This window comes from Anomalospiza imberbis, chromosome 4 (assembly GCF_031753505.1).
Source record: "Anomalospiza imberbis isolate Cuckoo-Finch-1a 21T00152 chromosome 4, ASM3175350v1, whole genome shotgun sequence".
NCBI lineage: Eukaryota > Metazoa > Chordata > Aves > Passeriformes > Viduidae > Anomalospiza > Anomalospiza imberbis.
In genome coordinates, this window is record NC_089684.1 from 20,996,584 (window position 1) to 21,048,305 (window position 51,722).

The following is a 51,722-nucleotide window of genomic DNA, read 5'->3' on the forward strand; positions in this document are numbered from 1 at the left end:
ACATGCTCTCCTGAATCACAAAAATAAACACAAACAAATGTGCTAAACATTTAAGAAGCAAGATTGATTCCTGAGGGAAAAGAAGTACGTCCTAGCATGTTAGGTTTTGAAACTTGAAATTATTTTCAAGTACTAATTGTGCAAGGATGTGTCTGACAAGAATGCCTTTGGCTTCAGGGTTAATTATGAGGCCTTCTCAAATGCAAATCCTACTCTTCTGTATTGAGCCATTTAGAAAATACAATTAGTAGAAGCAGAGGTAGTTAGACAGGAGTCTAAAGCAGCACAGGCTTCAACATAAGCAGCATTTTGAGTGGCAACAAACTGAAATAAGTGGAATGCAAACCCAGTTTTTACAGAAGTAACAAAGCACTGCTGAGTTACTCAAAATGTAAGAGGGGTTGGAGTTCAGTAATATTTTTAAGGGTTCATACACAAACAATGAGGTTCATTCATAAGGTTGTTCATACACAACAAGGTTCAATGGCAGAGGTAAAAGTAAGCAGGGAGATACATTTCCCCTTGGTATTCTCAGCACACCTGCCATCTTTAATGAAAAAAAATTAGAAAGTAAACAGTGCCACTCATCTTAAATGCAACTCACACCTGAAGTAACACCCAATTGTATGTTCCGCTGAATTGGAATGCAGCTCTCTGATGACTGGTTTTACAGAGATCTGCCTCTTCAGCCCCATTTATAGTTTTGATTTGTAAGTGACCTTCACTTTTTAGCTATTGCCAACTTTAGTACTACACTGTCAGCCCAAAAGAAGCTCAAAGCAACAGGTAAAGATGGCTCACAGCCATCTGTACTGTACAAGTACAATCTGGTTTGCCTTCCTAGGGAAGCTGCTGTGGACAGAATCCAATATTGCTTATGCCAGAAAAACCTTTCCACACCCATGTGCCTGTATGATTCCTGACCCCAACTGCTTGAGATGCTTTTATTTCAGACTAATTTCTGACCACTTTGTCTCTTAATTAAAAAAAAAAAAAAACCAAAAGTCCAAGTATATTTCAAAGATACTTTGCGAAAATTGAACTCAATTGGCACAAATGAGATTCTTCTGCAGTAATTCTTTGCAGTGTCACAAATGCTAACCTCCTAAAGACCATATTATGCTGAGAGAAAATGCAAGAGCTAACATTATTATTTTTTAGGCACAGCTTGAAAAAAGACTATTTCTCCTAGAATAAACCCATGCACAGACACCTTAAACCACCTTAGGTACTGTATCCAAGGGATCTGCAATTTTTCCATTTACATTTACCAGAACTAAAACCAGTTATATTTAACCATACAGACAGCAAGTAAAGGACAAAAACACTCACTCCTCATACAGCAGAGGGACTAGGTCAACCACTACAGAATCATTTTAAAAAGTGCAAACACTAACTATAATAGTATAATACAGCATCTTTTTTCAACTGTAGTACAGATAAGACTGCACATAACATGCTGCCAATAAATTTTAATTCAAAAAGTCACACACTGCTCCTCCCAGTAAGAAGTGGTCAGCCCTCTTCTACCTAGTTTGCATCTTAAAGGTTAGTACACAGCCAAGAGCCACAGAAAAACAGCTAGCTATCTGCTCAACTCCAAGTTCTTTGCAATAAAAAAATTTTCACTGAAAAACAAGTCAAACCTTTGTGGATTTTTAATCACTGATTTACAGTAGAAAGGAGTCCTCAACAACAGTATTTCATATACACGTTAGAGACTGCACAGCATTGTTACTTCATCTTTAAAAATCATTCAGGCATTGAGTGTTTAGTTAGGAAAGATGAGTTCAGAACTGGAAAGTTTCCTTGCAGTACATGAGCTACCTGCATCCAGCCTGATATTCTTATGTGCTGCTTTCTAGGTTTATAAGATTTAATCATATGGTTAAATCCATGGAAACTGAAGCCAACTAGAAAAAAGCTTCCGAATGTTTTAAGCATTGCAGCACTTCATTCTTGTTTTAGAAACTGTTAGTGACAGCTTGTAGGAACAACTTATAAAAGACTGCTAATAATATTTAAGTACTTTAATCTCCAAGCATTTCTCACTGACTTGGGTTTTGTTCTTATACTGTAAGTTATGGATGAGAGCCAGCACAGATACACAGCTGTACCACAGAATGATGTGCTTAATACTGCTGGTTCCTTATAGGTGTGGGTTTTGTTTTGGTTTTTTTTTTTTTTTTTGCAGAACTATTACACAATTTAAATCTACACTTCTTGCAAGTTACGTGTAGTTTTAGCTCAATTTCATGCAAAAAGCAATATATGATCACCATCTACTTCAGTGTTTTCATCTTCCTTCCTTTTCCTTATAAATACTACAACAAATGCCTTTATTCTCTGTTTCACAGCACTTTTCTCTGGATTCTAAGAAGCATCCTAGAATGGCACATGAAGGCTTACTTATAAGCAAAGTTACTTGAATGGCATGCTAGGATATTTTTCTCATGTGTACATAAGCAGCAACGCTCATTTGAATGATGCCTATTAGGAGTATTTACTTTTAAGATCCCTATTACCAGTAACTGAATTTAATGCCTGGAATAGACACTTCAATACAGAAGTGTTCAATCTCATAGCATTACTCTAATTTTGTGTGCCAATATAAGAGTTCTAGGTAAGTCCAAAACATGTATATTGTAAAAATATCAAGATGACAATGGAGTTTTACAACTATTATATCTGCCAGTACGGCAAAATGGTTCCAGTCCATCTAGCAGCTTGTAGCCATTTTCAAAATAAGCCCATGAATCTTTAAGATTCAAGGTTTATGCATTAAAAAAAAAAAAAAACCAAAACAAAACAAAACCAAAACCACAGAGCACAAAAACCCCACTAACAAAGAAAAAAAAATCCTGCAAACAAACAAAAACCAACATAGGGCTATACATAGGAAAGGTCACTTAAAGTTATGGAAAGACTTCACCTTGCACTGAAGCTAATGGATCCGTCTCTAGAACAGTAAATCCCATCTAATGCAATGAGGAAAAGAATTTGGGTTAGTACCAACCAACTTAGGATAAACTGTCTAGCCAGATACTACTGACAGGAGAAAGCCAGAGATTGAACAGATTCTGATTTAAGACCCTAGTAAGCAGATTTGCAATAATCCAATTAAGACAATGGTCTCTTATCTCTTTTAAGACTTCCCAGTTCTGTCTGTGTTGCTGAGCTTTATTTCTCTATTACATGAAGGTAGTGTATTTTAACAAACTTTTTTTTAGTTTCCTTCTCTCCCAACCAGGTTTTTTTTGTTTTTTTTTTTTTTTTTTTTTTTTTTTTTTAAGGAGGGCAGCAAATCCAGTACTAGGGTTCACAGCAATGTTTAGCACAGAAATTTTTGCTACTACGCCACCTGTGTCGATCTCTCCAAAAAACAGTAGCGAAGGATGACTAACAGTTAGTACCATTTATGTCCACATGGGAGTGCTAAGCACGTACCGAAAAAGGTGCCCATTTAAAGTGCTTTCAAGTAGACGTTAACCATTTCTGGCATTAGGAGTAAGCATCTGTAGCATGACCACTTAGCAGCACATTTCTTTAAATGCTCAAGTTAACGTTTAAAATGCAGATTTAAATTTACATTAGGCATTTTAAGAAAGCCCTCCAGCATTTAAGTGATACTCATAGGTCAGGTGTACAAATGTAGTGGGTTTTTTTATTAAGCGTCTATAAAGTTCAACATGTAAATGCTCTTCAGTCAAGAGGAGCATGTTATAGTCACAGGAAAGGGGCAGCTCACATGACATCTCAGAAATATTACTGTAACTAGGAAACAATAATTAGTGACACACTGCAAAGTATTGGGCATATACAGACCAAATAATATACCAACCACTTGATGGTAGGCCTAAGGGGAAGTCCAAATGTCTCCTTTTTACTTACTGCAATCTCTTGCTTCTTATGATGAAACTACACTTTAAGCTTCATGGTATTTGTATACAACAATCACCAAGATGTTACAATTATTAATTTTTACACAGCAGTTGTGTTTGTATTGGATAAACTACTTTAACAGTAAGAACTAGAATATACCATTACTTACCCATTTTATCACCTTACATATAGGTCTAAAGAGCTGTCAAATACAACTACACCATCCAAGTTTATAAAAGCACTTAAAAGCTATTCAGCATAGAAAATTGGGGCTTTCTGCTAATTAAACACATACATATCCCTTTTAGAGCTTTCATACAGTAGATAAATATTAAGTACTTAAGGGAGGACTGAGCCAGAACAGGAATCAAGTATTTTGAGCTAAAGCTGCTACTTAAACTTTCTTGTTGTACTACAATAGAAGTCTCTATCAAATTCAGCAGTAGAATGAAAGGTCACACAGCCCAAGAAAAGCAGAGTCTTTACTTGGTTCTATTTCGTTCCTGTTTCTGAAAGAAAAAAATGTCAAAGTATAAAAAACCCCAAACACCTCATCCTGCATGAAGAAAGCCTGCTTTGCAGATCTATTACAGAAATCCCACTGGCAAAGTGTTTATTTTTCAGCCACCAGATGAAAACCACTGCTTAAGCTCCTCAGGGAATGCCTTTCATCATGCTATTTTCAAGGCACAGTGACTACTAATGAAATCCATTCATAACTCCTACATGATAGTATCACTACAAGTGGATTAACGTGACCATATTTAAGGTATCACAAAGCTTAGATTTTAGCTTTAAAAATTATGATTAGAAAGTAGTACTGATATAACAAGTATCTTGGGAGATCTACTGACTGGAGTTGAACAGATTCATTTATATGATAGAGAAAAAGTATTTTCAAAAGTTTTCTGATACTGGCTGTGTAGCTGTCCAAGGTCTGCTAGAAGCAAGCAAATGAAAGCACAGATATGCCCATATACACACAGCTTCTGGGGCACATTATCAGAGTCTACTAAACTCATTTTAAATAACAAAACCAAGCCACAGCTGAAGTTTTTCCTTAACTAAGTTTTACCAAAAATGTATTGAAAGGAACACTTTTTATTGTATTATTTTTATAATGCACAAAAATACTTGAAATGCATAAAATTATTCTCATGTACAACTCAGAGAAATTATCCCCTTAACTGAAAATTATTATATTTGAATACTCTGTATTTCATTTTATAACTAACTTTGGACTTTTTAAAAATAAGTTGTCATTATTTAAATTGTGTTCACACTTGTCATTCAGTTCAAGACATTCTTAAAATATGCAGCATTTGGTTTATATTAGTATCACCTCAACACAATGCAGTTTTATATTTTCATTAGGTTTTAGTGAATATCTGAAAATAATATTGAGTTAACTGCAGAAATTAACACAGAATTATTATTAATGTCTAAACACGGTGTGCTAATTTTCTAATTTGCTTTCACAACAATACAAAACAACATAAACCAACAACAAACAGGTAGCTGTTAATCTGGGGTTTTGTTACATGTTCACCCCATGGTAGTTTCCCCCATTCTCAGCCAACTTGTTTAAATAGCCATTTTAACTGGACTGAAACCCTGGGAAAAAAAGGTAATCTATTTTTGCGTTCTACCAGTGTCATTTAATACAGAATTATCTTACATTGCAATTGAAGAAATGCTGCTGTTGTAGATATTTCATCTTAGCACTTTTCTGTTTGGTTGTTTTTTAAAGTATATCACAGAAACATGTGTCAAGAGGTAAAACACAAAAAAAAAAAAAAAAAAAATTCAATAGAGAATTATGGCTCCCAAGCAAACCTGCTCCATAGCTTCAGCAAGAGATTGCTACTAGAATTAAAATGTTTATTTTAAATATAGCCCCATTTTGGATCTGGCCTTGCATTCCTCAAGCAGGTGAGAGCTGTACAACTTCTGCCTGCATCAAGAACTCTAGGATTACTCTTCCCAGTAAATAATTTTGTTTAAGGTATGTGCTTTTGTGTATATCTGCATTTATATACACTGACAGGCACTGTATAGCTATATAGACAAGGCCAGCTGTAATTCAAGATTCAGATGTTGAAACTGTCTCTTACTAAAAATAAAATTTTAGGCTCCTTGAGCTCTGATGCTAGTAGTTGTTTCTAATTTGCAAATTCATCAGGTAGCACAACTGTTTAAATATAAAATTACTAATAGAAATGTAAAAATTGGTATATAGTAGAATACATGGGAGTTAATGGTGGTAAGTAGTATTTTAGGGTCCTAAGATATTCACACCCACAGTGTGTAAAAAAGTCAGACTTGCTTCCAGCTGTACCAGTCACACAAAGGCCTTACCTTCATTAGCAAGAATAATGCAACAAACCACTTCCCACAATTGTGTTATTTTTTTATACACCTCAATACACCAATATCGTGCCTATACATGTTAGCATGTTTTTGCCCTTACGCACACCAGAGCTCTGAAGATGAGACTTTTGGGTGCTTCTGTGGATGAGCGATAGTAATGGAAGATACTGTGGTCTTTGGCACCTCTATCTTATTAATAAAGCACAGTCATTCTCCATTTTTTCTTTAATAAAAAAAACCCATCAGTGGTGCATTTCATTAGCACTGAAGAGTAGAATAGGTCTGTACAGCCAGATGAGAGGAAAACATCTGGAATGCAATATATGTGTCTACAACTGTCTTTCCATCAATTGCACAGAAGCTTGGTCCACTTCTTCAGTTACAGTCTTCTTAAGAGCTTTGGTTACAGCATTAATGTTTTGGTAAAAAAGACAAAAAAAAAGCAGATGCTTTCCTTCCTTTCTTCAGGTAGATTTTTCATTGTCCTCTCCTGTCTTCTGAACCCGTGAATATTTTTTGCATGAAGATTTGAAGCAGCTGGGAGGCCAAGATATTGGCCAGGAAAAACTGCAAGGAACAGAGCCTTGCACATTCTTCTCGAAGAAATAAAATATTGGATACCACCATGCTCGAGAGAGAAAATTCATCTGCGAAGACACCTTTAAAGTCTGTATTGGCACAAGCATGTAAAGAGGAAAAGGCAGTCAGTTTAAAGGCTTATAATCAATTACACTGAGTCAAGACAACAGCAAAAATGCAATGCATTTGCATGCATTTCTGCAAAGAGAGTGAGTATTTAGCCTAGAAACACAGAATTGAGACAGACATTATTGTCCAAATACATACGACAAACTAAGCATCTCTACCACAAAGGGATGCTTTGTTGCTGTGCAAAATTTGGGGCAACAAAGCACTCAAGCCTTTTTCAATAGGATTGCTTTCAGGCATGTTATGTTTCCACTGATGAGTAATAGCTGAGAATTAGATTAAATGGGCTTAAGAGTTATGCTTCTACTTGAAAGTGCTGTTGAAACAACAGCAGCAGAAACCTCCTGAATAGTGTACCTTTAAAGACATTTACGCAAGAATTGTCATTAGAATTGTAGGACTGTCTAGGTAATTTCAGGTGTCCAGAACTTTTATTACTAAACTATTATTTACTCATAAGGTGAGACAAAGGGTTATTCTATACATCAACGACAGCATTAAAACTGCAAAGGCACAAAAATACTTTTAAGACAAATTAATATTATTTACTTAAATAACAATGAAGTGAAACTCCTTCTGTTTAAACTTCAATATGGAACATCTATTTTTATTCTGAAATTATGAACTAACTTCAACCTTCTGGCAATTTTAACAAATGCAGGCTAGGATCGTGAAGGCCACTCACCTTTTCATTAGCCATGGAGTGGTACCACCAGAAGAGCCGCGTGGTGATATAGTAGGCAATGATGACATCTACGGTATAGTGTTCATGAGCAACCAGGATACAAATGATGCCAGCAGCACTCATCAGCCAGCAGATTAAGTGATACCACCAGAAATGACGTGGTGAATCTGTGAGACAGGGAGGTGATGGGGAAAATAACAACAAAAAGCCATCTGTTATTCTAATAATCCACAAAAGGGGAAAAGATAAGAAAATTAAGGCTGCTAAATTTGAAAACATAACTGATATCACACTGGTACAGATCCCCTGTTTTGATTTGTATGAATCTACATAATAAATTATGCAAACTTACTGAGGTGCTCTTACTTTTTAAGGTGAGCACAAGATGGGTTAGTTAGACAACACTGCCACCCATTTTCTAGTCAAATTAAGTTCTCCAGTTAAATCATTTCCAGGATTTAGGGTGCAGAGGAAGAGACAAAATTGAGTTAAAGCATACACTTTGGTTATTTAACTTGGTTGTATTTAATCTTTTCAGTCTATATTCAAGTAAACTCAAGTCTCTAGAATTGATACAACCTGAGCAGAGATCACAAATTAAACAGAAAGACACTCAATTCTTAGGTTTTTAAGAACTGATGCTTCAAGAAAATTTCAATTAATTTGCACAAAGCCCCAGTTCTATGAAACAAAATACACTGTACAGAAAAGGATTTAACAAATGGGAGCGAAGCTATTCAAAATGCATTTCAGCCACCTCAGTGGAAAAGTTCTCCTGTAAGTCTTTCCCCATTGAAAAAATGCCCTGAGTGTCACAATGATCATTCATAACTTCTGACAGTCTAACTGGCTTCATTTCACTCACAGTGGGAGGTTTTGGCACCTCTTGCCTTGTGGGGCAATGGTCAGCCTTTACACAATACCAACAGAAAAGTTACTGATCTCAACAAGCCTACCCAGTAGGCTCTCATAGGCCTGTGCAAAACAGTAACTGTAGTGCCACTTTTTGGTACAAGTGTCAAAACAAATTCTCTTAACTCTCCCCAAAACCCCGCAGACAGATTCCCATCTACTGGTTTTTTTTTGGTTTTGATTTTTTTTTTTTTAAGATAAGAAGCCAAGTAATCTCAAGAAGTTGATGAAAACAGCACTGAGCAAGACAGACTACCAAGGCTAAAAATAAGAATAACTAAACTGGTGAAAAATGTGGTGTGCAGAGAATAAGTAAAAAATGGCAGAATATGAACGTAAGAGAAAAGCAGAGCAAAAACTCTACTAAGCCAGACAAAAACCTCAGAATGCATCTTACACCAAAGATAAGTTACTGAAAGAGCAAAAAGACTGCCACAAGCAGCTTCCAACTCAGAGCAATTATAGGGTTTATGTCCTGGTTCAGATAACATTTTGATCATTATATGGGAGGTTGAAAAATGGAAAGATATGCATTTCTCACAGAGCACAATTTCAGTGAAATATATGCCTAACAATTAGGCAGCAAAGAGCTTATTACAAAAACTTGTATAATAAAATTGCACCAATCCTTTATAATACAAAGTACAGAAGAAATTAGCCCAGAAAATATTGGGTTGTCTTCATCTTTCCTGGCACAACTGAGTACATGAATAGCATTAAAATACAACATAACAGACAAAACAAGGCAAACAAACTCTGTTATTAGGCTATTTTCCTTATATTGCTCTGGTAATTTTGATGAGTTACAAACGCCATTCCCCCAGTAATATTCACATCACAGGAAAGACCTAGGCCTAAGAATCATCAGACTATAATCAGCATCTTGAATCACTGTTCAAAAAAGGGCATCTCAAATCCGTGATTTGGAGTCTATCACATTCAAGAGGCCCTTTTATATTGTGCTTTTTGTTTAAGGCAGAATGCAGCACTGCAGCACCTTGTTTTCTCACTATTTTAATAAAAGGAAGGCATCAGACTAATGCTGGTTAGTCTTATTTTTCTTTTCAGTGAGAATTATATTCCCATGAGCCAAGCTAGCATTTGCATAGTTTGGGATACAACAACAGGAGAAAAGATTCCAACTCCAAACATGCGAACTGAGAAGGGAACTCTCCACTACATATTCCTGAGTGGCCAAGCTCCCAGGGTAGAAGCACTGCTTACTATATATTAGATTTAGAAGTCAGTGCTAAGTTCTTTAACACTTTAATAGATTCTCTCGGTGCAGCACAGAAGATTTTTCCTCCCATGCCCCAGAGCAATGTAAAGTAAAGGGAGAAACCATAACTGCATCTTCTGCATGCTTGCCAAATTCTTATCAGCTACAAGAAGCATTAAGTAAGACAACTCATACACAAGACATCCAAAGATCATAAATTAACTTTTCATTGCTTGCAGTAACTAATGTACAGCACACCTGAGAAAATTAATTTTGCTTCTAGGTGCAGTGTAAGTGTGCAATGATGCTGTGCTCAAGCCACAAAATTCCCTACAACCTCCTGCAGCTAAACTGCAGAGCTAGTGTGCACAATTACAACAGCATGTTTTATCCAAAATTTAAATCACTTGTCAACAAGTGATGAAAAGTGATCTTGTTTTAATCAAGCAATAAACACTTATATAAAGATAGAGGTGACATGTTTAGCCACATTTAGCCTTTAATTAAAGCCCATAACACTTTTAGTCAGCCTTACCACAATCCCTAGGAAGGTGATGGAACAGTTCACCCTTGAGGTCATGACTAAGCATGTTGTCAGGAGTAGTTAGCATGGATTCACCATAGGGAAGTCATGCTTAACCAGCCTGATAGCCTTTAAAATCTGGACAACTGGCTGGATAGATAACAGGAGACAACTGGATGTTATCCATGTGAATTTCAAGCAAGACTTCTGACACTGTCTGCCATGATATCCTAACAGGCAAGGCTGGACAATTAGGGAGGGTGAACTGAACTGGCTGAATGGCAGAACTTGGAGGGTTTTTAATCACTGGCACAGTCAAACAACCCAAAGGTTCATACCAGGCCTAGTATTGTTAAATGTACTCATCAACAACTTAGATGAAGGGATAGAATTCATCCTCAGCAAGTCTGATGAGGTTACAAAGCTCAGAGGAGTGGTGCTGTGCTGCCCTTCAAAAAAAAATCACACACACTGAAGGAATGGGCAGAGCAAAACCTTTTGAAACTCAGCAAGAGCAGGTTCAGGGTCTTGCACCTGGATGGAAGAACCTGCTGCACCACTACAGGGTGGGCGCCAACCTGCTGGAAAGCACATATGCTAAATACCTAGAGGTCCTGGTGGCCAAGCTGTCCATGAACAGTGCCCTCATGGCCAAAGAGGGCAGAGTAGCCTAGGGTGTATTAGTAAGATCATTGCCAGCAGGTTGGAGGTAGTCCTGACCCTTTGCTCAGCCTGGTGAGGAAAATCTGGACTTCCAGGCACCCTAGTACAAGACAGATGTGGAGCAAGTCCAATGGAGGGCTATGAGGATGATTAGGAAACTGGAGCACCTCTCTTATGAGGAGCAACAGAGGAAAACAGGCCTGCTTAGACTGGAGAAGTTGAGAGGAAACCTCATCAATGTGTCTAAATATGTGAATGGAAGGTGTCAAGAGGACAGAACCAGGCCCTTCTCATAGGTGTCAAGCAATAGGACAAGAAGCATCAAGCAGGAAATGATGCACAGGAAGTTCTACCTAAAGGCAGGAAGAACTTGTTTACTATGCAGGTGACCATGCACTGGAACAGATTGCCCTGAGAGGCTATGAAGTCTCTCACTGGAAACATTCAAGAACTGTCTGGGCACAATCCTGTGCAATGTACTCTACGGAAATCTGCTTGAGCAGAAAGGTTGGGCTAGATAACCTACAGTGGTCCCTTCCAATCTTAGCTACTTTATGATTTTACTACAGCCACAGTTCCATTTCTATTCAATTTGTGTTTCAAATCCATGTAAATACAGTCTGTGTACAACTGACGAGTAACTTTTGGAGGGCAGTAGTTTTGCACGTACTTTTATCATTTGTTTTCCCGGTATAACAAATATGAAAAGAAAGTGCATTGGAATACAATCACTTACACTCTTTGATGAACAGATAGACCAGCGTTAATACTACAGTGTGTCCACTAAACAGGAAGTCTCCACACAGGATGTGTGATCCAGTTATGGACAGACCACCACCAGAAATCAGTCGCAGGATTCTCTGAACCTTTGCCTGAGAGTCTCCATTCAACTAGAACACCAGAAAGAAGTATAATAAGTGACTCAAGTAAATTTCTTGCCCAAACACACGTAGAGTCATGGAGACGGGGATAAAAGGACAAATTATCTTAATTTGTTTCAAGTTTCTTTTATATATTCTTAAATAAGCATGCGTTTCAAAGTTGACAGGTGATAAAGATCAGTTTGGTAACACTAGCATTCTGTCTATACTTTCCCTGATTATTTTAAAATATGCATTGTATGAGAATGAAATGCAGAATATACTGCAAAGGTAAACATTAAAAATTTGTAAAGTTGGATCTCTCAAAGCAGCAGTTGACAGTATCAATGAAACCCATTAGAAACTGGTACAACCTTGCATACCAATTCTGTTTTTCTGTTCAGAGCTGACCAGTATTTCTACTGAGTAAAAACTTCAAACTTGCTTTATTTCAGATTTAGTTACAAACTCAGTCAGGAATTAACTCATATTTGGAGGATGTACATTTTTAAAGCAAGTATTAGGACCAGCTTTTGATTTCTTATAGATACTAGGCAGTTTAATCTACCTGTTTTAAATTAACTCTACAAAAAACCCCAAGAAAAATGGGTAACTGTTTTCCATAATCAGAAAAATGGCCACATATGACAAAAAAATCCAGAAGAATTATAAAGTGTTTTTCCAGAGTTCAAGTAATTAATCCTGGTTTCATGCTAGCAAAATGCACTTTCAGCAGAGACATTTTCATTTTCCTTTGATTACCTGTTCTCACTCCTCAATACACTGTCTATTACATAGTAATTCCCCAAGCTGTTAGAAAAAAATCATTAAATCTTTACAATAGGGGCACTTAAATAAAACATTTTCAAATAGACACTGATTCATAAGAGAAGTAACTAACCCACTATATCCCCAAGTTGTCTCAATGTAGAAGACAACAGCCATGATGCTGTAACTCAAGACTAGAAATCTTACCCAAGAGGCGGCAAATTTATCCCCCCACTAAACTGGCAATACTTTTTTTTAGTACAGCTAACACAACAGAGTTTGTTCCAAGGAATTTTAAGTCTACAACTTTTTATTAGTAACCTAAAGTGGGAGTAACAACTCCTTTATGTCACCACTTAACTCCACTGTCATTAAATTTTTAAAATACTTTTGTAACACTATTAGCACATGCATGTCTCTGTATGTATCAGCTCATTTACGCAGCTGAACTTGTTTAAGTCACATTCTTATACATTTTGCAGGTTGGAAGCAGAGACAGGCAGCTGACCTCAGGTATTGCAAAAGGTCTTGACCAAATAGTGTGAGAAACTAGGCAAAGTACATAACAGTGTGGGTTTTTAAAGAGATACAGCAACACAAGCTTGCTTATCAGCCTATGAATTCCAGTACTGACCTTGGATATCCTACCATGTAAGAAAAAAATACTGCTACAGTATTAAGAGTGATTAGCTTGAGCCTCAGAATCAAGTTGATTGATTTAGTAGCAGCACTATTTCGACCTAAGATGTTCTGAAAGGGAGCACTCAACTGCATCAACAATTTGAGGCTCTGTTATCACACAAGTTTTGGTTTATCACTACCTATGTTTTTGAAGACATCAATTAAAAGTAATTTGTCTTATTTAGTAATACCTGAAACATTGCCTTCTGTTTGATCTAAGGAGCCATCAGGACCGATGCAGAGACTTAAGGCAAGAAGCAAGAGGCAAAGACTCTTACCTTTGGCGCACACTGAAAATGCATTCCAGGCACAGGTAAAGTGGTAACATACATGGTAATACAGCGGTACAGATACAAAGTTCCTATTATGAAAAAGAACCTGCGTCCCACTATTGATCTGAAAGTAAGGAAAGGGGGGAAACAGATTGAGTGCAAAGCTTACATGCAGAATATTCAACAGTTATGGAGCTCTAGCTTCATTAGCTAGATGAATCCTTAGAATGAAAGAGCAGCTCCACCCCAGCTCTTCAGCACACACTTCTCTGAATCAAGTACTAAAACATCCTTCTTCAGCTTTTAGTCCTGTGACTCCTTATAGTGTGAAGCTCCCACCAATTTAAGATGGACTCAGTCTAACTTACAGGTGCAGCCACTGAGTTTTCCTCAACTCAGTGACCTTTCTTTTTAGTCCCATACTATAACCCCATTCTTGACTTAAATATATATAGTTTAAGAAAGACACAGGAGAAAACTTCTATTTAGCTGTAGAGGACAGTGGGTTCTTCCTCAAATTTGGATGAGATTCGTACACCATCGTGATTTCTCCAATTTAAACATCCCCAGGTCAGTAAACACATTTTGAAAAGCCCAATCTCAGAATAAACTTGACTAGTACAACATAGGCATCAGAAGTTCAGAATTCAAAGACATTATTCAATAATCAGAAAACCTGTATTTCCATATCCTCCATAGACACTAGAACATTTTGTAAACAAGCCATCCCTTTGTTATTTTCCTGCCAGCCCTATTCTACAATATTGTTAAGGATTTTTTTCTTCTACCCAAAATGAGCCATGTAAACATACAGCAGAGAAAAAAAAATATTGCTAACTTACTTGTATCTAAGAAACAACCACTGGAATATCCATAAGCCAAGCAGTATCATTCCATTTATTTCTGATACAGAAAAAGCCCATTTCACACGATCAATGTAATCAAAAAATTTGTCAGGCAAGGGAGGGCTTAGCTCCTTTGGAGGTACTCTCTCATGGACCACAGTGATCATGACAGTTGTTAAAATCAAGTTGAAGAGAGCATAGACAAAAGCAATGCCTGTTTTCCACCATTCCAGAGGAAATTTGTTCCTAGATTCAGCAGGCATAGCAATCTGGATGTAATCGGGATATTTCTTTGCTGTTTTTCGCAAGCCATTAGACAAGCCCTTTGGTTTGCTAGTGCCATTTTTGTTCTCTTCACTGACTGAGAGAGTAGGTCTTGAGTAGCCATTAGAAGTCTCATTTGGCTGACCCTCCATGTGCTCTTCAAGCTTTGCTGTCTCAATGGTACTCATTTCCAAGCTGTATGGCCAAAGAGGCTTTATTAGTGACCAATTTCTGGGCTCTCTGAACTCTGTTATTCCTCAAAGTCCAATGTTCTTGTTCCTAGATGACTTCTGTAGAACTCTAAAATGCATCCATTGTGCTTTCAAAGGAATTTGTGAAGACAAATCTTTCTTCTAGAGCTGAATCATCTGCAAAAAAAAACACCAAAACAGATACTGAAGGCCTTCATAACTAGTAATGTGACAGTGAACAAAACATTCTCAGAACAGGCATTTTTAAGTATTTCAATTCCATCCAAGTCTACTTAGAAACACAGTCAAAAGGCAAATTACTGTGAAATAATTCAAGCCAACTCCTACTTGATAAATCTTGTATCAGTTTAAGAACTAGTACCAACTTAGGCTTGGGTTTTTTTAAAGGACAAGATCCACAGACTTTAATGATCATGACATCACTTGCTTAATCAGTTATCAGAATTAAGGCTAATCCATATCTGCAGCAACATTGAATTTTACTGCTTAGAGATATTCCATGCAAAATATCCTGGTTTTGACCATAGGGTTGCTACAGATATTAATATGGGTTGTCCATATAGATCAGACAAATCTTGTCAGTTCAGGTGATAGGACAAAAAACAGAAGGGCAGTACAGAATTCAATTTTGTAGGGCATAAATTAATTTAGATTCATCCAGAAAATCTATTCAATAGATAGCTCCATTAAATTTCATTAGATCTAAATGAGTATTCCATCAAGTCAAAAATGCATTTATATAGCCCACTAAATGTCTGAAATTTCAGATAACTGAGAAATATACCCCTGGATTCAATTCTTAGTTATGATACAGTACACACAGAACAGATGAAAAATGAACCTGTGTTTGTCCTTTAGCTACTTTAAAAACAAATCTATTTAGACGGTTTTCAAACAGAAACAAATAGAGTCATTATTACTCAGGATTTATTTCAGGCTGCATTGGCTAATTCATAAAAGTTTTGCGAGCTAAAAAACAAACAAGTAAGTGCATATGTTTTATAACAAGTTTTTCTACAAGGAACAAAGAATGAAGTTCATCTCTAGCAAATAGCCATCTCACTAGTAAAAATAAAGGCCTTTTCTCCATCTTTAAAGTTCTGTGAAACTACTTACCATAGCTGTGATGTATCTTTCTTACTCTATTCAGCTCCTATGACAAAAATAGTATTACCAAGTACAAATTGCTCCCCATCTACCAGTAAATTGTGATTCTCTCTTATTTTAGTGGTTCCTGCAAGAGAAGTTCAGCACTGCTACCCCCCTCAAGTATCTGCATGCCAACACAGGCTGCTAGTCTGCCATGCTTTGTGTACAATTAAGTCGTCATACACCTAACCATACACCACAGGACTTGCTTAAGAACATGCCACCTGCTTACAGGACAATCTAAACCAACAAGAGCCTGCAAAGTCAAGTGATTGTGTTTTGGTCCTTCCAGCCTCATCCCACCCAAACAGAGATGACATTTAACATGGTCAGCACATAAATCTCACTGATTTCCTGGGTGCTGCTCCAACCACTGAAAAAGAGAAGAGGTAAAAGTTCAGATCCCAAATATGAGACTCATACAAATAATACTGAAATAGCTGAGAAGCATTTCTAAATTTATCCCCCAGCAGTGTTTCTGAAATCCATTGTCACTGGTTGACCTTCTCTAAATTCCTGATCAATAAGTGTATGATAACTAACCATACACAACACATACAAACAAACACCCAAGAAAACAAGTGATTTTTGATGCTTTTTCTCCCTCTTACCAATCACATTGTGATCTCTGCATCTCTAAGAAAAGGGCATGTTTAACCCATGATCCAGGCAACAACTTCTGATACTTCCTACAACTAAAAACACCCTTTTAGAGCATCTACAAAAGCAACAGTCTTACTCAGAACTATACCAAAATAATGTTTCAGCTTTCACAAGTCTTTTTTTTAACACACACACTCTTCTATTCCTTCAATCTACTTAATGCTTCAATCTTAAATGACAGAACCCCTTAGTGACAGTAGAGAAAAAAAACTGAACCTAATTGCTTCTGTTTTGGAATGTACGTACCTAACATTCATCTACTAAGTCAAGACCCCACTTCTCACCATTATGTTACATATAGCAGCCACTAAGGCAGCAATCAGCAAAACCTGGTAAATTTTACATCCTGTGCAGTTGAAACATTATTAGAATTATGTATAAACTGAGCGCAAACTACCTTAGTTATTTCCTTCTCTTCCCCACAAATACCTAACCTAGTGTGCCTAGTGACATAAGTGAAAGATTTTACTGTCATATGTTTAATGACATCCAAGTAAGGCCTGAAGATCAAAGAGTATCTGAAGTACAGATGAACAATAACATAAGAATCTAAAAAGTAGAGCAGTGCTCATGTTCTCATATTAACTTATTAAGCAAAACAATTATAGCTACAGCTTGCAGGAGAAAGTTGTGTTCCTTCCTGGTACTTTTAAATGGATTGTAAGGCATATTGATCTACCACTTCTGATGGCTCATCAAGATTATTTCAGGCAGAGTGCATACTGCAGCCAAACGTTTGTTTACATTGATAATTAAAGGTGCTATACATCATCTGATGAGTGGTCTGTAAGAAGGTAAGTGCTTCCCTTTATAGTAACTTTTCAACCTCCTTCTCCCATATTCTAAAAGAAATTAGCAACTCTATTGATGAAAAAGACAAAAGTCTCCCTTGAAGCTCTCAGCCCCTTTCTGCCAATCTGACTGGCCAGAGAAGTGACAGATACAGAACACCAACAGTCTTATCATCCTCTGCTACTGGCTGTAAAAGGAACTGCCCAGAAGTGCACAGGTTCTTCTGCCAAGTTCCTGCCCACAGTTCAAATATCCATTCACATACCCATAAGTGGTGTGGTTCCTTTTAGCTTCATGCTGTCCTTTTGATAAAATATCCATTTGGTTTTTTTGTCAATTCCAAAACATCCCCATATCAAAACCAGAAGATGCCCACAAATAGAAAGCCTTAGAATTCTTCAGCAACCAAGCAGCAATGCTTAGATCTCACCATCTTGCCAACACTTAGGTCTGAAAAGCACACTAAATTGCTCTAAAATAGGGAGCAACTACTGGGGAAGTCTCAAATTCACAAAAAACTGGCCAAGTAACCCAAAAGTATAAATAAAATTCCTATAAGGGATACCTCCAAGTTTTAGTAACAATTTTTTCTTTTTGGAACCACTTCTATACCTTCTAAAATTAAATGTTACCTTATCAAGAAGCAGAGCTTCTTAAGCAGCAACTTTACAGCAGAAATCATAACTGCCTCAAGGAACAACATATTTCAAAGAAAGTCTTTAGAATTAAAAAGATGCTAAAAGAAGAAATGTCCTAATATTTTATCCTGAGCTCCTACCTGCCCCCATGCAAATAGCATCCCTTAGTTTTCGGCATCCTCATTTGATTGTCATTTGAAAGAAAATAGTTGATGGGGGGCACAGCTTTGAGACAAGCACCAGAAAGCATGTCTGCAATTGGCTCTTTATGCTAGAACTTAAGAATAACAGAGTTTTATTTAGCTTGTTAGTCATCCGATTTTCATCTAAAGGTCATTTTCACATAAAGTTAGCTCCCAAACGGTATTTCTCATCAGTATTGGAACTTCAGCATTTCTCAAAATACTTTAATTTCTATAATTTATGAAGGACTGGATAGTCACAAGTTGCACAGGGCTTTCAAATAAGCAGTTCTTAACCTGCTGTTTCAATACTATTTGAACAAGAGTATCCAAAACAGTGAGACTGAGCTATTCTGACATTAAGAGAAGATATACTTTCATATACAAAATGGAAAAGATTTCTGATAGTGCTATTTTATAGCTCATTCACTTTTGTTAAGGCTGGCTCAAACATTTGCTACAGCTGTATTCTTGTATCTGGTAACTGAAGAAAAAGCGTCTGCAAACAAAGTACAATTTGAAGTAACTTATCTGTATCACAGTTACTGGGGGACAATTGTTAGCTAGCTTGTGTTTTGATCAGTTAAATTTTTAGGAATACCTATAGAACTAGAACTAAAAAAGAAGCCAGGTTATCACTTCTCTAGACAGCAAGGAACAAAAACTTGCTTTTAGAGGTTTCTCCTTCATTTTTATTTTTTAAAGCATTCCAGATCTCTCCCTTCTTTCAGGCTATATGTACATCTCACAGCATGCAGACTGCTGGAAGGAAGAAAAGATCTCATCACCACCCAAAACCTCCAGAAGAAAACTGCTGTGATGCTAAAGAACTGCAAGTGAAACAAAGCTGGATTACAGAAGTACTGTTCATTATCATCATATTATTACACTGCTTTCAGTAAATGTTAACTTTTTATAAAAAAGGGTCTTTAAGCTCTTTTATAATTTTGAACACTGCTAAGTAGGTTTGCCTTAACTGCATGAAGGCATCTTCAAACTCTTGAACTGTTTGGTCCCCAGACTCCGAAGGACTCTATTTGGTAACTAAGAGTCTGATGTCCTTTAAGGGTGACACCGTGACATGGCTAGATCTTCCTTGTGATTATTACCCTTATCCTACAAGAAACAAGATCACAATAGCTGTCAAATATTTGTTATCTTTTAGTGCTACTGTAACTTGTTCCAGAAATAATCCACATGTGTATGACAAAGTCGGTTTTATTCACAAGTTAACAGTCTTCCCTAAAACAAGTGTTTTGAGAATGACCAGTCACACATCTGTAGAACCAGCAGAACAAACAATCATTCAGGTTAGAAGAAACCTCAGGAGGTGCCTGGGCCTCTGGCCAGGATCAGCAGTGACTCAGGGTTTCAATCCAGCCGTACTTTTCATGCCTACAAAGAAACACAACCTCCCCAAGCAGCCTGTTTGACGGCACGGTTGCTCTTACAGTGAAAGCTGGACTGTTATTTTTGTTGTTTTGCTTGTTTTTTTTTAATTGTTAAATCTACTGGTTTTGTATCTAGTTCATATTAGAAGTTACACCCTTTGTATCTCGTCTTCCCACTGCTGTGAAGAGCCTGGCCACCATGCTCCTGATGACATCCTTGCAGGTATGAAGCGGCTGCAGTCAGGCACTCTGACACTGCTCTTCAGGCTGAAACAACCCAGGCTCCCCCAGCCCTCCCCTCCCAGGCCTGTGCTCCAGCCTCCTGAGCACCTTGCTGGTCCCTCTACTGGGCTTGCTGCCATTTCATGTTTTGCCTGGATCATGGACCAAAAACCAGATACAGTATTCTTGACAGCCAAGTAGTACTAAGCAGAGAGGAATAATCACTTCTCTATAAATAATGACTATGTGCCTATTAAATACAGCTCAGAACAGTGTTGTCTGCCTTCACTGTCAATGCACACTGCTAAATCCCTTTCCAACAGAACTGAAAGAAGTATTAATGTTATTCCAATGTTAAAGTCTAAAGCCTAAAGACTCCCTCACAACTTCTTTATACCAGATAAATAAGATCAAGTCTTCTTCCTGCTTAACCCAAAAGTCAAAATGAGACTGTTTCAGTATTTCAGATCTGCACAGAAAGGTGTGTTAACCTGAAGTGATATTTAAGCTCTGAATCAGCTGCTTTTGAATAAAGGCAAAAAAGGTTCTCTATCACTGCATATTTTGTAACATTGGAAAAAAATGTTTGGCTCATAACCTTCTTCTATTCATTAGAAAAGCCTATAATAAACACTCTACAAAGTATGGAAGTCACTGTACTACCTCAGTTTCTTCAGACAAAATGCCAAAAATGAGTGCCAAAAAAAGCCTCTGGATCAGGCTTTTATGTGCAGGCTGGCTTCTCCTTTCATTCTGCTGGAGCTTCACAGACACAGCTTAAGAGCCACTATCCAAAGCAAGATTCCTCTCAAAGAGACAGCAAAGTCTAAAGATTTGTTAAGAGCCTAGCAGCACAACAAATGCCTCAAATCTTTCCTAGCTGACTCAGAAGCTGCAGACACTGGCTGTGAGGTAACAGGGACCCAGCACAGGAGGCAGGAATGTTTTAGACTATTTTGTGAAGTCCTCCACCTAGTTACCGAGGGTAAAGGTTGCGCTTCATAATGGAAAGTCAGGCCCAGAGATTAGTCACCACTTTCAGTACAGGGCAGTGAGGAGTCACAGTGACTAATGTGTGCTTTAAAGTGACTGTGCGACAGCTTATCAGCCATCAGGCAGCTAGAAGAGGAAGTTACATAATCAGTAAATTGATCAGTAATATACCCTAAAAATATTTGAGTAATTATTAAGACTATACTGCCTGTCAAGTTTTTCCCCTATGTTACTTCCAAAAAGCAGCTGGGCCAACACCAAAACGACAGAATCACACCTTCAAGATCATCAGGTCCAAACCATGCCCTTAAACCTTAATTAAATCATGGCACCAAGTGCCACATCCAATCTCTTTTTCAACACATCCAGGGACGGTGACTCCATCACTTCCCTAGGCAGACCATTCCAGTACTTTATCATTCTTTCCATAAAAACTTTTTCCTAATATCCGACCTATATTTCCCTTGGCACAGCTTAAAGCTGTGTCCCCTCATTCTGACAGCTGCTGCTTGGAGAAAGAGACCAACCCCCACCTGACTACAATCACCCTTCAGGAAATTGTAGAGAGTGATAAGGTCACCTCTGAGTCTCCTTTTCTCCAGGCTAAACACCCCCAGCTCCCTCAGTTGTCCCTCACAGGGCTTGTGTTCCAAGCCCCTCACCAGCCTCGTTGCCTCCTCTGGACGTGCTCCAGCGTCTCAACGTCCTTCCCGAACTGAGGGGCCCAGAACTGTACACAGCACTCGAGGTGTGGCCTCACCAGTGCTGAGTACAGGGGGGAAATGACCTCCCTGCTCCTGCTGGCCACACTATCCCTGACACAGGCCAGGATGCCCTTGGCCTTCTTGGCCACCAGGGCACACTGCTGGCTCATGTTCAGCCAGCTGTCAACCAGTACCCCAGGGTCCCTTTCTGCCTGGGCACTGTCCAGCCACACCATCCCCAGCCTATAACATTGCAGGGGGTTATTGTGGCCAAAATGCAGGACTCGGCACTTGGACTTATTAAACTCTATTCCACTGGACTCTGCCCATCCATCCAACCATTCCAGGTCTCTCTGCAGAGCCCTCCTACCTTCCAACAGATCAACACACGCTCCCAGCTTAGTGTTGCCCCCAAATTTACTAATGAAGGACTCAACACCCTCATCCATGTCATCAGTAAAAATACTGACCAGAACGGGCCCCAGCAGAGACCCCTAGGGGACACCACTGGTGACTGTCCCCAGCTGGCTGCAGCACTGTTCACCACCACTCTCTGGGCCCGGCCATCCAGCCAGTTCCTAACCCAGCAAAGAGTGCTCCTGTCCCAGCCATGGGCTACCAGCTTCTCCAGGAGTGTGCTGTGGGAGACAGTGCCAAAGGCCCTGCTGAAGTCCAAACAGACAACAACCACAGCCTTTCCCACAAGCAAATAAGAGGTCACATTTATAAGAACATTCTAGTGTATTTTCTGCAGCAACAAGAATCCTCCTCCTAGAAGTTTAAAGTGAGAGGACAGTAACTGCTTAAATCTGCACAGCATTTTACAATATCAGTAATAATACATATAAAGGTTGCACAATCCAGAGAATAGTTTGAGCACTGAGGTGTAGACAGAGGCTCCTACTCATAACCCACTTTTTAAAAAGCCTGAAACAGACAACAGTCCTTGCAAAGCATAGGACTATAATCCTCACTCCACATGAGTTCTTAGGACAGGGCATATTTAAAACTAATTAGTATCATACTATAAGCTGGTTTCACATATCCCTCAGTTCATGTGGCACATTATGAATTGTGACTCCGTACATAGCAGCAACACTTGCTGTGTTCAGAAGCTCAAGCAGCAGAAACATCCCCTTTCAGAAACACCCATATCTACACACCCACACACCCCCTTGTCTGACGGTATTCTGACCAATGTTTTACTCTCTTTGCCAACAACAGAAGTCTAGCACACTACACACTGTTAAAACTGGTCAGGAAAAAAAATCAATGACTCGCTCCCCTATCTTCTCCCTAAGAAGAGTTTTCAGCTTGCTCAACTCTGTGTTGATGTAGTTGCCTGGAAAGCTTTATGAATATTTGTTAAGAGGGATGATGCTGACATAATACATCATCTACTGCTCACAGTAAACAGAGTGACTAAAACTCACCAAGAAACATGATGTAGTCCCTATTTTGGTCTTCCCCTCTACCTTCTTGCCATGCCTACCACCAAGCAGCCTAAGGCTTGTGCATTACAATCAGTAACCCCAGTCAACTAGAGACAGGAATACACAGCTCTCTCATTCAAGCTGCTTGTTTACAGGCTCAGACATCCAAATCTACATCCAGCTCATACACTAGATGCTTCCTTACCACTTCCCTGCCCCCACCCCACCCCTAGATTTTGTTGACATACTTTCAGAACCAAAACCTGGTAAATTTAACACCAAGAAGTCAAGAGTACAGAGCAATTTCAGCAATTACCATGATCAATCCAGACATGTTTACTTAGGGGATTAGAAAAGCAGCAAAGAACCCTTACATAATATACTCTTCAAGCTTCCAGTTTGCAATAAACAAAATTATATTAAGCTTTCTATATGTAACTGGGTTTCTCACTGAAGTTCTACACACCAACTTGAAGCACTACACAGTTAAAAAAATGGCATCACAACCTAAGCTTCCAATGCAGTCCCACAGTTTTCTTTAAACTTCAACAAATATTCCATTAGCTCAAAGCTTTCTATTAATAGAAGAAAGTACTTTCCACATTATGCTGGCAAGAGAAAACATTTCCTTTTTATATTATTTAATTCAGAAAAGACAGTGTTTAAATACTAAACACTTAAGTACTACGTACTTCAACACTTCCTTCTTCATTTTTGTTTCTCCCACAGGCTGATGAAACGAACACTCGTTTCCTTAGGAGAATCACTTCTGCCTGGGAAGCTATCTCCCCACAACACAGGGTACCATTATTAAATACATTTTCTGAAAGGATGTTAACAGTGGGGCAGCAGTGGAAAATAATAATTATAATCTAAAACCTTTCTGTAATACCTTTCCCATATATTTTGCTATCTCCATTTCAGCCTCACCCTAGAGGTCAGAAAAAGAGGTCAAGAATCCTATTAATGTGTTTTTACTGCCCCTCACAGAGCAACTATTTAAGAACATAACTAAACATCTCCAAAATAATTACAACCTCTCTTCATTATTCCCTGCTGAACTGCAGCCTTCGGTAAGAGCAACCCTGCATTGAACACTAGGGCAATAATGAAATTTATGCCAAGCCACCCATGAGACTCAGCACAGAGGCTTTCACCATTCACATCAGTACTTTCATTTATTTGTCTTCCCCTTCTTGCCTAATAGTTCATGAATTCCATTGCTTTTTTAAAAAGCTTTTAAAAAGGATTTAAATAACCAATTTAATCAGGAAGGATTGAAATAAGGAAGCTGGTGATGTTCAAATTCCCACTTAGTAAAAATATGAGATTAAAACTATTTCTGCAAGAAAACAGCTAAATAGCCTCTTCAGCAATGCTCCTAAAAAGCCATCATTAAAATCTTTCATTGTAACATCATATAACTACTTCGTAACACCTACATCTTGCCCATGCACACTGCATAACTAAAAAGGTACAAATGAAATTAATGACTGAAATTACATTGATCTTATCCTACCAGCTGGTAAAACCTGGTGTGAAAGTACTGAGGTGACTCAATCTACACAGAATGATTTATATTACACTGCATCATCATGTTCCTCAAGTAGCAACTTCCATACCTTAAACTATGTGTTGTACTCAAGGAAGGCTTCTGGTCATCACTGAACTTATCTTCAGAAGCATAGGCAAGCAAATGATCACTCAAATCAATCAAGGCTGAATGTCAAGTGGAAATCCAAGCTAGCCATCAAACTGCCTGATAAATGGCATTCATACCAGCAGCACAGCGTGCTGCACTGAACATTATTTATTTTCCATTTCTTTGTTTAAGTAACATTCCTTAAAATTTTGAGTCAAGAGACTATTTCTACAGAAAAAAAAAAACTCACAGACTGGAAACCAGGACCACTTCTGACCTTTGTCTTACTGTCCATGAAAAATTTTGGGGCAGAAGTAGTAAAGAAATGATCAAAAATGGTCTTTCAGGAAGGACATTTGGAAAAAGTGATTTACAAACATACATCACAATTCCTGGTCACATTTTCATGGGAGGCCCTAAAGCTTACTTTAAAATAGAAAGTAGTCTAGAAAAAATATCTAAAAAACATTTTATGGAATTCTTATCCCAATGTCCAGCAGACATCTATATACACATTGATTTGGGAAGAGGAAGGGAGGCCAAAGAGGTGCCATGTAGATTATCTGAAACATGGAGGGCCAAACAAGTTCTATAAACTGTTCCCCAGTCAGATCTGCAGCTGACAAGACTGTTTACGATGAAGTCTCATCTCTAGACTCCCTGAGACCAGTGACGTTGTGAATGTGTGCTAAGTAGCCATGGTGTACAGTAAATAAGTAGTGAATCAACTAATTCCACGTGATCAGTTACAAAAGTCTAAGGACAGAACTAAGTGTTCAACTGGAAATAGTGCCAAGCAGTTTCAAAAGAAGAGAATGAAGAACTTGGCAAAATTAGGGCACAGTAAAAACAATTATTCTAGTCTACCAACTGTCTTTTTCCATGAAGGAGGGCACTATCTTATTACATACTGCTATTTCTGCTGTGTTACTGCATAAGTTTTCCTCAAAAATACCAAATATGTTAAGAGATCTGCATCTATCAGCAAGGACAGATCACATTCTGGCTTTATAAGTAACCTTCTAAATTTAGGACAAATGGGCATAATCTGAGAAAATTGTTGTCTAGAACATAGCTTGAAATTGAGACACAATAGTGGCTTGGATTTCAAGAGCTTTCATTAACATAGCACTACAGAAAGCTAGGCCACTTTTTAAGGTACTTACCTAGCTAAATGCAGGCCAGGACAAGGGCTTGCACAACACAACCTGTGCTAAAATCAGCTGTTGCAGGAACTGCTCCTGCATGGCCATTTTGCAGCTAGAGCCACTGCAGGTGTCTTTGCTGTCAACTACTCTCCTCTGGGCAAGCATCATCTTGCCAGGAGTAGGATGGCACATCCAAATATCAGTGGCACCAAGAATACCCTAAATTCCAATCTATTCTAGACATACAGCAAAGGGAACAAAGGGAAGTCTCCCAGGGATTTAATCTACGAGGTCCCCCCATCAGTTGCGCTTGAGCACAACTTCAAAAAGCAGGTAACTTCACCATTTCAAAGGTGCACAACTGAAGCACAAAACATGCACATGACAGTATTAAACACATGAATGCCACACTCTGCATGACAGACATTGTGTAACAAGAAACACCCCCACAGGAGAATTACAGGTCTGCAGAGGAGAGAGGCAGCAGCCTTCCAGACTCATGCAAGCCAATCAGGAAGAAATCAAAAAATCCATGTTACATTAGGCTAGAACCATAACTCAGGAGGTGTGCTAAGATGTTAATGACAGCTGGGGCAGACCAAGATGGCCTGAAACATTCCATACCAATCCCAGCTCATGGACTCTTTTAACACTGCTTTATCAAGACAACATACAAAGATGGGGATGGGTCAGGACTGACCATAAAAGCTGCCACCCAGGAAGGCATACTTTATTTATCTGGAAGCAGAAGTCAGGCTGGGATACTGCATTTTCCAGCCCATGTTAAGCTGTTCCACTGCTAGTGCAGCAGAATTAATTAATTAAGCTCATGCAAACAGTCTAGGCCATGCATGTTTAACTTATATGACAGGTCAGTGTTAATTTTATTGAACCACATGAAGTGCAGTTATCCACATTGTACACCTGTATAAACAAAAATAGTGGATCACAAGTTACCCATGCCCAGTAAGTTTTGTTAGTAAAGAACAGAAGAAACTTATCTGAAATCCCAGAGCAGAACTATTTTCTCTCCTTCCTAGTACTCTAACTTGAAAAAAAAAGTAAAAAAATAACTGTTTAAAAAAAAGTATTTTAACACAAAGAATGCAAAATGCTGTTCTAGCATGAGACAAAAATCGAGTCAGAACTTCACAGTTTAAGACCTTCGGAAGAGAATCTATGCCCTACAGCAGGTATATTATTCCTCCATGAAACTTTCCAGATGAGCTCCATCTCTCATGCAAGAAAAAGAACACAAAAGAAACAGGTTTTATACATAGCAGTGTTACAGTCCAGCAAAGACTGTAAACAAATCAGCCCAAAAAATAAGTCCAACCTCAGAACAAATCTGATTGCCTTTTCAGATAATGCACATTGTGAGCTGCCTTAAGTATTGAATACTCAGATGTGTGGGTCTGATGCTGAAAAGAAGTGCCACATCTCTAGAATGAAGGCATCTGCCATAGCGTACATTTTCCTATACTCCTGGGAGAGCTTTACAGAATACACTCAGACAAGTTAAGTATTCAAGTTTAAATCCAACAGCATGAGTAACTACCCTAATCCAAAAAGGATTGTTTAGAGAAAGGTCTTGGCTTCCCAAAGTTTCCTCACATCTGACAGTAAGATTTATAAAACAGATTTAGACAGATCTGACACCCGTTTAATTCTGCTTCTATGGGGCAAGAGCACAAACTGATCTCTTATTCTACAAGGAGGCAGTCAGAGCAAATGCCTGAAATGTCCAGGATAAAAACTTGCATTAAAATTCCTTAAGCATATTCAGACACCAGAAGACTGAATATTCATAGACACATACTGAGACACTTTCCAGGAAGAATCTGAATTGCCACTAACCCTCAACATTTGAGCTAATGTGCAGACTTCACAGCAGGCAATTGAAAAAACAAACACAAAACAACAAACAAATAAAAACTTACAACAAACACCAAATAAACCCTACTGGAACAGGTACTATTCAGTCTAACTACACAAACCACTTTCTTAACATACACAGGAGACAGAAAATCACAAGACAAGGGGCTCACACACCTCACAGACTCTTAGAGCTGTAACTGTTAGGTAAAAAGCTACATGTTCTTTGACATGTACCAGCATGAAAATCTATTCGACTTACAGCTCGGTTATCTGCAAACGTATCTCATGGGCAATCACTCTGTGGGTGTTGCCTGGCTAAGAGGTAAACAGACACAAAGATCCTCTCAGACCTCTGAACTCTCCTAGACCTACAGGACTCATGAAAAGAGGAGATGAGATGTGTGGAAACAGTGTTATAAAACAGTTATAATAGCGACAAGACAAAAACATCATCTTAAACAGCAATACATTTTCTGTCCACTAAAATTGTCTTTCTCCATCAAATCAAATCACACTATGACAAATACACAACACTAAAAATACCATCCTGCAGTTTATAAGCCTTTTGATGAAAGGAGAAAGCCTTTTTCTCTGATTCTAATTGGAAACACTATAGAATATCACTATAAATGCATGTGTCAAGACATTTTTCATGCTACATTCTCAACAATATGACCAAATCATAAGCTATGTAACATCAGTCTAAAACCTGCTGAGCAATACAAACCATTAAAATCATAATAGTGTTATGGAAGATTAATCAAGATAAGGGTCCTTCAAGAAAATTATAGAAGCCAAAGTACAATATTCCTCCTGTAGCTGTCCTTGTAACTGCAACAGAGACTTTGATAAGAACAAACTTTATCTGCATGTTACACACATCACAGTCAAATTCTGACTAAGCCATGTTGCCTCTGTCACGTGTTCTAGAAAGGCTTGCAGTGTTAAAAGCTTTGTACCTGATTCTACTACCACAGGATGCAGAGGGAGAATAGGAAGAAAGCACATATGTGTGCACACTCAAAAAGAGTTACAGGTAAGGTAGAAGAACATGGTTCTAGTGTTTGCCCTTACTGTAGCATAACAGAACAGAGAGCTTCTGCTTGCCTGCCACTCTTCTCTGCCCTCCAGGCCTCTGAAAGGGAAGAGCATCCCATTTTAAATTCAGTCCTGAGCTCCTCAAATGTAGGACAGGTAAAGCGTTTAGTCAAACTCTATGATATTTAAGACTTATATAAAACTTTATCTTACTACAAGTTAAGAAAAAAAAAAAACAAGCAAGAAATTTTTATGGGAACATTCATTCTGCATAATAAAATTAAGCCATGCACCTTACCTTGTTCAGATTGTCTAGTGACTAGGTAGTAATGTACACAAGAAAGCATAAACTGCCTGCAATCTGGAGAATTATGCTTTAAAAAACCCAAGCACTTCATATCAAAGAAATATACTTTTAGAACAAGAAGTATAATTATTTAGCCCAGCTATTTGAGCTTTGATATTTGAGATATTGTGTCTTGTGATGTTGTTGATCAGCTGATATTTATTTCATCCATCTTAACTTTTAAAAGTTAGTACAAGTTACTGGCTTTACAGTTTGTTCCAAACAGAAGAATGAAGAAATGTTACTTATCTTAACACTTATGCCTGTTTGCACATATGGACATAGCTGAACCATTTTTTAAGACCAGCATGGAAGAAGTTAATGGCCATGGTTACTGCAGAACACAAAACAAAGACCAACAAGAAAATCATTCTCATTGGAAAGCACTTGCCATTCAGCTGTGTAGCATGTGCAGTATTAAGTTTCCAAGTCATAGCTATCACTAAAAAGATTAATTCTGAATAATCTGAATACTCAGGATACAATCACTGCAGTGGACAGAAGTTTAAACCCATAACGCTCTTCCTATTAAGGCTCTTCAATAAGTCGCCTTAATATTAACTTCCAATTTCACTTCTAAATTCACCGTGGCACCTTGGAAGGAACAATGCCTTTAATACTTCTTGCTTCAGTGCCAAACAGGATGCCACAGCCCTTCCTCTCGAGACTGAAGTCCAACAAGAAAGTTGAAAAATTTCTAGGAAAACAAAAGCATTGGAGTGTTGTTTTCCTATGTCAGAGCATGAGCACTTCTAATAGTCAATAATAGGATTCAAACAAGTTCAGCTGATGTTCTGTCTCACAGAATGGAAATAAACAGTTTCAATTTGGAGGACCAACTTTAGCTTTCTGGCACATTTTCCACAGCAAGTAGAGTTGACCTTTTTTTTCCAAAAATTTCAAGCTCATGCCCTATATCTGCGTGAAAAGTATACACATGCTTTCAAAGCAATTTGCAAGCAATACTGTGAAAAAGAGCATCTGCATTTCAGTAACAGCAGCTTAAGCAAGTATATTAATTTTACTTAAAAATTAGAGCCAAGTTTTGGCCTCTAGAAGACCAAGATGGTATGCCAGAAGACAATAACGAACTCTTGTCAAGTGACACTCAAACTAATACATAAAATCTGAGTAAAATCAAATGAAGACAAGCTCATGGTTCTGAGACTGGTATTGTAAGGAACTCTTACCTGGCATCCTTACAGATTAGTACAGTACTACGAAAACAGGAAAAACCACAAGCTTTGGTAGGACTTTTGTCAGGCTCCTAATACACAGGAACTGAAAGTAACACTTTTAGTTAACTTTTTAAGCTACAACATATAAATTGTTTCTATACACTCCTGAAAAGGTAAGTTACCAGAAAAAAAACAGCACCTATGAACTAATCCAAATTAGAGTCAAAAGTATTACAGAAAAAAAATCCCACCAAAAACAGGGCTTTCAGAATTTCAGTTTAAATGCTTTTGATTTTTTACTGAAATTGTAGTACATAAATTTGAACCAGAATAACTGTCACAAGATGAAACAGAATTCTACATTAAGCATTTTTTGTAACTTTTAAGACAGTAACAGAGCATTACAGCTTATAATATGTCCTTTTTAAGCAACTGCAGTGATAGGAACACTTTGCTTCAATACAGCTGTGTTCAATCTCAAACCAAGACATGGGCAGTGTATTTGGCATAAGGCATCTACAAACAGCAAGTGCAGTTTCCCATTTACAAGGCTGATGTGGGGAAGTAAAAAAAAAAATCAAATAAACTAATTATTGTAGAAGCATACTAGAACTATCAACTATCAAGCTACAGGATTATATCATGCCCTCCAGATGAAAGACAGAATTAATGACTATGAGGCACAACCTTCTCTACTGCTTCTTCTCTTCAGCAAATTATGTCACTTAAATAAGGAGACTGCCCCATTATTTCTGATTTAGCAGTAGTCTGAAATATTAAATGAAACATATAGAGTTGAATTCAGTTTCTTGAACAGGGTATAAGCATAACACAACTGAAACTGGATAAAAAAAATGTCTGGAGAAGCTGTCTCCTTATTTAGCTCTGCTCCACTAACCACTCTAGTGGCCAGCACTAAAGTGAACATAAGCAGGAACCTGGGTGTGTGCATAAGTAAATATTTTGTCACTGTTATGTACATGTCACATAGCTGAAACGAACCATGAGAAGTCATTCAGCACTCATCACACAACAGTTTAAAATCTTAGGAGGCTAAGCAGAATACACACTCTAAAAAGAGAAAGATTAGAAAATGCAAACATATTTCAACATAAAAAAAACACGTAGTGAGAGCAGGTGACTTCTTAATAAAGGATTTTTACAGACACAAGAGCTCTATTAAAGATTTTCTGGGGAGGTAGCATATGCCAAAATACTTACAATAATACTTCAAGAAATGGAAAACATTACCTTTTGTTTAGGGCTTTAAGCTAGGTCTTACAAGATCCAAGAGGCCTGTTTTTTGAGGCTGGACAGATTTCTGCACTCTGATGGGATTAAAGACTCCCATTTATTTTATAGTTAACTCAGATTTAAAAAAAAAAAAACCAACCAAGCCACACACAATCAAAACCAATCAACAAAAAAACCCAAATTTAAGTTCTATTATCAGAAGCATGAACTATGATCATAGATATATGATCAAGCAAAACAAAAAACCTATCCTTGTCTAAATTAGACACTACAAACACAAACTCTAGTAAGTTTTGATAGCTCATAGTGACACTTTGCTATCAGAACTTGCATAAAGACAAATCATATCACTAATTAGACAGAATAAATGTACTAATACTGGGCTTTTTTATTTATAAGGATTTAGTCCATATTAGTACTTAAAACTTCACTCTGTGAATATTTAAACTTACAGTAGCAGCAAGACTGACAGAGGTCTAAGATATCAACAGGCAGAGTAGGCAAAAAGATCCTTCCCAAATGCAAGGATGTTACAGAACTTTACATGAGCCATACTGGTTTCTGACAATTAACAGGTAAACCTGCCCCTGAAACATTTCACAAAGAACATGACCAATTGCCTGGGGACCCCTGAAAACCAGTGATCACAAACTGCTGCAAGCAGTTTGTAAATTCTCAGATGGAGGATTAGAAAAAACACCTTAAATATAAATAGCTTCCTGGGGTTTATTGCTCACTTCCATTGATTTCTTTTGTGATATCCGTATCTTCCACCATCAAAGTAACCTTACTGTAACTGAAGACAAAGTTAATCATTATTTGTACTTTAAACTTTCTTCCCTGTTTCAGCCATGATATGCTTACATCTTGTCTGAAAAACTGAATCTAACTCTATAAATTCCATTTAAGATTTCAAATTACTGCTAAATCAAAAATAATCCAGAGGGAATTTATTTTAAATTTAGCCATTCTTAAGCAAACATATTCCTAAGTGCTCTGCACCAGTTCAGCTTAAATCAACCAAATTAAGCTGATGCAATTTTTGAAAACATTCAGTGCTTTGCCCAAGAGGCTCAGCATTTCCCCAAGGAAGAACAGGTATACAACCCTACTCCTAATTTGCATCAGTAACCACAGACACAACATCACTGCAAAGCTTATTGCATGGTACAGGATCCTAGTAAGATTCAGCCTGAGAAAATCACTATATATAACAAAAAAGAAACAAAAGACTACAGAACAGAGCAGAAAGAGATGAACTCTAAAGGCCAAGAGAAAAGCTAAGAACAGGAAGATATTGTAATGTGTGAGCCAAGATCAGACTTTGGAACCCTCACATATCTCTTAATATCAGCAATTTCATTTTTGTATACAAACTTCATCAACAATAAGTGAGATGTTCTTGAAATCTATACATGGCACTTCAAAGTTAACCTCTATCAACTGGGGAGAGTAAGTGACATCTGATTTTTTGTTCAGGTACCTTCAAATAAACAGGACATTCTCTCGTTCTAGAGTTACATATTGCAGAAATTATTTTTTCTGAAAAAAAGTAATGCATGCTTTTTTGCTATAAAATTCTCTTGTCAGAATGAATGCAGTGAAGTTCTCCTGATTAACGAGGCTCATTATTTTCTCTGAGGATCTAAACTCAAACACTGTTTCATTAAGAACCATTCTATTTGCAATGATCAACAGCCTCAGATACTCTCACAAACTGTGTCTTCATCTATAAAACAGTCTAGATTCCAACACTTTTAAATGCCATCAGATTGCAAGCAGGAACCACCTGACACACAGTAAAGCAGAAAGTTTTACTCAGCAACCACAAGCATGACCTCAAAGCACAGCAGTCTCCTTATTTTACAGATACTGCATATATGTTATCTAGATGGTAAGTACCATGTTTCTCTAAAGGTGATTCACTTTTACTTTATATTTTGGTGCTATTAAAATTCCTATCAACAGCTACAGACTTCCAAAACCAATTATATTGGTAAGAAGTACTTCATTCCCTGTATCACCCATATCTCCACAAGATCTGCTCTGGGGAAGAGAACCACTGATACCTGCTAGTGTTAACTTAAGCAAGCATCCTCATACAGGAGACGCCTGTGGTTATTAACGTTCTGAAGCCTCACTAGAACAGCTGGGTTTCAGGATAGTTAAGAAATGTCCAGAATAGACGTTCTGTTTGAAACATAACACAGAGCTATCTGTGTTACATAAAACTTTCCCGTTAGCAGCTCTTAAGGTCTTCAGCATCTGCTGGGACAGTGGTGCTTGGATGCCTGACATTCTTAGTGTGCACAGCATCTTTGGGGACAGTGGTGTCCATGGTACAAACAATTCTCCCAGCAGGGAGAGATCTCTGAAGACAGTGGACCTAGTGTTATATTAATCTTAGCAGCATCTGCGCAGACTTACCACAGCCATACTAAATAATATGTCACAGCATCTGTATTGTCCACTCGCCACAAACAGTATCAAAAACTATCGTAGGCCAACAGCCCACCAAAATAGGAAAGAAAATCCAAACAGAAGATGCAGGCAATTTTATTTTATTAAATACCTCTATCTTCAAAGACCACTTCTGTTCCAGGAGACTTAAGTGTAATGAGCCATTTCTTCAAAACCCTTCTTCTACATTTCTGCTCCTTTAAGAAAACTACTAATTTTTTAAATCCATCACTTGCTTCAATAATTTTGTTAATCCTTAAAAATCCATACACTACTTTTCAGTCTTGATACCTTTAATATGCTATACACTGAAAATAAAGAACTCCAGTTTTTAGAATTAAAAATACCTAAGATTAAGTCTTATTCAGGTCTTCTAGAGACAGGGAGGTACACATGTCGGCTGAATTTTTTGCATTGATAAGGAAATCTTCAGTTTTTTTACTATACTGTATCCCTGATATAACACTTCTGATGTCTACTTGAAACATTAAGTTCTCAATTAATTTCTGTCTTACAATATTACAACTACAGCACACTTTTACAATGCAGAAAAGTAGATTCTTATCAACACGCCATCCGTGGCTGAATATTTAAAATTTAGAAGTAAAGGCATTCTATACTGAGATTACCAACCCGTGACTTAAAAAAAATAACCTGTCTTTGCTCTCTACAAGTTGTCATTTTTCCATTGTATGTTCACTTCAAGGACAGCACAGAAATCTACCTCATTAGGGGCCTTTATCAGCTTACTATTGTTGCCCCCTTAGATTTTCACCTAAAGTTTCTCCCGATCACCACTTGACTTGTCCAATATCCTCTAAGACTGTCATACTACACAGGGTACACTGGAATATTTTTCTGAAGGACAGAGACAAGTATATGTTTTTCAGTAGAATGTGATAATCTGTGTCTGATTTTGAACTAACAACCTAAAAGGAAAGAAATATGGAAGCAAGTACATTGACCTGTCTAGTAAATTAAGCCCTAGATTATTTAAGTTAGGGCAAAATAAGGAATAAAAGTTATTAGTTTCACAGTAAGAAAGTATTTAAAGGCTATAGAGCCTCAAAAAACCTGCCTTGTCAAATAATAATACATCTAAGCAACTACATTAAATATAATGAAAAAAAGCAAATTGATTTTGGACAAACCATTTAATAAATGTGGTTTAAAGTGAAGCCTGCCAAAACTCTTGTAAGGCCTGCTGTCTCAGATAAAGTACCATGCACCTTCTCAGTTTATGCTAATACTCCTATGGACCCTTTCACTTGTATAATTAACTGTGCATAAATTAATAGCTGTCAAGTGGCTTGAGGACAGATGTTTGATTTTCTAAGGTGTTCAAATGAAATAAAATGTTTAGAAATGAACTAAACTGAACAACAGCTATTCTACATAGTATCCTGGTTTTATTACTTTGCCAGAAGACTATGCATTAACTACTTTCCACAAGGAATTTAAGCTAAATTTACTCCAGAAACTGCACAACATTAAAAGAAATGCAACCTGCCACTAAGTCAAAAGTTTAGTTCAGCAGCATTTCAGGAAGTTTAAGAGTGGCGTCAACAGAGCAGACATGCAATAAGAAAAAACATCACCTATAACAAAACGCCTTTACAACACCCTTAAGAGCTGTATAATAATACTTGATCTTCCTGAGCTGAAATCCCACCCTTTGAAGTCCCCTCCTGAGCAGCTAGGTATGAGGTACTGCTCTAAGAGGTATGTACACACTGCCCACACCAAAACCATAGAACTTTACACTCAAACTAGGTATGTTCCGTAAATTACACGGTGGCAAGAGAAATTAAAACAGCAGGTGCCCTCCCTAGCTAGAGGGGCCTCAAACTCTAGAAATGGAAGAGACCACAAGCGTGGGACTGCTCTTCCCTGTCTCTATCCAGCTGAGAGTTGCAGGTCTTCTGTGAAAGAGGGTCTCCAAGTGGGCACCTGTGGTACACCACGCTTTTAATCCACCTATGCCGTTCCCAACTTACCTACTCAGCCGTATATGCAAGATCTTGCACTGCTGGCAGTTCCTCCTCCAAAGGCGGCTGGAAGTCTTTTTTGGAGCCTCAGGGCTCGTAGGTTTGGGCTCTGCAGCTCCTTATGGGCAGACACTCCCACCAGTGAGGTAGCAGCACGCAGAAGCAGCTAGAAAGTTTGCCACAATCTCTACCTTCCCCTGCAATTTGCTCCTCTCCCAGCCTCAGCCTCTTCTCCCTTCTGGCGAAAGGGACCGGCTTTAAGGGCGTCGGCGGAGGCGACACTTCTCGCAGAGGTTTCCTGCCTCAGCAGTGCCGCAGCTCGAAGGGCTCTCCCGCTGGAGGGCGGCTCCGGCCCGGGAGGCGCCGGGGGCAGCTCTCGTTCGGGACTGCGGCCGCCGCCGTGTTTGCAGCGAGCCTCATGCCCGCCGCGGTGCTCCCTGACATCATTCATTCTGCTACGCGCACGCCCGCCCACTCCATTTCCAAGCAGTGACTCACCCCGGCGCTGCCGCCGCCGCCGCTGTCCGGGGCAGGGCCGGCCGGACCGGCCGGACCTCTCGGAGCCCCCGCCCGCCGCGCAAGGTGCCGGCCCCGCCCGCGCGGCCCCCCCGGCGCGCGCCTCTGCGCGCGCGCCGCCCGCCGCCCCCTGCGCCGCCCCGGCGCGCGCCTCTGCCGGGGCCGCGGCAGCCCCGGGCGGGCTCATCCACGCCCGAGCCCCTCTGCCGTGCCTCCCGCTCCTCTCCTCGCCCAGCCCAGCCCAGCCCCGCACGGCTCTCCCGGGGGACGGCTCAGTGCCGCTGCCGCCGGGCAAGGGCCGCGTTAGCCCGCAAAAGGGGGCGCCGACACCTGCCCTGCCCACCCTGAAGTGCCCGCTCCGGGAAGGGCACCGCCCGCCCCCGCAGCCAGGCCGCGGCCGAGCGCCGCCGCCCTCCGCAGCGACGGGCTTCCCGGTTTTGCCGGGGGATTTGATTTCCCCAAATCTGCTCACGTGACGGATGACTGTCACTGAAACCCCCTGCTTCTCAAGTGTTCACCCTCGCCTCTGGACTTGGCTTTCCTTGGGGTTTTGTTTGGCTTTTTTTTTTTTTTTTTTTTTTTTTTTGCGGTGGGGGGAGGAGTATTCCCCCCCCCCCCCCCCCTTTTTTTTGGTTTTCAAAAGAGTTTCCCCCATCACTACGTAGCAGCCAGATTTTGTTGGGAGTTTTCCAGCGTAAGAAACACGTGATTGGCGGGGGAGGACGGGAGGGGAAGGTGTCAACTCATCCTCACCGAAACTCGCTCCGGCCGATACACACCTGTCCCGCCTCAGTCACCCGGCTGCAGCGCCGAGCGGGCACATGACAGAGCGGCGGCCCGGCACACAGCCCTGCGTTCGAGGAAGGCACCTGACCCTCTGTTCGTCACACCCCGGGAAAGCCCCCTTCACCCAGCTATTGGCTATTCTGCTTGGGTTGCTCACACTTTGTTTTGTTTGGGTTTTTTTTTTTTTTTTTCCCACAAAAGCTTGGGGGGAAGGGAAGAGAGAATCTGCTTCATTCCAGCACAGAGTGGAAAAATTTTCCGCACTCTCAGATTTCTGTGGGACAGGGAAATTACCCTGGTCCAACGGTGACAGCCAGGGCACTGCTACAGACAGAATGCCAGGATTTCCAAGTTTTATCTCCTGCAGGCTTAATGCAAATAGTCTCTTATAACCAGATAAACAATTCCAGCAAGGCTACTGCTGTTCCTGTTGCTAGGTGAATGAACATACACACCTGTAGTGCTGACCAAAAAGGTCGGCTGGAACCTCACAGCTCTCTTTACTGCCACTGTAATCTCCCTTCCCACCACCCCACCAATTCTCCTAAGTAATGCTTCATTTAAAATAAAATCTGAAGGGAAAAAAAGGTACCATGGGCAGGGCATTTGTTTTTGACTGATTACAGAGGTATCTACATATTGCATACACAATCACATGCATGCCTTTGCAGTATCTTTCTTCAAGCTGTTACGTAGAGAGGACAATAACGGACAGAGTAACAGTTCTAGAGTAGAAATAGCAATGCAAGTGAATAAAAAGTATCTACAGGCAAAGCAAAGTACAGCAAAGGCTAAACAGAGGCCTCCCCTAGTTTTGCTTAATTAAAACAGAGCCACTGAAGAAAGGTTATAAACAACGACTGGAAACTTCACTGGCATTTTTCCAAATTATTTAGATAGATCAGTAAGCTGAAACACTGGCATTACTCTTAAATAATATTCTCTGAAGCACTGCATTTGAGTAAGTAAAAAAGACCAGTATATTTTCTTACTCTGTTCAAGGCTACACTTCACACCCAACCCCACAAATCCATCCATGCAGCTGAGGGGTTGAAGTGTAGAGCTCAGGGGTGAAGCTCTGAGGAGCGGCTTCCAGGAGAGGGTCTTGAACTAATCTGGTAAGAACTGCTTGCAAGTCCTGCATAACAGCAAACCTTCGAAAGCAAGCAGCAAATTTGTGAAGTCACAAAACTTGCCAGAGGAAATAGCAGCACATCTCTTGACCTTTACTTTAAACTACATTAACTTCAGAAGATTGTTTTCAGACAGGTATTAAGTGAGAGATAACAAGACTTACAAAATGATAACATATTTTGAGGAAAAAGAAACCTTGCACACACTGACAGAATTCCATGGGAAGACCCACATACAAGTCACATTCCCCTTGACCTCCCAGGGAGGCAGATGAGAAGAAGAGAATACAGAAACAGAGCTTTGATGGGGAAAAATAATTACTGTTCCTTTCACTTGGAACAAACCCAGCATCTTTTTCATTACTGTTTACTTTTTCCCCCTTTCATGAGATCAGCAGGGATATTATTGGAAACAGTAATTCTATAAACGAACACAGCCAGCTTGTGCATTAAAATTCTGACTATTTCCACAGAGACACTTGGGCAGTTTTCAGAAGCAGCTACCACCAGAATCCTGCTTAGTCCTGCCATGGGAGAACTGAAGCTGCAAGATTGGGTTTGTGGTGGAGGGAACCAAGAACCATACAGAAATTTCTAGTTCAAGCTGACTTTACAGTTTATAGACAGAATAAACAGTACTACTACTACAACAACAACCACCAAAAAAAAAAAAGCTGCCTTTTTTTTTTTTTTTTTGTGTGTAGTCAAGCCTTAGCAGAATTCTGTGCAAAAACTGATGGGCAAAACTAGGCACCTGTGCTCAGCCTAAGTACTTTCAGAACTAATTAACCATATAAGTACATGTGTTCTTGTTCTTAGGAGCTCACATATATTTGTAGCCTTTATTGCAGCTATGTTAAGGGAATGCGAAAACCTATATATTTTTTATTGAAGCATGCCATACACACCCATCATTATAGTCACTTCCTTGCCTTTTCTTCAAGTAGCATCTAAATCAAACTACTTCTATTCAGATCTAACATTAATATTCTGTACCCTGGTTCTCATGGCAGCCCTATAATATCTGTGAAGGTGCTAGTTGATACTTCTGCCTTAAAACAGATGGAGTAACTCCAGAATGATTTATTATTCCCACCCAATTATGAAAAGAGTAAAAAGTACTAAAGCCCAATGTAAGTAGATTATACCATGAAGAGATTCTTCATCAGTCTACACTTCCTAAATCCTTAAACATCCCCTAACAAAAATAAGTTCCAGTTTTTGAATTAGATGCATTTCAGCAATGGCATGAATTCTAGGTCTCCAGATTATTATTTTTGATCCATTCACTAGCTCATTTTCATCATCAAGGGCTTTAGAACAAGGAGAAATCTTACCTTGTAAATTCACCATTAATGTCACTACTTTTTGGCAACTGAACAAGTAGATGAAAAAATAAGATAAGCCACAATAGAAATCATAGGAAAAGTTTTTCCATCACTCCTTCATAAGTACCAGTTCCAAAGTACAGAGTCTTGCCCTACCACTGGAGAGGCTAGGGCCTTGGGAAACACGTTTATAAATCACCACAGCCGGATCAAGCACAAGTTCAGCTGCTTAGATCTTAGAGAGCAAGCCTACCTTAACAGGTCAACACCCCAAAAAATAACTTTAAAAAAAAAAAAAAAGAAAAGAAAAAACAAGCCACCAAACAAAGAAGACTCTACTTACTATAAAGCACTAAGCTACCATACTAAGCACACAAACGTCGCTTTAGCGCTACCACCTTGCCCGAAGAAACCCCAGTGTCGCTCCCTCAGCTCAGTGGAGCCCGCCCCAGTCCCCACGAGGGACGCCCGGGGAAAGCGCTCCCCGCCGGCTGCCCGGGCTTACCTGCGGCCTCCGGCGCTGGCCCAGCGCTCCCCTGCCAGCCCGGCCCAGCGCTCCCCTGCCAGCCCAGCCCAGCCCAGCCCAGCCCGGCCCAGCCCTGCTGCCCGACTGCCGAGGCACGGCTGCCGCCCGCCCTTCCCGAGCTTTCAAAGGAGGCGGGAAGCGGCGCCAGGCCAATGGCAGCGGGAGCCCGCCCGCCCCGCAGGTGCCCGGCCGGGCTCGGGAGGGAGCGGCCGCCGCCGCCTCCAAGTCCGCTGCCAGCGGTGTCCAGCTTGGAGGCATCTCTGGAGACAGCAGATGCTTCTTCCAGCCACTTTCTTTCGACTTCCCGAGACCTACAAATCCGTGATTATTGTCTCCCGTTTGCCTAACCTTGGTGCTTTACAGAGCTTACATTTCTCAAAAATTGCTGTATTAGCTGTTTTCAAAACCAACAGCTAGGCATAGATATTATGTTTTGAAAACTATTTTTTCAAGTGCTCATGTGTTATTTACAACGTCCCTGGATAGTTTCAGGGGAAAAAATATGAAGCTTTGTGGAATTATACTCCCTGCTAAAGCTCATGAGGAAAAAAAAAAAAAAAAAACAAATTTAGACTACAGCTTTTTTTTTTTTTTTTTTTTTTACAAAGCAGTAAGTTAAAACAAACTTTTTACTTTTCCCTCACAATTCCACTTTCAAAAGCAGAAAGAGCTGTACCTCAAATTTATCTTTTTTTTTTTCCTTTGGATATATTATGGGATCATAGAATCATAAAATCATAGAATGGTTTTGGGTTGGAAGGGGACCTTGAAGATCAAAGTCCAACACCCCTGCTGTGGGCAGGGACACCTTCCACTAGACCAGGTTGCTCAAAGCGCCATCCAGGGATGGGGCATCCACAACTTCCCTGGGCAGCCTGTTCCAGTGCTTTACCACCCCCATAGGGAAGAATTTTTTTTCCTAATATAATTAGGAATGGGACAGAAGTAGGGGAGGAGTGTCTGTTTTCTTGTTTGATTTTGGTAATTCGGTAAGGATTCAAACTATATGAAATCAGACATGCCTTAGAAGCTGTGAAATAAGAGATCTTGGTTCAGTTTCTTTCAACCAGTTTCCTTAAAAACTGAAACCAAAAATTGATTTTCTACCTAAAACTATGTGCATCCAAAATCTCTGTCTCTAGCTTCAGAGAGCTTTCTATACACAAGAAAAGCTTTTCTTGTATGAAGCAAGGCTTTGGCAGAAATAGGAAGAGTGCAGGTACTTAGTTGACAGTGGCTGTAGGGGGGAAATGGGAGATAGGGAACAATGAAAATAAATTCTAATTGATCATCTCTATATGCATGCAAGGTGATTCTAGGAAACTAAATGCAGATGACACCAAGTTGGGTGATGCTGCTGACACACCTGAAGGACAGGATACCAAGCAGAGGGACCTAGACAGGCTCCAGAAGTGGGCCCATGGGATTCTCATGAGGTGCAACAAGGCCAAGAGCAAGGTGCTGCGCCTGGGCTGTGGCAAGCCCCAGTACCAACCCAGGCTGGGAGATGAACAGATCAGAGCGGCCCTGCTGAGAAGGACTTGGGCTGCTGGTGGTGGCAGGATGGACGTGACCCAGCAATGGGCACTCACAGCCCAGGGAGCCAAACCTGTCCTGGCTGCATCCAGAGCAGCGTGGGCAGCAGGGACAGCGAGGGGATTCTGCTCCTCTGCTCTGCTCTGGTGAGACCCCACCTGCAGGGCTGCATCCAGCTCTGGGGTGCCCAGCACAGGAAGGACATGGACCTGTTGAAGCAAGTCCAGAGAAGGCCACCAAGTCACCAGGGAAATGGAGCACATCTCCAGTGAGGAAAGGTTGAGAGAAGGTTGGGATTCTGCAGCCTGGAAAAGAGAAGGCTTCAGGGTGACCTAATTGTTGCCTTCTAGTACCTGAAGGAAACTTACAGAAAAGATGAGGCAAGATTATTTACAAGTGCATGTAGTGGAAGGATAAGGGTGAATGGGTTTAAATTGAAACAGAGTATGTTTAGTTTAGATATTAGGAAAAAAAAATCTTTACTGTGAGGGTGGTGGAGTACAGGAACAGGCTGCTCATCCACAGGGAAGCTATGGATGCCCCATCTCTGGAGGTATTCAAGGCCAGGCTGGTTGGGGCTCTGAAGAGCCTGGTCTAATTGAAAGTGTCCCTGCCCACAGGGATCTTCAAGATCCCCTTATAAACCAAACCATTCTATGATTCTAGGAAGCTGCATCAAGAGGTATGGGAAATATTCTCAGTCTCCTTTGGAAAAGAGGTAACACTTTTGGCAACAACTAGAAGATCAGAAGAATGATGCTAGGCAGCTAAAAAGGCTTATTAAAGCTTTTCTGTAACATCATAAGGATTTCTGGATATGATATTAAATGCATGAAAAATAAGACAAGACTGCTGCGCTGTAATGATTGTCACAAAGTCAACTGACAGGTGAATTAGACCATTTTCTTTGCTACTCAGCCTTATCTACTGTATCTTCTCTTCACCCTCCTGAACAGCTTTCTCTCTAACTCCTCTGATCCCATCCTTCCCATGTAACTTTTTTTTAATTTCTCACCATTGGGGTTTTATTTGCAGCAGGCATATATTCTGAAACAAAATAGTTGGGCTAAACCTCTGACTACTGGACAACATCCTCTAGCAAAAAAGTTTATAAGGCTTTTCTCCAGTAATGCAAAACAGAAATCCATTAATTTTAATATAAACTGAACAGTAGCTGAACAGATGATCTCTATTTGTCTCTCTGTGTGTGCTTTTTCTATGATGGAGAATTTTATCTGATTTAGATGGAAAAGGAGAAAAAAAATAGAGGGAAAAGGAAGTAAGACTGGTACATGAATGGGCAATACAAAACTGCTAAGATTTACCCCTCCCCATTGAAGCTTAGGAGCAATATAATTTTTGTATCATTATCTTACATTTGAGGATTCTATTAGTGAGAACTTTTTTTTAGAAAAAATTATTTTTAAACCTAAGCAGCTGACGCAATTGCATGAGGAACAGGTGGCCTACTTTAAAGCAAAGTGCCCGCTGTTATCAACTGAATGTAAATTCAGTATGAAACACATGGGGAGCTCTAATGTACTAGAGTAACCTCCTGTCTAATCTTCTGTCCTGGCTCTGATAGCAGGCAATGCAAGAAGCTTCAAGAAAGGCATAGAGACAATGTCAGTAAAAGCTGGGAAAATGACAGAAAGGAGTAAAGCATCCTTCTGTCCTAGCTGCTTATCTACTTACCCTTCCAAAGGAGAAGAATAGAACCATTACAATGGGAAAAGACCTCTAAGATCATCAAGTCCAACCATCCACTTAGCACCACCACTGTGTTCACCATTAAACCATGTCCTAAAGCACCACATCCAGACATTTTTTGAACACTTCCAGGGATGGTGCCTCCACCACTTTCCTGGGAAGTCTATTTCAGTGCTTTACAACACTCTCCATGAAACTTTTTTCTAGTATCTAAGTTAAACCTCCTCTGATGCAACTTGAGGACATTTCCTTTTGTTTCCTTTCTGCCTAGCATAACAGGAGATGTATTTTCTCCTTTTAAATAAAAAGAGCAGCAACCAACAAGTAAATTTTAATGAAGTATGCACTTAATACCAGAAGATTGCTGCTTTTGGTGCATTTTTCTTGTGGATAAGTTGTGATACTCCTCAATTATGTAAGACCTTAATACAATCCTATGCCTATTTGTCACAGAGTTTAAAAAAGTTTGAGGAAAAATACCAGAAGGTGTAAAAGTAATTTTAAAAGAAATTTTGCTATTATTTTACACTAGACTGTAGAATAAAGTTTGACTCTGAAAAATGGCTAAAGACATTTTGGCAGATATCCTTCAAGTAAGTGAATGAGTCATTAACCTCAAAGGTAGAGAAGAAAAAGACAGAACTGACTCATATATCAATTCTGAATTTTAAAGATTACATGCTTTTTTGATATGTTGTGTATTAGCAGGGCCTTAACATATCTTCTTTTTCACAGGACCCGAAAGATAAATGAGTTTGGTAAAAAGACATATGTAGACTTTTGTTCCACTGTATTTGAAATGTATTCAGAAGTAATTTGGTGCTTATTCTTACTTGGAAGCAAAATGCCCTAGTGTCACTTATTAAAGTTGTGGCCATGAGATTTAGCACAAAGGCCATGGTCGAGAAAACATTGTTTAATGGATGATTTCTTCGACTGAAAAGCATAAGTCTTTCTGCCAATTTCTATGTATCATCACACAGATATGATTAGGCGACTTCTGACGGCATGAAGCCAAGGGATCCAGGTATTGTTATGTCCTGCCAAATGGACATTTGCTGTTGTAAAAACATGTTCTAAAGTGTCTTTTCCTTTGATTCATGTTTTTAAATTGACTTGGAGGAGGATGCAGAAAGAGTGAGTTATAATACAGGGAGAAGGGTTCTTCCTATCTGATGAGAAAAAGGATGAAGCGTCTTCTCAAGTGTCTAGCTGGAGAAGAGGGGCAGATCTCAGAACAGATGAGGAGTCTGAGAGTTTTCCATGAAGTATCTCAATGGAAAACAAAACAGCACGGTCTTGACTTTTAGGTGCTACAAGTTTATACACAGGCAGACCTCTGAGATGTCTTCATTGTTAAGAGTCTAGACTCTTGTTCTGCTCTTATAAATAAATCATGAGTTGTAAATATAGATGTCTCCAAGTTTGCACACACTAGGAAAGGCAATAGAAAGTATCATGGAAATGGAAGTACATTCAGCAATCTGATGTTGATGGAAATCTTGTACCTAGTATGAATATAATTGATACTGATTAATTATGCACCAAGCTGATTTAGCATTGTGCCAGTTCAGGGATAGGCATAAAAAGTATGTAAGCATTAAGAATCCACATTGTAATAGGCTTTGAAGAAGGAACTATACTGAAACCAGAAATGTGAGGATCCTTGGCTTACTTTCAGAGTATGAAGAAAAGCAAAGCATGTATTATACTCTGACTGGAGAGTAGTACTTCTTTCTGATCAAATAACAATGAGAAAATGGTGGCAGCCACTGCCCTCACAATAACATCACTAGTAAGTTACTGACCAAACATAATTAATGAAAAGAAGAAGCTTTTTAAACATGTTTGCCTGAACCAAAAGCAGCCTTTGTTGATCACCTCATAGAAATAACTCCAGGCAAGCATTTTTTCTAGCCCATCAGGAAAACCTGCAGTAACTGTGGTCTCTTCTAAGGCAAAAAAAACCAAAAACAAAAACAAAACAAAACAAAACAAAAAAAAAAAAAACCCCACAAAACCCACAAAAAAAAAACCCCAAAAAATCAAAACCAAGGAAAAAAACCCTCTGCAAATACCCAGCATGCACTCTCACTCAAATATCTTATTTCTACTCTGCTTGATACTTGTATTTTCTAAATATTGTTTAATAACTTTGTTCATTTCTTCACAAAAATGTTGAGGGAGTGGCTAATGAGAATACCAGAAAAATATTGCAACAGAGAATTATGCCACAGTAGGCAGTCATGGCTAAACATAATACTGTGGTCACGGGGACCCCAGCTAGTTAGGACCTCTTTCTTTAGCTTTCTGCTGGGCCCTGGGACAACACATGTCAGCTGGGAATGGGACAATCCACAGCACTGGAAAAGTATTTTCATATCACCCAAGAGTTGTAAGTGGAGTCTGTGTAATGATTCCTGAAGATTTCATGCTGCAGTGATTATACAAGTTGATTAAACATTGTATTTGGAGGTACTGAGATTTTTTTTTTTTCATTCTCTTTTTAAAACCTTTTGCTACTTAATTTGAAATGCCTTACGTTACACCTTAAGCTGTTGTTATTTTGCTGTCATATGGAGACAGGTAGAAGGACAAACTAGAAAAAGTCCCTTTTATAAATAAATAAATAAATAAATAAATAAACACACACACTTATTTGTGATTCTGACTCCTGTTACAGACAGAAAGAGAGGGAAAACAGATTTTTAGATTTGGCACAGGATACCTCCAGCAGCAAAAAATATTAAATCTGGCATGTAAGGTGGAAAACAAGTGTCTTATATTCCTTTGATCTCTGGAATCATCTGGTGATTAACAGCCTTTGAACCAGAGAACTCTTGGCTAAGAGGTCATGATCTAATTTACACTGGGCGTCTTGGGAACACAAGAACTGGAGCCCACTAGTGGCCAGTGTCATTCACTTCTATTCCACTAATTTTCTATACATCACAGAGTCCACATGCTGATGCCAACAGGTTTATGGTCATACAGTCCTTTATGCAGACATCAGCTCCTGGGATAATTTTTGTTTCCTGTATATTTATCTTAAAACAGTTGTATTATTTACAGTTGTACAATTGTCAGTTGTACAATTACATTTTACATTTTATACTGGATTTGTGGCAATAACTTTTGTAGACAGTGAAGGTTTTATGCCACTGTCCTTTAAAAAATGCCAGGCAGGCTAGGGCACAAATGGGATGAATGCAAATACTGCTGACTGTGACTGCCCAACGAAGCTGAAGGAAACACACTTGTTCTACTTAGCTAAATTTTCCTTGAGACTATCAGAGTTACCTCTCGCTTTCTGTCCTTTCAACTTCCTCCTCAAAGTTGAGTCAACACTCAGTTCAGACTAGACTGCCCAGAGCTTCGTCCACTTGGGTCTTGAATACCTCTGAGACCTCACAGTCTCTCTGGGAAACCTCCTCCAATACATTTTCCTTGTATCTAGCTGGAACTCCCTTTCTTGATTTGATTGCTGTTTCTCATTTCTTGTCCCTCCATAGAGCCTGGCATCAGCCTTTTGGTTGGTAACATTCTCCTGAGCATTGGAAGGCTGTTCTAGGCCTTCACTAGGGCTTCTCTTCTGACAAACTTATTGCCTACATTAACTGAATGTCTGTGAAATGTGTAAACTGTTTAGGGAGGTACTTGATAAAAAAAAATCCATGCAAATCCATGAAGTTCTGCAGGTCACTGACAATATTCTTGAAACCCTACAAAATTTCTATATTATAAAATACTCAGAAATATGTTTATGTACTTAAATTTTTTAGGAGAAATCCAACATTTTAAAGAGAAATACAGAATAATATTTTATTTCAGTCCTTAGCAACCAAATAGGTGGTGGGTCATAATCGCCAGCTCTTTGTTGATCTAGGAGGGAGTTTCCAAAATCAAATGGAAGAAAGCCCCTTCTGTATTTTGGGATAATGTGAAAAAGGTTGTGAACAACAATTTCTCTTCTGCAGGATTTAAAACGACTACTTAAATTTTCTTAATGAGGAACAGAAGCTGTAGTATGAGAATAATAGTTATAAATACTTCATTTTCACATTGACTATTTAATTACAAAATACTTTAAGTCTGATGGTAGAATCCAAGGCAGTCATTAATGCACAAGCTCAAAGTCTAGAAATATATACATTGTGACTGTTTCTCCTCTGCCTAAATTTACTATAATTTTCCCTGTTCATTATTATTTTCATCATCCTCCTCTGCTATTCCTTCCCTGTGCTATGCAGATTTTTGAATGGCTGAGGTGCTCTGTGTATTTTCACGCTTTCATTCAAGGTTTGTATGACTTGCCTTCTTTTCTTTATACAACTCTCAGAGTGACAAAAAGTTAAGATTTTGTTGAATAACTTAAACACTTAAGTCAGTAAGAAAATGAATATATGGTTAATTTTTACATATTGTAATGCTGTCTTCTTTAAGTGTTAACCTAAGTCTCACATAATTTCAACATTTTCAGTCTTTCTTCAAATATTGATATGTAATGGATATTCAGATGATTTTTCTAATAATTTCTTATTAGAAATAAAATATTCAGGTTTTTTATCTTTAGGCATCCAGGCTTTTGTAGAAATGAAAGTATGTATGATTTTCCCAGTTTCTAGATAAAAATGGGATTGTACAGTATTGACTTCTCCAACGTTCAGCTGCATATCAGAAAGAGGATGAGGTTTTCTGACTTCAGCTCATTGATCTATATACCACAAGAAAACACTGCACTGTTTTTATCAGTGGGAAATCCAGTGCATTTAGAATAAATAAATCTTGAAAATTTCAAATCAGCTCAGAATGAAAACACATTGGGATAGGGGGAGTGTCTGTGTGTGTGCTTGGAGTGTGAGACAGATCACACCTCTGGTATTTGGAGTATGAGAAGAAACTTCAGAATCACAAAGTGCTGGAGTAATCCTTTTATCATGACTGTATTATAATATTATTCCAAGAATACTGCAGTGGGAAAGAAGGCCACATAAGCCTACAGTGTTATGTTAAACTTTTTTAGCCTGCCAAAAAAAAAAAAAAAAAAAAAAAAAATCCCAAACTTCATAGAAGATAGGGAACATTGCAAATCTAATATTTGTCTTAGGATTTTTAAATATAAGACTGGAATTCTCTTTCTAGGTCTGCTTTGCCATGTCTGGCAAATTGCTTCTAATTATAGTTTATATATTCTTTCATTGTTTTTTGACAGCCCAGTTACGAGGGACCTATGACCAGCCTCCTCTATCAAAGATTTTGATGGGTTGTGACTGTATTTTGAAACTCTCAAATAAGCTTATACATATTTCTTGGGGGGGACACACCCCCTAATTTTTCTTCCCATCGATCTGTCCATTTTTTAAAATACTATTGAGTTGTCACCTAAAAGTGAAGATCTGGAAAACTGACTGTATGTCTGTACTTGTATTTCTGACTAGGAGGATAAAGTTTATATATTTTTTTGACTTCCCAGGCTATTTCATAAACAGGTTGGTTGTTTTTTTAATATACAATTATATTGCCTGTAATGTAAGTAGTGCTAATGTTAGCTCAGCTAAGACATGGGCCATAGCATCCTAAGCCCTAATGGATGGACACTTGTATTAGTTGCAATCATTACAGCTTTTAGAAAACCCTTTCTCAGTTTACAGAAATTAACTGTATAAGGGAAATTGCAGGGACCTCTATGTTTCAACAGTATCTCCTGTACGGTTTATAAATAAATAAAAATTAAAAAACCACCTTGACATTCCTTATACCAAGTACAAACATCAATAACAGCAATGAAAAAAAACATGGATTAAATGAATGTTTCTTTCCATCTCTACAGCAGTTGTGGATATTTCCTAAAATTACATTGACAGCAGCACTGAAAAAACAGAGATTCACCTTGCTAATGACCTCTGTTTTTGGCAAGATAATAAGTACAAGAAAAAGAGGAGATCATTCTTACCATAAACAGGAAAAGAGGCTTTATAACAGCAGCATTTGCTAGTACCTCTAAAATTAACTCTGGGTCAAGCTTTCCATAAGAAATGCTTTTTTTAGAATTAATACAGAGCAGCTCAGCTACAGACACATCAGAGAATATATTTTAAATAAGTCAGTCTGGAAACCAGTTTTTAAAATAGTACACATTGAAACAAAGACATAAATTTGTATGGAATATCCATTTTCTCTTACAAATTTTCTGGTCTAAGGTGTTTCCATCTTTCCCTGTGATTGAAACATAAGGTAATTTAGGCCACAGAGTTCTCTTTAAATCTTAGCAGAGGTTAGAAGGCATCTCTGGAGGTCATGCAATCCAACCCATTGTCAAAGCTGGTCTAGTCAAATATTTATTTTCTCTGAACTTTAAAACATTTTTAAAAGTTTATATTTCATGCTATTTTTAGAACAAGGCAAATTTTTACTATGATATTATTTTGTAGTGATGGGTAGTAAACTGCATATACATGTTCTAGAAAATTGTTGTGAGGTTTCACAGTAAAAAACATGAATGTGTGTGGTAAATATAATCTATCTTAAGATGCTGCTGTTAACTGCAACTAATCACTTACACTGGTTTCTGCCCATTTTTAAGATCAGTAAGTTAGATTCCAGTTAGATATTAATGTCAATTAAATTTTCAGGTTAAATACTAGGTCATCACTGTATTCTAGATTCTCCTGGGTTCTGTTTGGGTGAGTTGCTTCAGTTACAAAACTTAAATCTCATATGTAGAACTTCAGATCCAAATAATTCTAGACAGAGCCATCTATAATCTTTCATATCAATATTAGTTTTAGAAGTCTAATCTTAACAGTATAAAGATAATCTATGTACTTTGTAAAACTGGAATATTCACAGACAAAGGCCTTCCTATGCATTTTGCTGCCTGTTTGTAACCAAATAAGCCATTTGAGCCAAATAAGTGTGGGCCGTCAAAATAACCGCATTTCCTCATGTCCAATTTTCTTTTTTGCATAAGTACATAAAAGCATAAATATGGCAAAGTACGTATGAAACATCTTACTACTCTCATTATGAAAATACCGTTTTTAACTATTGGCATATTTACAGAGACTTAAAATAGAAATAAACCCTGAAAAATGAATAGCCATTATTGTTCCCTAAGCAGAGCACTGAATAGCAACGTATTCTTTTCTTCTTGTATCTAACTCTGTAACTGGAAGCAAAATAAAAGAAAAAAAATTCACTATTAACTATTTAATTAATGGCTAGCTTGTATAATTTAAAGAAAATAATCTGTATTGAATTGGTACATATGTTTGGAATTTGTTCTGCAAAAGGAACACTTACGACATTTTGCAGTAGCTGGCATATACAGCAGTGGGTATGTTTATATCTGAATTGATCTTTTGTGGTGTCTTATAAAAGACCTCTTTGAATTATTCATGTCTAAACCAAATTAGACTTTAGAAAAATACCTTTAGTGAAATCTACTTTAAGGGCAGTAGAATTGTGAAGTCAGCTGGCTTAGCTGTAGTGATTTCTAACAATCATTTGTTTGCTAGTAATATCTCAGTCACCATGTAAAAAACATCCTCAGTCACAGAATATAAAAGCAGTGGTGCAAAGTAAGTTTAGATGACAGGTCTCAGAAGGCAGCTTAATGGTCTGTCCCTTTATCTCAGAAGTACTAGCCTGTTACGTTCTTTCAGGGCAGGAAACAAAACCGCATGGATAATAAATGACCAGTCCTAAAGCCTTGAGATTAACACCCTTCAACACATTGAAGGGCATCTTATCATGCCTATTCCCCTGAACAGGGGCTGCACTATAAAGCAACTTAATGAAATGATTCATGTTTGCAATTTTTTAAAGCAATGGAATCAGGCTTTCAGTGGGCACTCTGAAATAGTGCTGGCCAAAGTCAACAGTCTTCTTGGGCTCCTCAGTTTAACAGCGCAGAAAAAAACCCCAAGTTTGTGGAGTGCTCACCTGAATGATGAAATGAATATGTAAAATAAATTGTTTATAGGAAACATATACATACAAGAAGTGGTAATATTATTTGAATACACTGATAATTGTTATCACTTACTTTATAATGGTGGGTACTTGAGTACTGGGGAGGGAAAAGGCACTGACAGCTTGAGACCAGGAATAAGCATCTGTTAGTCTCTCTTGACCAAGAGATTTCTATACAGATACTCATAAAGAACTGGTAGAGTTTTAATTTTTTTTTTTTTTCATGAGCGCTTCCAAGATTATTGTACAA

The 51,722-nt window shown here is 38.8% G+C and overlaps 1 protein-coding gene across 1 annotated transcript; it reads right to left on the minus strand.

Annotated features, from left to right (window-relative positions):
* Nucleotides 1-6,278: 6,278 nt before the first annotated feature.
* Nucleotides 6,279-36,431, minus strand: SGMS2 (sphingomyelin synthase 2). Its single transcript, XM_068187421.1, has 6 exons — nt 35,973-36,431; nt 14,386-15,020; nt 13,550-13,667; nt 11,699-11,852; nt 7,646-7,812; nt 6,279-6,920 (listed from the first exon to the last, which is right to left on the minus strand). The coding sequence occupies exons 2-6, from the start codon at nt 14,838-14,840 to the stop codon at nt 6,717-6,719; spliced, it is 1,098 nt and encodes a 365-aa protein (XP_068043522.1). The 5' UTR covers nt 14,841-15,020; nt 35,973-36,431; the 3' UTR covers nt 6,279-6,716.
* Between the last annotated feature and the right edge of the window lie 15,291 nt (nt 36,432-51,722).

Excerpts from the sequence above, each read along its gene's own strand:
- SGMS2 (XM_068187421.1), bottom strand. The coding sequence starts at position 14,840 with ATGAGTACCATTGAGACAGCAAAGCTTGAAGAGCACATGGAGGGTCAG. Across the intron at positions 13,668-14,385 it reads TGGTTGTTTCTTAGATACAA|ATCAATAGTGGGACGCAGGT; the intron begins GTAAGTTAGCAA and ends CCTTACTTTCAG. Across the intron at positions 7,813-11,698 it reads CTATCTGTTCATCAAAGAGT|ATTCACCACGTCATTTCTGG; the intron begins GTAAGTGATTGT and ends CCTGTCTCACAG.